At 39.3% G+C, this 72,089-nt stretch overlaps 1 protein-coding gene and 1 long non-coding RNA gene across 3 annotated transcripts; both read left to right on the top strand.

Moving 5' to 3' along the window:
• The first annotated feature begins 5,751 nt into the window (after nucleotides 1–5,751).
• On the top strand, nucleotides 5,752–6,327 carry LOC114234163 (uncharacterized). Its single transcript, XR_003620368.2, has 2 exons — nucleotides 5,752–5,815; nucleotides 5,929–6,327. It is a non-coding gene; the product is annotated as an uncharacterized LOC114234163 (long non-coding RNA).
• A 6,912-nt stretch (nucleotides 6,328–13,239) lies between these two features.
• On the top strand, nucleotides 13,240–66,451 carry NUP107 (nucleoporin 107). Of its 2 annotated transcripts, XM_054718878.1 has the most exons (28): nucleotides 13,240–13,355; nucleotides 15,038–15,129; nucleotides 15,619–15,705; nucleotides 16,574–16,689; nucleotides 20,093–20,237; nucleotides 23,007–23,110; nucleotides 26,378–26,505; nucleotides 28,011–28,059; nucleotides 35,680–35,751; nucleotides 36,155–36,243; nucleotides 38,205–38,280; nucleotides 40,021–40,134; nucleotides 49,593–49,683; nucleotides 49,833–49,909; nucleotides 51,827–51,886; nucleotides 52,494–52,639; nucleotides 52,759–52,807; nucleotides 57,566–57,635; nucleotides 57,947–58,065; nucleotides 58,755–58,793; nucleotides 59,075–59,225; nucleotides 59,535–59,647; nucleotides 60,243–60,345; nucleotides 61,366–61,526; nucleotides 62,492–62,617; nucleotides 63,903–64,016; nucleotides 65,601–65,768; nucleotides 66,106–66,451. In XM_054718878.1, exons 1-28 carry the CDS (start codon nucleotides 13,348–13,350, stop codon nucleotides 66,211–66,213), a joined length of 2,775 nt encoding a protein of 924 aa, XP_054574853.1. In that variant the 5' UTR covers nucleotides 13,240–13,347; the 3' UTR covers nucleotides 66,214–66,451. The 2 variants fall into 2 exon arrangements, with proteins under 2 accessions (XP_054574853.1, XP_054574854.1); XM_054718879.1 differs by lacking the exons at nucleotides 13,240–13,355; nucleotides 15,038–15,129 and having other exon boundaries at nucleotides 15,634–15,706; nucleotides 16,547–16,689.
• The last annotated feature ends 5,638 nt before the right edge of the window (nucleotides 66,452–72,089 follow it).

Below are 72,089 nucleotides of genomic sequence, written 5' to 3'. Positions count from 1 at the left end.
GCCTGCAGGAGGCAGCCAATCAATGATTCTCTGTCATCATTGATGTTTCTCCCTCTCCCTTCCTCTCTGAAATCAATAATGTTTTAAAAAAAAAAAAAGGGGGTAAATGCTAAACCCCAGTCCCTGCAAGATGCTTAATGCATCAATGGTGGGTAAGACAACTCAAAAAGTTTCAAATAAGCAAAAATCTAGTAACATATCTAATAATAGATCATATTCTGTTATCCATACTATACAAGTGACATAAAAGTAAAAATTGCTTTCAAATGTGTAATTATTAGTTTTACTCAAGTCAATGTTAGATTCTCTGAGCAAATCAACCATTGGTGGAGAACTGCATGGCTGGCAGAAAAAAAATGAGTATCTTTACATACTGGAAATGGAGTGCAATCAAATTGGTGTGGCATAGTGAGTAGTTACCAGGGAGTCACTCCACTGTTCTAAGTGAGTACTACGACTAAGTAACATTTTGACAGCTGTGTGAAAGATAGCCAGAGAGGAGTAATGGTAAAGCTGGAGTTAACCCAGCCAGCTTGTAGGCTGCTTGGGTCTGGAAGGATGAAGTATATAGGGTTGGAGCTCTGATGAGAAAGGGAGCCCAAGAAATTTTTTAAAGGAATAACTGGAAAATTGGTTAATGGCTTAGATGCAGGGGATGAAGGAAAGTAAAATATCTGATTATATTAGCAGGACCAGAGTGAGTACCAATGAAGATAAATTGAAGAAGCCAGCAAGGAATTGGTTTTTAGTGTATGAGCAAAAGAATTTTTTGTTAAGACAAAGTTTAAGTTAAGCGAAATATTGTCATGAGTATCTTCTAAGGAGAGGCGAATTTTAACAGTTGGACCTTGAAGTCACTGACATACAGGAGGCAACTGAAACCATGAATGTGAATGAAACTATTTTCATAAGGATTAAGCATGAGAAAGAAAAATAGGACATCCTGACCTAAGTGGGCTGGGGATGGAGAGGGGAGAGTTGGAGTACAAAGGGCTGCTCTTACAGATCAGATAGCCTTCCATGGCCTGAACATACAGAGGCTGATGGCAAGGAGCAAGATCATGTTGCCCCTACTATGCTATAAGCCAGCAGTAATTCCATCCTCTGGACACATCATAATTTGTATCTGTCTCTATATATACTTCTTAGGGGGAGAAGTGACTACTAATCTAAGGAGATGATAGGATAGTTTTGGAAATATCGTCCTCTAAATTAGTACCAGGTCTGTGGATGTGGGTGCAATGATTAAAAAGTCTGTTTCAGAGCCAGTGTTGATAAACTTCAAATTGAGCAGCACCAAGGCCACAAGGCATCTTTCAAATACATGTCACTGAAATATTTCTCCATATACCTTTCCAATAATACAAACATTTTTGTTCCTCTCATTTTTCTTAAATGGCACTTTGGTGTTTTACCCACAAAAATGTGTTAGGGGATTCTTACTAATTCTTATTAACTAGGGTCTCATGTTGATCTATTATTTTCTAAAAAGATGAATGTCCTAGTTAAACAGTATGTATTAGTTCCTAGGGCTACTATAACAAATTACCACAAATCTGGTGGCTTAAAACAAACTTGCTCACAGTTCTGGAGGCCAAAGGTCCAAAATCAGTGTCAGCAGGCCTTGCTCCCTCTAGCGGCTCCAGAAGAGAATCCATTCCTTGCTACTGGTGTTCCTTGTCATTAGGCCACAACCCAAACTATGCCTCCATCTTCATATCTCTGTGTGTTTTATCTCTCACTTCTAAGGACATTTGTGATGGCATTTAGGGCCCCTCAGCACAATCCAGGATATTCTCAAGAGCCTTAACCACATCTGCAAAGACATTTGTATATATACATATTTTTAAATTACAGTTGACATATTAGTTTCAGGTATACACCTCAGTAATTAGACATTATAAAACTTCCTAAGTGATCATCCCCAAAAAACACCTTTTTAAAATAAAAGCAACATGCTTAAGTTTGGGCATTTGGAAGCAGACATATCTTTGGGAGACATCAGCCCACCACAGTGTTTTACTAGTTTTGCAATAACAGAGACTAGCATGGGTCTACTCTAGAATTTCCCAAAATATGCTGAATTAAATCAGACCTAGGAAAGCTCCAGAATTAAGCTACTCTGCAGCGATTCTTCTGAAGGAAGCTAGAATCAGACAAAATTTGCAGGAGTCAGTGAGAGGTCTAGTCTGGGCTAGTTTCGCAATTCAAGAATCAATATAGTGTCTATGGAATGCTGTGTAAAGCATTTTCCCACTGAATTACCTTCTCCTGGTGTTAGCATACATCTTGTGTACTACAGATATTTTATATTTTCAGTAATGACAGAAATTTCCCCCTTCCACTGAGTGAGGTAAATAGCAAACTTGATTTTCTTTATCATTTTCAGCCACAAGAAAGCTTTTCCTCCACCTCACCCCCCACCTTTAATCAGACATACATGATTCGTATTAGAGGACAATGAGTGCTGCTGAAACCAGTGTCATGATTTAGAAGATTGTACTCAATTTCTGCCCTGAATTTAATGTTTTGTTTATGTGTTGTTTTTGTTTTTTGGAAATGGGAGGAGTGTGCAGGCACAAGAATTAAATGATAAAAATCATATGGTTAGATGAAGTACATTGAACATTCAAACAAATTAGGGATTAATTCAACGCAATGTGTTTGGGTTTTTAAAAAATATTTGTTAGTACACACCATGCATAGGGGTGAGGTTTCTGTCACTGGACCTTCTCCAAATAGGCCTTATTTATTAATTATTTGGAGCAACGATGTAAGGAGATGGTCATTATCTGTGTGGTTTACATATCTAAAACACATGTTCCCAGAAGTTGATCCAGTCATCCTTCCCTAGAACTATTCTGGAAATAGTTTTCATCACTTCACTCATTCTTTCCTTTGAGTTTTCTGAATTCAATAAAATAAGGATTTTAACTGAAGAGTTATAGAGTCTATTTTATTAGACTGAAAGACAATACCTGAACTACATCTTGGGCTCCTTGTAGAAACTGCACCAGCTGGTAGTTATTATTTAGCAAATACCTGACTTGATTTTTCAGCCAGCTCCTAATTTTTCAGAATCAGCCACCACCGTGACCCTTACTGATTCCACCAATGCTGTCATGGAGGATGTCCCTAAGGAAGAAAGGGGCGCCCACTATCTCTCCCCTTATCCTCCCACTCTAAACGAGTACAGGATATTCCTGTTATCAGGGCACTCTCCCCTTAGCAGGATGTGGCTAATGCCGGATACAGAATTAATGGTTTTGTTGCCCTAGGCCCTCTGCCAAGGGTCTTCTTGTTTAGTGACAGTAAAGAGAACAGGTCTCAGAATGTCATCCAAACGAAATAAATGTAACTTGTCAGCCCTGGAAAGTGAAGACAGTTTACAGTGTTACCTCCCCCACTGTCTGTCAGCTGCATCTCCCCAAGAGTTCAACTACCCAAGGCTATTACATCATAAGGAAGGAATTTTTAAATCAGTTATTGGTAAAACTTACTGAGAGGAGCAATAGAATTTATCACAATTGGCTCAACTGCTTTATCACTTTGAAGAAGAAAAGTAACAAATTCTAGGGAGCAAAAAATTTTAACAGGTCTTGACCTGCACAAATGAACCGTAAAACACCTTTTGAGTTAAACCAAAATATATTCAATATCTAGCCTTAATCTTAATTAGACTATAACTTTTCTTTCCCAAAGGAAAATAATCTGAGGTTGTTACATTGATAACAATTTGCAGTACCATTTCCATACATGGACTGTTTCTCTGCTCTTCTTTCCGGCTAACCTATTTTGAGAGAATCACAAAAGGAGAATAGTGAAAGAATAAGAAAAAACAGCAAATGACAGCTAAATTCTTGGTTCTTCAGCATGATGTTTCTATGAACAACTCACAAGCTCTGATAGTTAAGAAGTAATCATATTAGTTATTTCTTGAACCTCCTACTATGTGCCTCCCACTATTCTAAGGACTTTATGTGTTTGTCTTAGCCCACAAAACAATGCCATGAAATAGGGGCTATTATAGTGCTAATGGTGCATCAAATCAATAGAATGAAATATTCATTATAAACACTGGAAAATGAAGTTATTTTTGCTGATCTAAATGAATACTTCAAAAGCTCAAAAAATCTAAGAATTACTCAGGAAGTTGAAATGTGGCTGGATACAAGCTAAATATGCCAAAAACAAATAGGTTTTTTTTTTCTATAGTCACAATAAGCACTTAGAAGTTGATACAGGAGGAAATATTTATGACAGATAAAAACTATAAATGTCTAAAGGAATAAAGCTAACAAGAAAGAGCTATTATAAATTTTTATTAAATGACATAAATCAAGATCTGAATAAATATTTTTGAATGCAATGACAATGTCATAAAATACCAATTCCCCCAAGTTAACATTTAATGTAATATGATTCTAATTTGAATTTCAACTGGGTAAGATTTTTAAATTGAAATTGAACTAAATGATCTTAAAGTTCAAGGGAAAGAGGAAATAGCATTAACCAGTAGATTAGATTTGAGTCCAGAAGCAGATTCCAGTACATAACAAAAGTTAACATATAACAAAAACATTTCAATAAGAAAGAATATTATTTTATAAATGATGCTGGCACAACTAGTTTGAAGTAAATATTCAAGCTAGAAAATATTTATTAAGAAAATAAAAGTTTGACCCCTATATCACACCAAAAGCACATTGCAGATATATTGAAAAATTTCAAGCTATAAGTAAAAAAAAAAAATTTAGAAGAAAATCTAAGAGACTGCAAGTGTAGTCTAGAGATAGGGGAGACCTTAGCCCAATTCAAGAAACTTGGAAGCTATTTTAAAATTAAAATAGTTTACATAAATTAAATTGCTATAGGAGGGTATGGTGAGCAAGTTAAGGAGATCTCAGGAGGTGAGAGAAGAAAAGCAAAAATACAGTGATGGGGAAAAAACAGGAGGACAAAGGTATAGAGAATCTTCATTGTCAGTAGCAACTAAATAAGTTTCCAGAATATAAATATTAAAAACTATATGAATGTTATTATAAGTAAAATACGAATGTAAGCATGTGAGGAGGATAATGTATAATTATAAAAATTATTGTGTTAGCAGTAGTAATATGGATGACTTTTGAATTACTTTGCCCTAACATGGTTTTGCTACCTTTACGTAAAAATAAATTTTAAAAATTTTGTCATTAAGTCATCATCACAACTTCATACTTAAATTGGGGGTGTGGGGGGGTGGGAATCATCATTCAAAAAGTCAAAGGAGTTTAGCTTCCTTTTATTACCTGAAATTCAACCTTGTTGTGCAGCTAAAAAAGTCCCGTTGATCTTGTGAAGGACAAAGAAGCAGAAGGGCTCCCCTAGGATGGCAAGCAGTTTCCTAAAGATTAAACTCAATCATTTAAAAATTGCAAAAAGGAAGCCAGGGTGGATTTTGAAGCACAGATTTACCTAATGCCCTTTGGCAGCACAGACTCAAGTTTCAAGGGCAATGTTCAAGACAAGGCACAGCTTTTTCTTGGCGTTATATTGCACTGCCAATATTTACATTCTACCATTTTATGCTTTTCAATGCACTTCTATTAATAGAACCTGCCTAGTTTGCTCTTATATGTCAATATGTTTATAGCTCAAAATATACTCAAAGTATTTTAAAAGTCAGTTCCTGGTCTTGATTTGTGGAATAAATATACTACACTTTTAATCATTAAAATAACACCTTGAAAATTTTGTTGTTAAAGAATAGATTCATAGGATCATGCATGCTGTGAGATCTTTACTTAAAGACAAAGAAAGCTGTACATATATGGTAATTACCTATTCAAAATGTTAATTATTTGTTACATTATTTCTCAAAAGGTTATCATTAGTCAGATGATGATGTTTGTTTTCCCCCTCCCTGCCCTCTTCCAACTATCTCAGTATGCAATCAACACGTGCCTCCCACTGGAGCCAAACACTGAGGTCTGGACATGACCCCCACTAGATGAAGTGGACTGAAGTCTAAATGTCTTCATCTGTGTTCTTAGCACCACAAAAGCCATCCTCCGGATTCTTATGCAAACCTCAGAAGAGGAGAAAACCCCCATGCTAGATGAGGTTGAATTTCCTGCCTTCAACCCATCAAACCATGCAGGATGAGGAGGGCTCAGTCAGAACTAAGACCACATATTAAAATTTTAACGTGATTTTCTGACCCAGTCAAATTTATGAGGTAAGGTTCATACTAGCTACCTTCTTTTCATAATAAAGTCTGAACAATATAAATCGTACTACTTAGAGAAGACAGAGATGTAATAGGTCATTCTTCAGAAACGCAAATGTGTGTTTGATTTACATGATTTCTATGCCAAACAGAGAAGTATGTGAAAACAGCAAGGTAAAATGTGCAAGCTGCAATAAAAGTTTTGTGGTTTAGCTGGAGAATGCCATATCAACAGGGAATCATGATTTTAGTTTTTCAATTGCCCCCAAGGTCATTTTCACTATTGATGAGGCCTAAGATGTCTGTAAAGAGGAGTCATTGCAGTTAATGTATTTGTCTGGCAAACTTTTTGTCAGCAAATTCCCCACTACCTTGAAAATGTCACTAATTACTCTTTGCTTAAGACACTAGAAAAGTGGTTCCCAACGTGGGGCACACACCCCACAGGGGGGCAATTTGGTTTTTAAGGGGGGCAATTCGAGAATGAGTTACTAACAATGAATTTTTTTGCATTTCTTATGGTTCTAGGAGCTTCATATACAGTATATAAATACATATTGTGACAAATTTATGCATTTCAGTTATCTATTATACTAGAGGCCCGGTGCACGAAATTCGTGCACGGAGGGGGGTTGTCCCTCAGCCCAACCTGTACCCTCTCCAATATGGGACCCCTTATTTGCTTTGTGGGATCGGGCCTAAACGGGCAGTCGGACATCCCTCTCACAATCCAGGACTGCTAGCTCCCAACTGCTTGCTTGCCTGCCTGCCTTCCTGATTGCCCCTAACCACTTCTGCCTGCCAGCCTGATCACCCCCTAACCACTCTGCTGCCAGCCTGTTTGCCCCCAACTTCCCTCCTCTGCCAACCTGGTCACCCCTAACTGCCCTCTCCTGCAGGGTTGATCACCTCCAACTGCCCTCCCTTGCAGGCTTAGTCCCTCTCAACTGCCCTCCCTTGCAGGCCGGGTGCCTCCCAACTGCCCTCTCCTGCTGATCATCTTGTGGTGGCCATCTTGTGTCCACATGGGGGCAGGATCTTTGACCACATGGGGGCAGCTATATTGTGTGTTGCAGTGATGATCAATCAGCATAGTACTCTTTTATTAGATAGGATAGAGGCCTGGTACAGGGGTGGGGGCCAGCTGGTTTGCCCTGAAGGGCGTCCTGGATCAGGTGGGGGTTCCCTTGGGGCGTAGGGGCGGCCTGAGCTAGGGGCCTGTAGTGGTTTGCAGGCCGGCCATGCCCCCTGGCAACCCAAGCAAGGCCCTGGTATCTGGGATTTATTTTCCTTCTACAATTGAAACTTTGTAGCCTAGAGCGGAGCCAAGCCTGGGGCTCCCTCGAGGCAGGCAGCCATTTGTGTTGGGGTTATAATTGAAACTTTGTTGCCTTAAGTGGGTGGGCACGGCCAGGGTGTGCGGAAAGCTTTGCTTCCCCTGTTGCCGGCGGCAACCCTGGCCTGCTCTCTCAAGCTCCATTCTGCCGCCATTTGTTTGAATTTGTTTACCTTCTATAATTGAAACTTTGTAGCTTGAGTGGAGGCTTAGGCCTGGCAAGGGCAGGCGGAAAGCTTGGCTTCCTCTGTTACCTAGGAAACCTTGCTCTCTGTGGCTGTAGCCATCTTGGTTTGGGTTAATTTGCATGCTCACACTGATTGGATGGTGGGCATGGCTTGTGGGTGTATCGGAGGTATGGTCAATTTGCATATTTGTCTATTATTAGATAGGATGTTTTGAAACTTTATTTGCTATTTTTTCATATCACTTCATGTTGTTATTTTTTTAATAATTTCTTCCTCAGTACTTTAACTGTTCTTTTATTTTTCTCTTTCATGGATGCCATGTTCTTTGAAGTTAATGGCCTTTTTTTTTATTGATTTTTTACAGAGAGGAAGAGAGAGGGATAGAGAGTTAGAAACATCGATGAGAGAGAATCATCGATCAGCTGCCTCTTGCACACCCCCTACTAGGGATATGCCCGCAACCAAGGTACATGCCCTTGACCGGAATCGAACCTGGGACCCTTGAGTCCGCAGGCCGACACTCTATCCACTGAGCCAAACCGGTTTCGGCTGAAGTTAATGGCCTTTTAGGCTTCCTCCACATGAATAGGAGTTCACTTTTTGAATAATAAGAATTATATCTCACGGGGGTCGGAGGAACATCAGGATTTTAGAGATGCTTAGGTGGGGCTTGGCCAAAAAAAGGTTGTTAACTTCTGCACTAGAAGCACAAGCCACAATGAAACCTATATTAGGCTAACCCTTACTGTTAGAATTCTATGAAGCAATAATATATTTATGATTTCATGTTTAAAAATCTTCCAGACATCAGTGTTTAAATCACAATCCAGCAATAAAAGAGTAACTTGAAATTACAAAGTTTTACATTTCGCCATTCTATTTTCCTCTTCAAATTGAACACAATTTGAAAGAATGAACAGGGGGCGTGTCCCCTCAGCCCAGCATGCACCCTCTCCAATCCAGGACCTCTTGGGGGATGTCCAACTGCCGATTTAGGCCCAATCCTGGACCTAAACCGGCAGTTGGACATCCCTCTCATAATCCGGAACCACTGGCTCCTAACTGCTCACCTGCCTGCTTGCCTGATCGCCCCTAACTACCCCCCCTGCTGGCCTGGTCACCCCCAACTGCCCCGCCCCTGCTGGCCTGGTTGCCAATAACTGCCCTGCCTGCCGGCTTGGTCGCCCCCAATAGCCCCCCCCCCCCACCCCACCAGCCTGGTTGCCCCTAACTGCCCCCCACCAGCCTAGTCGCCCCTTACTGCCACCTCTGCCAGCCTGGTCACCCCTAACTTCTCCGCCCCCCCCCCCCCGCTAGTCTGGTCACCCCTTACTGCCCCCCATGCCGGCCTGGTCGCCCCATGCAGCCTGCTGCTCGTCCATTCGGTTGCGATGGTCACTTAGGCTTTTATATATATAGATAATAGCATGTTTGCAATGTTTTTTTAAAGTATATTTTTATTAATTTCAGAGAGAAAGGGAGAGGGAGAGAGAGATAGAAACAATGATGAGAGAGAATCACTGATCGGCTGCCTCCTGCCCCCCACTAGGGATCGAGCCTGCAACCTGTTGCATATGCCCTTGACCGGAATCGAACCCAGGACCCTTGAGTCCACAGGGCAATGCTCCATCCACTGAGCCAAACCAGCTAGGGCATGTTTGCAATGTTTTGAGCTCAAAGAAGAAAACTGCTCCCCAAATATTTTTTAAAATCTAAAATCTGAACAGGCTGTTAAAATCTAAGTACTTCCTTTTGTTTTATATAATCTGCAGTGTACCCTAAATTATATTCAATATTCTTCTAACTTTTGGACATGGCAATAAATATTTAAGCATCTACTATAACTTACTTAATTCACTAGGTCACATCTGACTCATTGGAATACTTAATGAATTTATCAAAATATTGTTTTCATTTCAATTGGACCATACTATGAAAATAAATTGCCTTAAATAAAACAAGGCACAGTGAACTAGACAATAACAACAAAATCACCCAGTCTCAGCAAAGACAACCACTATCAAAATTTGGTATGATCTTTGTTCAGATTTTTTTTAAGACTCAATTTTCTTTTAGAGGCCTTTTAGATTCACAGCAAAATTGAGAGGAAGGAACAGAGATGTCCCATATGCTCCCCTCCCCCCAAATTTGCACAGCATCCCCTATAGAATGTTTGTGGAATTGTACTTGAATGTAGCTAGAACATAGAATTTGAGGTAGAGATAATGGCAAGATGATGCCAGTGTCAGACAGGCAAATCGGATCCTGAAGACTGAGTGTTTTACAATGCAACCAAAGCAAGTCTGGCTGAGAAGGGAAGGACAGGGAAAAGAAAATAGCCAGAAAGGAGTGCCAGGTGAAAGGATGCTTCCTTTTGAGGGAAAAGAGAGGTCAGGCAGATTTTTGAACTGAGACAAACTGACCTCATGTACCATCTTATGTGAATAAGTAAGAAATACTCAACAATACCTATGAGGTATCCCTGCACTCTGTCCCTCCAAATAGTTTTTTAAAATGAGAGTATATTCCAAATTGAGGAATATTCTGCAAAAATTGGTCTGAACTCTTAGATATACTAATAATTTTTTTAATGTCTGGGGACTATTCTAAACCAAAGTAGAACAAAAAGACATGACAACTAAATGCATAATCCTCTATTGGATCCTGTCTTGGAGGAGGGCTGTTAAAAAGGGCATTATTGAGACAACTGCGGAAACTTGAATATATATTCTGTCAATGTCAAATGTTCTGTTTATTTTATTGTATTAGGTAGAAGAATGTTTTGTCCCTGATTTAGAATATACATTCTGAAGTACTTAGGGGTGAAGTGTCAAGATGTGTACAGCTAACTTCCAAATGGTTCAGGCAAAAACAAACAAAAAGGAGAGAGCAGTTGTGCAGAAATGTTAGCAATTAATGAAAGGTATATTGAAGCCACCTTGCCCAGTTAACTCAGTTGGTTGGAGTGTCATCCCGACATGCCAAGGTCGCAGGTTTGATCTCTGGACAAGGCACATACAAGAAGCAAATAATGAATGCATAAATAAGTGGAACAATAAATGGATCTCTCTCTCTCTCTTCCTCTTCCTTTCTCCCTTACTCTCTCTCTAAAATCAATCAATAAATAAAATTGCTTTAAAAGAGTGTATCTAATGAAAAAAATGAATTGACTAACAAAATAAGACTGGAGGCATGGAACAGACTGACATACCTCTATGTGGGGGTCGGGGACGAGGAGAGATAAACCAAAGAACTTATATACTTACTAGAGGCCTGATACATGAAATTAGTGCAAGAGTAGGCCTTCCGCCCTAACCGGTTTGGCTCAGTGGATGGAGCATCGGCCTGCAGACTGAAGGATCCCAGGTTCGATTCTGGTCAAGGGCATGTACCTTGGTTGCACACACTTCCCCAGGGGGAGCGTGCAGGAGGCAGCCCATCAATGATTCTCTCTCATGATGTTTCTCTCTCATCGATGTTTCTAACTCTCTATCCCTCTCCCTTCCTGGCTCTAAAAAATCAATAAAATATATTTAAAAAAAAAAAAAAAGAGTAGGCCTTCCTTACCCCGGCTGCCAGCACTGGCTTCCCTCTGGCACCCAGGATGCGGGCTTCCCTCACAGCACCGGCTTTGTCCAGAAGGTCGTCCAGAAGGACGTCTGGTCTAATTAGCATATTACGCTTTTATTATTATAGATATGCATAGCCCATGGACATAGACAATAGGGTGGTGAAGATCTGGGGGGTGGGGGGGGGGGAGGCAGGGGCTGGGTGGAGGGAGGTAAAGGAGACATCTGTAAAACTGTCAACAATAAAATAAAGAAGAGTATATTGATGCCTATTGTACTATTTTACAGCTTTTCTGTAGTTCAGAAATTTTTCAAAATAAAAACTCGGTGGGGTGGGGGGCAATGATGTTTGTTCTTCTCAGCTGTTGGGGGTGAGGGAGAGGAAATGGTGCTCCCTATCGGGCAGTTCAGGTTTGAGTGTTTTGAGGATGGCTGCTTACTTACTGGACCTGAGTTCCTGAGCAGCTGTTCTTTCCCAAGCCTTTTCTCCAGCTTCTCCACGATTCTGTGAGTTCCTGATGGGCTCCTAGTAAAATCCCCTTCTCCACGATTCTGTGAGTTCCTGATGGGCTCCTAGTAAAATCCCCTTTTCTTAGGTTGGCTGCAGTGAATTTTGGTTTCTGTCACTGAAACCAAAAACCCTCAAAATAAAACTAGTGTATACAATACGCACCACACAAGGATTTATTTCAAGTAGTTTTAAAGAAATCAAATGAACATATTTTGAAGTATGTTCGGATAGTATGGTGCTTATATCTACTAAATGTATCAAAAAATGAACCCCAGGGCACTTTTCAACAAGTGTCCTCTCTTTGCATATGAACTGAACACTGGGCTAATCCTTTGCCCCAAACTGCTCTTCCTTTTTCACTGTGTGCCTTATGGCCAATCACTTCCAGTACATTATACGAATAAAACACACCGGAATTGCATGCCAGGAAAACCATGGCAAGAACCTGAACCCCTGGCTCACACTTTGAGTAAACTTGCCATGACACTGACAAAAATCGTGAGGGTCACAATTCACTTGGCAAAAGAGAAGAAGTGCACTTTTTGTACAGGAAAAGGAGGAGCTGGGAAGGAGGGCGGAGAAGAAAAGTACCATTTCGATGACGACTACCCGTGTGCAGTGTACATTTGACATCTCGTTTTTAGTCCTCAGAAGACCTCTAACGTGAAGGCCTTATCTCCATTCCACGGGTGAGAATGGGCGGCTGCAGGGGGCCGAGCCGGCGTTTTTTTCAGCACGCTCAGGGGTCTCAGCGGGCGCAGGTCCGAGGAGGCCTCTCCGGGACCGGCCTTACCAGGGTGAGAGCGGAATGTCAATACCTGCTACCCTTCCACTGCTTCCCTCCGGGGGGCCAGGACACACCACGTTTGCCTACGTTGCTCTTTGAAGTACTTTTATGCTTTTTAAGGCAGGTAAGCCTTTTCTCCTTCATAGGGAGACCTACCAAGTAAAGAACAAGCAGCCATTATGAAAAACAATTTCAAACACTGTAGGGGTTTACACTACAGTTCAAACAAAGTGAGTACAGGGAGAGAGAGACAGAGACCCCCGAGGTGGAGGGCAGAGCCTGCACGTCTGTATTCCAACTCCAGGCTCTCTCGCGCAGGAAATACCAGGAAATGACTTCACGTTTTTTCTAAGCTATCCGTGTAAGTCAAATTTCCCAGTAGGATAACCAGGCGCCTCCATCACGCCCACAAACGCCAGTCAGGCCAAGCGGCCGCCCCGCAGCGCGCTCAACCCTGCCCCAGGCCCCGCCCCTGCGTGACTAGCCCCGCCCCCGTCCGGATAGTCCCGCCCCCCACGGACACACCTTCGCGCCTGCGCAGATCGGGCCTGAGCCTGTAGGCGGAAGTTGCCTCCGAGCTCGCAGGCGTTTCTGCCCCGCCCCCCGCCCCCTCTCTTCTCCAAGGCGACGTAGCCAGAACATTCTTCCGGGTCGAAGGGTTTGCTTCCGGAGAGCGGGAAGGCTGAAACGCGGTAGCTGAGCTGAAATACAATTAACAAGGTTCTGGCTGGAGAAGGCTGTATCCATGGACAGGTCAGTTCTGGTGGTGACTGCTTGAGCTCAGAGGCAACTTCCGCCTACAAGCAGAGACTCGTCCCTCCTGCTTGTTGGCAGAACGAAACCAAGCAGGGCCCGGGCTGACCCTAGGACTCTTTCCCGGACTGGGGGACTGCAGCTGATGGAGGAAGGCCCGCTTGGGTGGGAGAGGGATGCGGAGAAAGCTAATCGCGCGGCGGCTCTGCCGTCTGTGCTGCGCCTTTGCCGAGCACTTTTCGGCTCCTGGGCGGGGGGCGGGGTAGAAGGTGGCCCTGCGTGCGAGATGCCCAATGACCGGCCCGAGATCGCAAAGCCAGTCAATAACCGAACTAGGAATCTCATCGCAGACTTTCAGAGTACAAGTTCCAGCATCAGAGAGTGATTGACTTGAGTTTTCCTCTGGCCCTGACACTAAGCTAGCCGCCTTGACAAAGGTGTTGTTGGAGGTTTTGGCCTTCGGGGAATTAGGTCTGTAGTGGAGGAGACAACCAAGCAGTACAAGCAGTTTCGTACTGCTCTGTGGGAAAAGAAATGCCGCAGTTACGTCTCCCTGTCACGGGCGGTATCGTGAAGACCTCTCAATGGAGGTAACCTTCTAGTGGGTCTCTGAATAATAATAGTAGCCCAAGGTTGAGTGCCTTAAACACTTCAAATATGTTATTAGCTAATGTAATTTTCATAACAGCCCTGTGAGGAGAGATGCTATGATCCTCTTCTCATAGATAACACTGGACTAAAAGAGGTTAAGGAACGTGGTCAAAGTTAGGAAGCTATTAATAGAAGAACCAAGTTGCCACTTGGATGTGGGAGTCTCCAGACTCCTGGAGGCTCTTTGGTGAGTAAGTGTGCACCAGGTAGACCATGGGGGCCACCTCTGTAAAAGAAGCATGTACAAAGGTGTGTGGATATGAAAGTGCATGCTTTCTGTAGCTAAATGGTCACATGTTTATGTTTGTATGGGGGTGATGTTTGTGGCCGAATATAAGGTTGAGATTGGTCAGCTGGGGTCAGATTGTAAAAACCATGGGAGGAAGTTTGGACTTGATTCTGTAAGCCAGCAGTAGTTATCTGAAGGTTTTAAGTGAAGGAAAAGCTCATTCCAAGTGTTGAAATAATTGCAAAGGAGAAAATGTACTGCGTGCTAGAAAGCCAAGAAGTCTGTGCAGGTAACATTTAAGCAGGACTTTGAGGGATGAGCAGGATTTAGAACTGGAAGGGCATTGTCAACAAAAAGAGCAAAGATGAGCCCTGGCCAAGATTGCTGAGCGGTTAGAGCGTTGGCCTGTGCTCCGAAGGGGTCAATTCCCCTTGGTTGCAGGTTCAGTCCTTGTGCACCGGAGGGTTATGGGTTCAGTTCCAGTCAAGGGCACCTACCTCGGTTGCAGGTTCAATCCCTGGCCCCGGTTGGGGCATGTGTGGGAGGCAACCAATCAATGTCTTTCACACATCAGTGTTTCTCTCTTCCCGCTCCCTTCCTCCCTTCCACTCTCTAAAAATCAGTGGGGGAAAAATATATCCTCAGGTGAGAATTAACAACAACAAAAAGCAAAGACGTAGCTACTGCGATGATTTGTATACCTTGACTGACTCAGGATCCTTGGCTCCAATCGTGATGATAAAGTTCTGTGCAAATGCTACATTCTCATTTCATTCACATGAGCTTGATTATGCTGTTTTAGGAGTGGCTTTGGAGAGATGCCATCCCCTGTGATCCGGGAGGCAGAGGTGACGCGGACTGCACGGAAACAGAGTGCTCAAAAAAGAGTTTTAAGTATCCTTTGCATTTTAATTATCATTATAAAAATTGCAGCATGTTTGGGATCAGGATTATAGAATTTTCTTATCATGAGAGGTATTAAACACTAGCTGTAATAATAAAATGCTGCAGAAATTAGTTTTTTGACTCCTCAGGTAAATATGCTGAAATTCAGTGATATTAAGATTTATGTCTCCGTGAAAATAAGGATATTTCATTTTACTGCTGTCATATTGTGGTTTGCTTCTGCTGAGATTAGATATCTTTTTTTAAAATTTGAAATGTGACTAAGAACTCTTAGTTCAGTGTGCAGTAATCTAAGACTGATATCTGAGAACTTAAATGGTAGAGAGAATTATTTACTCTTTGCATAGAAAACATGATAGACATAAATCCCTTGTCCTTGAAAAATGTATTCATGTATTTTGTATAGTGTAAACATGGTTCATTCTAACTTTAATGGTGTATTTTGTACATGGAAATTTTTTTCTTAACTTCCTATAGTTCGGGCATCCCAAGATGAAAATTTTGCCAATACCACTCCAAGAAACCAGGTTACCCCTCGAACTCCCAGCTCATTTCGACCGCCTTGTAAGATTTTCTGCTTATAAAGTATTTAAGTAGTGGTAGTAGTAGTAGCTAACACTTATGATACACATAAATTATATTTGGTTGAAATATCAATAATTAAGAACAAATAATGATTGCAGTTGCTATTTATAACTCTGTTTTACATAAATACACAATAACTATGATGTAGGTATTATTTCTATTTTGCCACAACTGAAAGTGAGACTTGGAGAAGTTAATTAATGCTGATAACATAGCCAAGTAAGTATGTAAATAATAGAACCAAAATTCAAATAATGATCTGCTTACTCCAAAGGTCATGCCCTCTACAATGTACTTCCTCTTCAGTGTGCTATTTTATAAAATTAGAATATGAAGAATCCATTGACTCATTAGTGTTCTTTTTTACTGCTCAGTTATGCTATAATGAAAGCATCTCTGTTTGCAGTAAAATTTTTCTTTTTCTTTTTTAAAATATATTTTATTGATTGATTTTAGAGAGGAAGGGAGAGGGAGAGAGAGATATAAGCATCAATGATGAGAGAGAATCATTGATTGGCTGCCTCCTGCACGCCCCCCTACTGGGGATCGAGCCCGCAACCCGGGCATGTGCCCTTGGCCGGAATCGAACCTGGGACCCCTCAGTCCACAGGCTGACGCTCTATCCATTGAGCCAAACCAGCTAGGGCGTAAAATTTTTCTTGATGGGCTCAATATTACCAAAATAAGTTAAATTCTTCATATGGAAATGAATATGTAAAGTATTTGGTTATAATTGAAGTAATTGAAAACTGAATATTATTTGTTCTTTATTGTTTGTTTGCTTGTTCTGTTTTCATGATCAATGCTTATGCACTCTGGATTCTTTTTACTAACTTGTTGTTTGTAGTTACTCCACCAAACCGAAGCTTTCTCAGGCAGCCAGATGTTTCCTGCATTCTTGGAACGGGCGGGAGGTCTCCCCGGTTTACACAGTCTTCGGGGTTATTGGGAAATCTATCTATGGTATGTTGAAAAATAAGACTGAAATTTTCTCTCTTTCATAAAAATATGATATGATGCTCTTTAGGAATCACTATGGTACAGTATTTAAAATAGCAGAAGAAATGTCATATAAACTGTGATACGGAATGACTTGACCTAGTTTAAAATACTACAGAAAAAGAAAGAATTGTATCTCACTAGGAAGAAAGATAAAAACAGAAGAGTTTTGTTGGGAGAGTAGAGGACTTAGTAGGCACATTTAATTCCAAAAACGAGATAAAAACAATTCTTCTGTATTTGGCTCTGTGCTTATTAAAAAGGCACAAATTTTACCCACACTTGAAATTGTCTAAATTTGGTGCTTTCTGAAGAGCGGTTTTGCTTGTTAAACCTGTCTTTGACTTAGAAGGTTAACTTGATCTTTAAAATGTTTATTATAGTCTTGTGGATTTATAGAGTGTAACAATGATCTGGTCTCTGAACAGTTTACTCTGCTTATGAAACTGGTTTATTTTGGCAAGATTTAGCTTGTTGTACTTAAAAACATGAGTGACCCAGATGGAGTGTCTCAGTTGGTTGAGCATCGTCTTGTGCACCAAAAGGTTGCTGGTTGATTCACAGTGAGGGCACATACCCTGGTTGTGTGTTGGATCCCCAATTGGGGCACATTCAGGGGTTGGGGGGCAGCCAGTAGATGTTTTTCTCTCATGTCGATGTTTCCCTGCCTGCCCCCCTTCCTCTCTCTAAGCATTTCCTCAGGTGAGGATTTAAAAAAAAAACATGAGGGAATTGATTGCCTCTGTATTTAAGCAAAAGATGACTTTTATTATTTACTGGCTTCAGAGCTGCAATATTAATAGTAAAATTGTTACTCTCTTAAAGGCAAGGGTAGAATAAGGTGTGTATTGATTATTATAAAATGTTTAGGAATTATTGTGCAGTCAAACGTATTTTCTTGATTTGTTTTGCCAGTTGTAATATTGGCTATAAGAGGTGGCCTTGTGTATGTAGGTTGCCTGAAGGAAGTAAAATTTCTACATTAATTTTACCATATATCTGCTTACCAAGATTTGATTGCGGAGCAAAGTATTTTTCTGAATGCAAAATGTCATTGCTGTGTAAGATTTCACTTGATCTTTACACTAATGATGATAAATACCCAGAAGGGAGTGAACTATTAATCAGTCTCTAATAGCTAAAACTGAGTTCTCCTCAGCCCATAGTTACTATCTCATGAATATATAGGGTTTCACCACCCATCTTTAGCATTTTCCTTGGGAGACTGATTTAAAGGTATAGTTTCATTGTTGCTTATGCCTGGATTTTAAATAAAGGTGAATTTTTAAAAACTTTTTTTATGGACCTGGCCAGTGTGACTCAGTTGGTAGGAGCATCATCCTGTACACTGAAAGGTCTTGGGTTCAATCTCAGTCCCGGTCCAGGTGAGTGCAGGAGGCAATCAGTAGATGTTTCTCTCTCACATTGGTGTTTCTCTCTCTCTAAAAATCATGGAAATGTCCTGAGGCGAGGATTAAAAAAAAACTTTATTATGGATCTTTTAAAATATATCCACAAATAGAATCCTCCTATCTAATAAAGAGGGAATATGCAAATTGATCGTCACACCATAACAAGATGGTTGCACCCACAGCCGAGGCAGGGATCCTATAACACAAGATGGCTGCGCCCATAGCAGAGGCCAAGTTCCTTTAATGAGCCTTAATGAGCAATCAGCAGGGACCTGAGGTTGCCTGGCACTGGGCCGGGACAGGGGACCTGAGGCTGCGCCCCCCACCTGGCAGGGCTTGATGGGGGTGGGGCCGGCCGGGTCTGGATCTAGCCCAATGGGGGTGGGGCCAGCTGGGTCTGGGTCTCATGCAATTTTGAGGTGCATGTGGGTGGGCGGGGACTTGACTCTGGGTCCCGGGGTGTGCCCTAGACTGACAGGAGGAAGATTTTCATATACATTTTACTAATTTTCTTTCATCTCTGACACTTCTATTATAGAGAAAGGGCAAATAGCAATATTAAAATATTTCCTCTAATTAATTCCTTTATAATATGCACACATTTCGTGCACCGGGTCACTAGTAGTAGCATAAGCCCCCATGTGCTCATTCCTCAGTTTCAACAGTTAACAATATATGGCTGATCTTGTTTCATCTATACCCATGACATTTCCCCTATATTACTTTACAACTCTCAAATTTCATAACCATTGTCCTGTGCACTGAAAGGGTGTTGTGACCTGACTGGGAATTTCATTCATAAATACTTCAGTACATACCTTTGAGACAGAGGGACACTTTCTGTAACATAAACACAGTACATACAGGTCATACATCATTGTATTGTGCTTCACAGATACTGCATTTTTTTATAAATTGAAGGCAAGACCCTCCACCAGCAAAACATTATGACTCACTGAAAGCACAGATGATGATTAGCATTTTTTAGCAATAAAGTATGTTTTGTTAAGGTATGTGCATTATTTTTTAGACATACTGCTATTGAACACTTAATAGACTATGGTATAGTGTAAACATGATTTATATATACTGAGAAACCCCAAAATTTATGTGACTCACTGTATTGTAGTAGTCTGGAACTAAACCTACAGTATCTCTAATATTTAAACCTCCCCCAAACATATAGAGACTAATTCCTTTATCATTTCACATATCTACTTTATATTTTTATTATATATTCATTAAGTGTTCACATTTACTCAGTTGTGTCAATTTTTTTTTAAGTTGGTTGGTTCAAATTAGGAACCAAACAAGTTCACCATATTGCATTTGCTTGATATGTCTTTTAAATCTCTTAAGTTTCTCCCTCATTTTTTTCTTTTCTTTTGTTTCAGAGAGGAAGGGACAGGGAGAAAGAGATAGAAACATCAATGATGAGAGAGAATCATTGATCGGCTGCCTCCTGCACACCCCACACTGGGGACTGAGCCAGCAACCCAGGCATGTGCTGACTGGGAATTGAACCTTGACCTCCTGATTCATAGGTCGACGCTCAACCACTGAGCCATGCTGGCTGGGCATCTCGCTCATCTTTTTTTAAAATTACCATTTATTTGTTGAAGAAGCTGGGTCATTTGTCCAGTACAATTTCCCCAAAGTGAAAAATTAATGTGAACTTAGAGCGGTAGGAATTCCTTACTTACTTACCTATATTAGCTTAAATATTACAAGATGTAGTCTCTATTGGCTTTTTTTTTTTTTTTTTTAAAGCCGGAGTAGTACAAAGAAGAAAGCAATTTTAAAAAGCCACACTTTCCTTAACAAAATAGCCCCCACGGCTATCTTTTGAAAATGGAAAATATACATAATGTTTTAAAAAACGTAACAGTATTAATGTCTTTATTCACTCAATGGCAATAACTCCATTCCTTTTTTTTATCTTCCTTTTTTATAAGGTAACTAATCTGGATGACAGTAATTGGACCGCTGCATTCTCAGCACAGCGTTCAGGGCTCTTCACAAACATAGAGCCCCATGGTGTAACAGAGGACGTAACTCTCAGTGCTGTGATGTTACGTGAGGATGATCCTGGAGAAGCTGGTAAATGGCTTTGAGCTTTGTTTGTAACAGTGGGTAGCTTGTCACTTTACTAAGGTCAAGGAAGCTATTCCCTCCTGTTCCTGAATGTCATCATTAAATACTTTTTTTGTTGAGCTAATTGGCTCTGATAATGGCCAAGCCAATTGATGTAGTAGCTCTAGAAGTTTGAGGACTTCACCTTAGTTCTCAGTTGGAGCAGCATCTTGCCATTTCATCCTTCAGCGTAAAGAGCAGCCTGTTAGCCTATTAGTAGACAGTTTTCTGATATTTTTATTCTTTTCTTATTTGTACTGTTGAAAGAGCTTCTCTTTTTCTTTAGGTTTAGTTTTATCTAACACTGCTGACATGTCTTGCTTTTACCTGGATATTGATGTTGTTTTTTCAAACAGTATTGAGACCTTTCTAGTTTTGTGTTTTGTTTTGTTTTTAATATATATTATTGATTTTTTACAGAGAGGAAGGGAGAAGGATAGAGAGTTAGAAACATTGATGAGAGAGAAACACCAATCAGCTCCCTCCTGCACACTCCCTACTGGGGATGTGCCCACAACCAAGGTACATGCCCTTGACCTGGAATTGAACCTGGGACCTTTCAGTCCGCAGGCCAATGCTCTATCCACTGAGCCAAACCAGTTAGGGCGAGACCTTTCTAGTTTTAGGTTAGTTATTACCATTCCCTTTTGGGGAAAATTTTTGCTTTTTCTGTATCTACACATTATCCTATAAGTTCTTTGCAATTTTATCATCATAAGCCAGCATGCAAATGCTATATATTTTTGGAGATTAACTCCTTATTAGGTATATGGTTCATAAATATTTTATCCCACTCCATAGGTTGCCTTTTTATTTTATTAACTAGAGGCCCAGTGCATGAAATTCGTGTACGGGGGCGGGGGAGCAGTCCCTCAGCCCAGCCTGCACCCTCTCCAATCCAAGTCCCCTTGGGGGATGCCCGACTGCCAGTTTAGGCCCGATCCCCAGGACATCGGCCATCCCTCTCACAATATTGGACCACTGGCTCCTAATCACTCACCTGCCTGCCTGCCTGCCTGGTCGCCCCTAAGTGTCTCTGCGTGCCAGCCTGATCGCCCCTAACTGTCCCCCGCTGATGGCCAGGTCACCCTCAACAGCCCCCTCCTTGCCCCCCCGCCGACATGGTCACCCCTTACTGCGCCCCCTGCCGGCCTGCTTGCTCCCAACTGCCCCCGTCTGCCGGCCTGGTCGCCCCTAACTGCCCCCCCTGCCGGCCTGGTTGCCTCTTACTGCCCACCGTTCTGGTCTGGTTGCCCTTCACGGTCCTCCTGCCAGCCTGGTCGCCCCACGCAGCCTGCTGTTCAGTTGTTTGGTCATTCCTCACTAACCCCCCTGCCGGCCTGGTCGCCCCACGCAGCCTGCTTGTCCAGTTGTTTGGTTGTCCCTCACTAACTCCCACTGCAGACTGGTCATAGGCAGCCATCTTGTAAGGGCGTGAGGGTTAATTTGCATATTACCTCTTTGTTATATAGGATTGTTTCTTCTGTTGTGCAGAACTTTTTTTTTTTTAATATATTTTATTGATTTTTTACAGAGAGGAAGAGAGAGGGATAGAGAGTTAGAAACATTGATGAGAGAGAAACATCGATCAGCTGCCTCTTGCACACCCCCTACTGGGGATGTGCCCGCAACCAAGGTACATGCCCTTGACCGGAGTCGAACCTGGGACCCTTCAGTCCGCAGGCCGACGCTCTATCCACTGAGCCAAACCGGTCTCGGCTGTGCAAAACTTTTTCTTTCTTTCTTTTTTTTTTTTTTTTAATATATTTTATTGATATTTTGCAGAGAGGAAGGGAGAGGGAGAGAGAGTTAGAAACAGAGATGAGAGAGAAACATCAATCAGCTGCCTCCTGCATACCCCCTACAGGGGATGTGCCTGCAACCAAGGTACATGCCCTTGTCCGGAATCGAACCTGGGACCCTTCAGTCCGCAGGCCGACGCTCTATCCACTGAGCCAAACCGGTCTCGGCTGTGCAAAACTTTTTAGTTTGATATAGTCTCACTTGATTTTTGCTTTTGTTGCTTGTGCTTTTGGTGTCATATCCAAAAAATTACTTCCAAGACTAATGACAAGAAGCTTTTTCTCTATATTTTTTTCCAGAAGTTGTATGTTTTCAGGTCTTATGTTTAAGTCTTTAATTTATTTTTAATCATTTGTATGAGTGGTGTAGAATAGGGGTCCAATATTATTTTTCTGCATGTGGATATCCAGTTTTTCCAATACCATTTATTGAAAAGACTGTCCATTTCCCATTGAGTATTCTTGGCTCCTTTGTCAAATATTAGTTGATTATATATGTGGGAGTTTATTTCTGGAGTCTCTATTCTGTTCCATTGGTCTGTGTGTCTGTTTTTATGCCAGTACCATACTGTTTTGATTACTCTAGCCTTGTAGAATAGTTTGAAATCAGGAAGTGTGATGCCTCCAGCTTTGTTCTTCTTTGTTAGGGTTGTTTTGACTATTCTGAGTTTTTTAGTTTTACAAGATGAAAAGAGTTCTGTGAATGGATGGTGATGATGGTAACACATCAGTGTGAATGAACTTAGTGCCACTGAACTATACACTTAAAAATGGTTATGATGGTAAATTTTATGTGTATTTTACCACAATTATAATTTTTTAAAACATATTGCAATAAAAAAAGACTCATAGCTATGTTCTTAAGTTTTCAAACAATTACCTAGAAGTATGTCATTTAATGTTTTTTATTCCTTTTCTTTTTAATGTGTTCTAGCATCCATGAGTATGTTTTCTGATTTCCTTCAGTCTTTTTTGAAGCACTCTTCAACTACAGTTTTTGACCTTGTAGAAGAATATGAAAACATTTGTAGTGTTCAGGTATGTTAATTCACTCCATTGTTGGTCAAACTTCAGTATGCTAGTTTTTGTTTTGTATTTTTGTTTTTTGAACAGCATCAACTTGTGTATTTCTATATGGTATTTAAAGGAGATGTCTTGGGTATAATGGCAGGGATGGCATAGTTTGCACATCAGCCCAAGTAGCTCTGCTTTTTACATACTGAGGGTCCATATACAATTTATTTTGGAGACAAAAGGATTCTGTTGCTTTAAGAAAGGAAAATCTAAAAAAAGAAAGAACTCTTAGCTCTAGCTAGTTTGGCTCAGTGGACAGAGCAATCAGCGAAGGGACATAGGTTCGATTCTGGTCAAAGGCACGTACCTTAGTTGCAGGCTCGATCCCTGGCAACCAGTCAATGTGTTTTTCTCACATTGATGTTTCTCTCTGTGTGTGTCTCCCTCTCCCTTCCACTCTCTCTGAATATCAATGGAAAAAATATCCTCAGGTGATGATTAACAAAAAGAAAATAATAAAATAAAATATATAAAGAACTCTTAAAATGCAATAATAAGAAAATGAGCAATCCAATTAAAAAATAGACAAAACATGTTAATAGATACCTCACCAGAGAACATATACAGGTGGCAAATAGCATATCAAAAGATATTCACCATTAGATGTCACTAGGAAATTGCAAATTAAAACAATTAGATGGCACAGTACTATTGGTATGGCAAGAATCCAAAACGCTAACAACTACCAGATGATGGCAAGGATGTGAAGCAGCAGGAACTCTCATTCATTGATAGTGGGAATGCAAAACGGTACAGCCACTTTAGAAGACAGTTTCTTACAAATCTAAGCATACTGTTAGCATATGATCCAACGTTCATACTCTGGTATTTACTCAAATAAGTTACAAATTTATATTTACACAAAAACCTGCATATAGATGTTTGTAGCAGCTTTATTCATAAGTAGAGGCCCGGTGCACGACATTCGTGCACTTGCGGGGGCATCGCCTGAGCCTGGCCTGAGCCCTCTCGCAGATTGGGACCCCTCTTGCAGATTGAGGGGTCCTTAGCGCTACCATGGAGGCGGGAGAGGCTCCCGCCACCGCCACTGTGCTTGCCAGCTGTGAGCCCAGCTTCTGGCTGAGCGGCGCTCCCCCTGCGGGAGCGTACTGACCACTAGGGGGCAGCTCCTGTGTTGAGCATCTGCCCCCTGGTGGTCAGTGCTCGTCATAGTGACTGGTCGTTCCGCTGTTGGGTCCATTTGCATTTTAGGGTTTTATTATATAGGATTGGCTTAATTTGGAATCAACCAAGATGCCATTCAGTATGTTAGGGATAGGGAACCTTTTTTCTGCCAAGGGCTAATTGGATATTTATAACATCATTCACTTAATATAAATTCACTTAATATAAATTTATGCTGCTATGAAAACTCCTAGATTTATTGAATTTTGATTCCCACCTGCAGTCGCCTTGGTAAGGCCAGACCAAATACTTTCACGGGCCTTCTATGGTCCATAGCAGGCTGGACATTCCCCACCCCTGCAGTAGGTGAATGGATAAATCAACTGTGGTACATCCAGACAATAGAGTAGTATTCAGTGTTAAAAGCCTATCATGCCATAAAGAGACAAGAGCGTTGGGGGGATTGAGAAAAAGAAAACTCAGGGACACTGACAGACAACAGTGGTGCTTGCTGAGGGTAGGGTTTGGGGGGAGGTGGAAGATGGTATCCTATATAATAAAAGGCTAATATGCAAATGGACTGAATGGTGGAACGACTGGTTGCTATGACACGCACTGACCACCAGAGGGCAGATGCTCAACGCAGGAGCTGCCCCCTGGTGGTCAGTGCACTCCCACAGGGGGAGTGCCGTTCAGCCAGAAGCTGGGCTCATGGCTGGCGAGTGCAGCGGCAGTGGCAGGAGCCTCTCCTGCCTCTGCGGCAGCACTAAGGATGTCCAACTGACATCCGTGGGGAGCGGGCCTAAGCTGTCAGTCAGACATCCCCTAAGGGCTCCCGGACTGTGAGAGTGTGCAGGCTGGCCTGAGGGGACCGCCCCCCTCAAGTGTACGAATTTCGTGTACCGGGCCTCTAGTAGAGGAAATAAATGGTAATGGAAGGAGACTTGCTGGTGAACACACAATATAGTGAACAGATGATATGTTGTGGAATTGTGCACCTGAAACCTGTATAATTTTGTTAACCAGTGTCACCCCAATAAATTCAATGAAAAGGAAAAAAAGAATTTATTGAATGAGAGTATAGATAACACTTTTATTAATAACTGGCCTTAAGACAGAAGTAACATTACTTTGTGAATACTTTTCAAAGGGAGGGAAACCTGTTGTGGTGGTGGGTCTTCAAGTTTTGAATGAGAATAATCATGTTTCTTTATTCCCTTTGATAAGATAAGGGGGTACTCTTATTGTGCCAGCTCATCAATACCTTTGAGAAAGGTTTCCTTTACCCAGAGTACTTAAACCTCCTGATAAACATATTTTGTGTGTGTTTCTGGAGAGAACATGCATACCTTTCATTAGTTTTTCACACATGCCTCAGTCCCTAAAAGGTTAAGAACTGTTTAGAACAGTGATGGCGAACCTATGACACGCATGTCAGCACTGACACGCGTAGCTATTTCTGATGACACGCGGCCGCTGAGGCAGCCACATGCCAAGGATGAAACATTTGCGAAATAATGTTTTTTCCTCAAAGTGACACACTACCCGAGTTATGCTCAGTTTTTTGGCGAAGTTTGACACACCAAGGTCAAAAGGTTGCCCATCACTGGTTTAGAACAAAGAGGGACTTACTTTGAAGTTTTGGCTAGAAAAGGCATTGTTTTGGTGCCAATCTTAAGAAAACATTTTTCTTGATTTGTTATATGGTATAAATTTATCAGACATAATTTGAAGATACCTTATTTTTAATTTTTATTGCTACTCAATTGGTTCATGTTATGATTTTGTCGGGTGTAGGTTAGATTTAGTTTATCTTCTGGGTAGTGTACAAAGAGAAAAAAATGTACCCAAATTGTTGAGTCTAGGTTATGTTAAGCTTTTACATATATACTCACATAAACACACCTTACTTTAAGGCCATTTCTAGTGGAAATGTTATATTACATTCAGTTAAAAAAAGACCATAGATAGGCAGGACATATGTATAATATAGTTATGTACATACATACTAGTTATGTAATTAGTTTTAGCCCAATGTACTTGAAGAATACAAAGTTGTTACTCAGGATTATAGAAAACTTCCTTATGTCTGTGCTTATAATCCAGGTGAATATACTGAGTAAAATAGTGAACCGAGCAACACCTGGTCTTCAAAAATTTTCAAAAACAGCCAGTATGCTCTGGCTTCTTCAACAGGAGATGGTCACGTGGAGGCTGCTGGCTTCTTTGTACAGGTAAAGTAGTGTACAAGTCATGAATAAAATAAACACAAACCAACAGGGATATTAATTTAAAAGTTAGAGTAGGATGTGTTTGGAAATAGGTTCTGCTATTCTTTATGCTTATCATTTCTGATGCCTTAGTTATTAGGAGTGAATTAGGGAGGAGGTGAATATCAGGTCATAAAGCTGGTGGCTACTAAAAATTGGATATGTATAAAGATTTAAGGAAAGTGATAAAAATATTGTAATACTTGGGAGAGGATAGATTAAAAGAAAAAACTGAAAGAGGATTTATGTAATGTGGATGTTTGAAAGAAGTAAACCAAATTTTCCTTCCCTCAGATGCTCAGAGGTATCGATTAATTCTGTTACTTTATCATCCTTGTGAGAAAATCTTGAAAGAAAATCATAATTTTATTTTTACCATATGAAAACATAATATTCAAAAGTTAGGTGTATGCATTAGCAGGTAGTTGTTAAAGACTATAGGGTAAGCATGTCAAACTCAAAAGCTGACATGGCCAAATAAACAAGGTTTAAGTTTATGTGGGCCGCAAAAAAATAAAAGGTTCAATTTTCATAGAAACGTAGGTTTATTTCGATAGAGACATGCTGAAGACAAAGGGCTGAAATAAATGAGTAATCGTTAACATAAAATAATAGGACATTTTAATAAAAATTAATATTTTTCTTGAACATTAACTTACCAGATACTGAATAACTACACAAATTAATAAGTGTAACACAAATAAACCTATTCTTCCTGTTCTCCAAAAGTGAAATACTTCCTGTTGCGCACAACAAACAAGTCAGTCCAAGACTAATGATGTGGCAATTGGCTGCTAAAATATTCGCTGCTAGTATTAGTGGAGAGATATGGTGTGCCTGCACGTAAGGTGCATAAGGGAAATGAATGCAACACAATTATAGTAATTAGTCATTAGTGAACATTGTAGTTCATTAAAAATAATTACGTATAAAAGGATATTGTAGCCGAGACCGGTTTGGCTCAGTGGATAGAGCGTCGGTCTGCGGACTGAAAGGTCCCAGGTTCGATTCCGGTCAAGGGCATGTACATTGGTTGCGGGCACATCCCCCGGTGGGGGGTGTGCAGGAGGCAGCTGGTCGATGTTTCTCTCTCATCGATGTTTCTAACTCTCTGTCCCTCTCCTTTCCTCTCTGTAAAAAGTCAATAAAATATATTTTTTAAAAAAAAGGATATTGTAAAAATTAAGTTATGACATTTTTATTAAAACGTTTCTTACAGTTATATTGGCTGGGCTGCAAAAATATTCATTGGGCCGCGAGTTTGATATGCTTGCTGTAGGGTGTATTTTTAAGAAATATCAGTTTTATTCAGGTAAAATTCAGAAGGCATTTACTACTTGCATCTTGTGTTTAAAGCATGATGGCTAAGGTAATTGAAACCCACTTTTTAGATTGTAGGTTTGTGCATGCATATAGCTTAAAAGGTGATTTTATATACTTATGTGAAATTTTGTGTTATTTTTCCCCAGAGACAGGATACAATCTGCCTTAGAAGATGAAAATATGTTTGCAGTTACTGTAAGTTTTATATTAATTTGTTCTTCATATATGCTTAAAATTAAAATGTTTTTAGTAGTAGAATTTGATTTTTGAGTTTCTTCATTTAAAAATTTTTTCAAGTAAATAAAAGATATAGTAAAAGATAAAATAATCAAATGTTTACTTATATTATAGAATAAAAGGTAAAAGTCCACTTTATTTCTCTTACTGTTCAGTCTAAGAGTTTGGTATTATTGTAGTCTACCAGACATTTTTCTATGCATTTTTATACATATACTAGAGGCCCTGTGCATGAAATTTGTGTGCGGGGGCGAGGGATCCTCAGCCCGGCCTGTGCATTCTCACAATCTGGGATCCCTCTGGGATCGGGCCTAAACCGGCAGTCGGACATCCCTCTTGAAATCTGGGACCACTGGCTACTAACCACTCACCTGCCTGATCACCCCTAACCGCTCTGCTTGCCTGCCTGCCTGCACAGTGCGTGTCATAGCCACCAGTCGTTGCACTGTTCAGTTGATTTGCATATTACCCTTTTATTACTTAGGATATATACAATCATAGTTTGCTTTTTTGTTGTGATTGTTTTGGGGTTTTTTAAAAGATAAAGATGAGAGTTTCACTGTGAAATGCTTGGTTAACTCGGAAAGAGCCACTGTGATGCTCTAGAGATCTCTTCCTTCAGACAGGGCCCTCAAAGGTGAAAAGGGGCATATTTCACTGTCTTCTCTATCAAGCATTGAACCTCTAGAAAATTTAAGGGGGGTTGCCCCTCAGGCTGTTCAGCAGAAGCTCAAGGGCTTACTTTTTTATACAATCTTGATAAAGTGTTGCAGGATTGAGTGACTTGGTTCCTAGCAAGGGTATCAAGTTAAATTGTGCCGACTCCTCAGCAGTGCTGGAATGTATTCCTTTCTTGACTCCAAGCAGAAAGAAGATAGAGCCTGAAAGGAATGTATCCCCTGGCTCTGTTTCATTCTATAAATAGTTTCCCCATATTTTTCTTTTCTGCCTCCTAGTAGACTCAGGGGAACTTATAAACTGCTCCTCTTCAAGAGCAAGCACCTTTTTTTTTATTCTACTTTAATCTAGTCTAGCCTTTTCTATTCAAGCATCATAACTTAAACTTGCCAAAAGCCAAGCCCAATTTTGTCTTTTTTTAAAAATATATTTTATTGATTTTTTACAGAGAGGAAGGGAGAGGGATAGAGAGTTAGAAACATCAATGAGAGAAACATTGATCAGCTGCCTCCTGCACACTGCCTACTGGGGATGTGCCAGCAACCAAGGTGCACACCTTTGACCGGAATCGAACCTGGAACCTTTCAGTCCACAGGCTGATGCTCTATCCACTGAGCCAAACTGGTTAGGGCCCAATTTTGTCTTTCACTGGACAGTACCATAGCCAGTTTTCCAAGAAACCTGAATGTTCTCTAAATCAGTACTTCTCAAACTGTTTTGTGCACATGAGTCACCTGGGTATCTTGTTAAAATGTAGATTCTGATTCACTAGTTCTGGTGTGGGGCCTAAGTTCTGCATTTTCTTAAAAAAGATTTCTTAATGGTTGTTTTTTTTTTTAGAGAGTAAGGGAGAGGGAAAGAGAGAAATATGGATCGGTTGCCTCCTGCACAACCCTCTACCAAGGATGGAGCCTGCAACCCCAGGCATGTGCCCTGACTAGTAATTGAACTGGCAACCTTTTGGTGCACAGGACATCCAACCAACTGAGCCACACTGGTCAGGGCATACGTTCTGCATTTTTAAAATATATATATTTTTATTGATTTCAGAGAGGAAGGGAGAGGAAGAGAGAGATAGAAACATTAATGGTAAGAGAGAATCATTGATCAGCTGCCTCCTGCAAGCCCCCTACAGGGGATCAAGCCCACAACCCGGGCATGTGCCCTTGACTGGAATTGAACCCGGGACCCTTCATTCCGCAGGCCGACGCTCTATCCACAGAGCCAAACCGGCTAGAGTAGCTCTGCATTTTTATTTTATTTTTTTATTTTTTTAAATATATTTTATTGATTTTATTACAGAGAGGAAGAGAGAGGGATAGAGAGTTAGAAACATCGATGAGAGAGAAACATTGATCAGCTGCCTCCTGCACACCCCCCACTGGGGATGTGCCCGCAATCAAGGTACATGCCCTGACCGGAATCGAACCCGGGACCCCTCAGTCTGCAGGCCGACGCTCTATCCACTGAGCCAAACCGGTTTCGGCTAGCTCTGCATTTTTAATAAGCTCCCAGGTGATGCTGATGATGTTGCAAGAGTGTAGATCCTGGTCTCTGTCTCCTCTCCAAAATGTGATCCATCATCAAGTCTTGTTGACTCTCTTCTATCTCTTCAGTCCCAACTGTGACCACTCATCTCTGTTTCTGTTGCCACTACTTCAGCCTGAAGCCATCATAATTTTTTTAATTTAATAAGTCTTTATTGTTCAGATTATTACAATTGTTTCTCCTTTTTCTCCCCATAGCTCCCCTCCACCTGGTTCCAACCCCACCCTCTGCCCTTACCTCCCCCCCATCGTTCTCATCCATAGGTGTACAATTTTTGTCCAGTCTCTTCCTGCACCCCCCCATATCCCTTTCCCCCTGAAAATTGTCAGCCCACTCCCTTTCTATGCCCCTGATTCTATTATATTCACCAGTTTATTCTGTTCCTCAGATTTTTAATTCACTTGATGTTTAGGTTCACTTGTTGATAGATATGTATTTGTTGTTCATAATTTTTATCTTTACCTTTTTCTTCTTCCTCTTCTTAAAGAATACCTTTCAGCATTTCATATAATACTGGTTTGGTGGTGATGAACTCCTTTAGCTTTTTCTTATCTGTGAAGCTCTTTATCTGACCTTCCATTCTGCATGATAACTTTGCTGGGTAGAGTAATCTTGGTTGTAGGTTTTTGCTATTCATCACTTTGAATATTTCTTGCCACTCTCGTCTGGCCTGCAAAGTTTCTGTTGAGAAATCAGCTGACAATCGTATGGAGGTAGTTAACTGTTTTTCTCTTGCTGCTTTTAATATTCTCTCTTTGTCTTTTGCTCTTGGCATTTTAATGATATAAATTCTATATTCATATCCTTAGCTTGTTTTCCTAGAAATTCTTTCCTTGTATATATTAAAGATAATCATCTTCTTTCTGTCACTTGTCTTTCAACTTTGTTTAAGGGGTCTTTGTAAAGCTGATATTTCCATATCTAACTGATCACATTTGTCATATTTTCCTCTGTCATTCACTATCTTCTGTCTTGTTAAAGAAGGCCTTTGCTATCTATTTAAAAAAATGTTTTCCAATGTTTTCTTCCAGATCTAAATCTTATTTTCTATATAATAAGCTCTTGGATTCATCTGGAGTAAGTTTGTCTCTGAAAAAGCAAAGGATTGCCGAAACCGGTTTGGCTCAGTGGATAGAGCGTCGGCCTGCGGACTCAAGGGTCCCAGGTTCGATTCCGGTCAAGGGCATGTACCTTGGTTGCGGGCACATCCCCAGTAGGGGGTGTGCAAGAGGCAGCTGATTGATGTTTCTCTCTCATCGATGTTTCTAACTCTCTATCCCTCTCTCTTCCTCTCTGTAAAAAATTAATAAAATGTATTAAAAAAAAAAAAAAGAAAGAAAGAAAAAGCAAAGGATTTAGCCCAGCTGGCATGGCTTAGTGGTTGAGCATTGACCTATGAACCAGGAGGTCCCGGTTCAATTCCCAGTCAGGGCACATGGCCAGGTTGTGGGCTCGATCCTCAGTGGAGACATGCAGGATACAGCCATCAATGATTCTCTCTCCCTCTCCCTTCCTCTCTGAAATCATAAAAATATTTTTTTTTTTAAAAAGTAAGGGATTTAACTTTTTCATATGGAAAGTCATTTATCCCAACGCCATTTATCAAACAAATATATTTATCATATTTATGCATGGATCTTTCCTGTTTTATTGATTGATTCATTTGAAAGGCGATACTACTCACCTGAGTCACTCTAGCTCAGAAATTTTAGTATCTCACATGGTTAGTCTCCTTCTTCATTTTAAAAAACATGTTTGGTTATTTTTGCACACTTTTTTTTCCAGGTGAACATTACAATTTCCTTTTTTTTTTTAAAGTTAATTTGGATATTTATTGCAGTAATATTGAATCTGTAAATTAATTTGAGGAGAAATGACATTTTTATGTTGAGTTTTCCTGTTTATGATCATTGCATGTCTCCCCAGTTATTTAGATCTTATATAGTTTATATAGATTTGTGCTCTTTATGAATGTCTGTGTAAATCCTATTGTAAATGGATTCTCTTTCCTATTACATCTTATAATAAGTTATAACTGTCAAGTAGCTCAATGATTTATGTGTAAAACTTATAATTAGCCATTTTTTGGAGCTTTTATTAGCTCTAGTCAGTTTTTCATTGATTTTATTGGGCTTTCTATATTGGCAGTAATTTATAAATAGTTTTCCTTAATCCTTCCTAATTTCTTACTTATTTTCCTTCTTTATTCCATTGACTAGGAGCGTCCATACAATTATATCAGTTAGTATTCCTGACTTTGTTTTACTACAGATTAAGGAGTTTTTTTCCTAACTAGCTAAGAGTTGGGATAGATGTTGAATGCAGTCAAATGTTTTCTTTAGCTTCTATAATATCTGCTTTAATTTATTAGCTTCTATAGCTAATTTTTAGCTTCTATAGCTATGTTTTAATTTATAATTGTAATAGCTTGCACTAACAGTTTTCCTAATATTGAATTATCCTCAAATAGAATAAACAAGAGTCATGATATAGTCCTTAATATACTACTACATTTTTGTAGTTAATATTTTATTTAGTACTTTCCCAAACATACTGTCTTTATTTTGTGACTTGCCCTCATTCATTTTTGGTATCTAGGATTGTGTTAGCTCTCTATGACAAGTGCATAAATCTTCCATCATTTTTTGTGCTGATTGAGGAATGTAGGAATTACCTGTTCTTTGAAGGCTTGGTAAAAATATGCCTTTAAAACCATAAAGACCAGATGCTCTCTGGGGGTTTAATTAATTATGTTTTATTTTCTGATTACAAAAGCAATTCATGTTTGAAGCAACTATAGTGAAAAAAGGAGAAAATAAGTACACATTTTTATAATAAACTAGAGGCCTGGTACATGAAAATTCATGCATTGGAAGGGAGGGTCCCTCAGCCCGGCCTGCCCCCTCTCACAGTCTGGGAGCCCTCAGGGGCGGGAGGCGACCCAGCAATCAGGGGAAGGTGATACCCCATCACACCTCTGCTGCTGCCACTGCCGACAGCCGGTCCTGGTTACCTGAGCCTCAGGCGGCCCTGGGCAGCTGGGCAGCTGCCATCCAAGGCTTGCCTGCGCCTCGGGCCAGCCCTGGGTGGCTGGGCAGGCGACAGCTGAGGCTTGCCTGTGCCTTGGGCCGGCCCTGGGCAGCTGCGGGGCTCAGGGGACTGGGGGACTCCAGAGGCAGACGCCCTGGCGGGACTGAGGGGACTGGGCGCCGCCATCTTGTGGCTGTGTGTGCCACCATCTTTGAGGGCTTGGCAGTCAAGTAGCATATTCCCTCCTTATTGGCTGTGGGCGTCACCATTTTTGAGGGCATGGCAGTCAATTAGCATATTTCCTCCGTATTGGCTGTGGGCGCCACCATCTTTGCGATGGCGTGAGGGTCAATTAACATATTCCCTCTTTATTAGATAGGATTTTTTCATGCCTATCAATCTGCCTTTTCACCTAAAATATTTTTTACTATCTTTTCACTATTTATTTACTTATTTACTTACTTACTTTTTGGCTTTCAAGCACTTTTTTTTTTTTTGTCTTTAAGGTTTAAAAAAATTTTTTTTAATCTATTTTTATTGATTTCAGAGAGGAAGGGAGAGAGATAGAAACATCAGTGATGAGAGAGAATCATTGATCAGCTGCCTCCTGCACACCCCCTACTAGGGATTGAGCCTTCAACCTGGGCATATGTACTTGACTGGAATCAAACCCGGGACCCTTCATTTTAATTTAACTTTTTAAACTAAAATTATTGGGTGACATTCTTTAATGAGATTCTATAGATTTCAAGTGTTCATTTCTGTGATACATCATCTGATACTGCATTGTGTGCCCACCATCCAAAGTCAAATCATCTTCAGTTACCATATACTTGACCCCCTTTACCTTTTACTATTCCCCACCCCCTTCCCTCTGGTAACCACTATACTGTTGTCTGTTTATGAATTTTTGTTTGTTTATTTTTTTGTTCATTTGTTGCTTTCTCAATCTTTTAATTTATTTTTTTCTGCAGATACTTATTTTATGCCAACCAAGTGGTATACATTTATAGGAAGATTATTTATCTTACTTGTGGCTATTTAATGAACTTATTAGTTTTAGTAGTTCTCCACTGATTGTCTTGGTTTTCTGGTAGGCAATCCTATTAACTAAAAATAGTGACAACTTGGACTCTTCTTCTGTATTTACTACTACTTAGGTTTTTGTGGGTTGTTTTTTTCTGGTTTTAGAGTTAAATGTAAAAATTGCTCTAGGCCAGTGATGGGCAACCTTTTGAGCTTGGTGTGTCAAACTTCGCCAAAAAACTGAGCATAACTCAGGTAGTGTGTCACTTTGAGGAAAAAACTAACTCCAAGACTCTAGTTGCAAATGTTTCATCCTCAGGAGCAGCAAATGTTTCATCAGAAATGGCACGCGTGTCAGTGCTGACACTCGTGTCATAGGTTCGCCCTCACTGCTCTAGGCTTTAGCTAGATAGTAGTCTATCATATTGGAAAATATTCTTCTATTTGTAATTTATGAAGATAATCTTTATCAAATGACATTTTGTCATCCATCCAGATGTTCCTATGGCTTTTCTCCTTGAATCTTTGAATAAGATTGATTATAGGTTCCATCACTACATATTATCCTTTTCTAAAAAATATGCATTTTTTTATTGGTGTTTTAGAGAAAGAGGAAGGGAGAGGGAGGGAGAGATAGAAACATCGATGAGAGAGAAACACATCATCGATCAGCTGCCTCCTGCATGTCCTCTGCTGGGGATTGAGCCCAAAATCCTGGCATGTCCCCTGACTGGGAATCGAACCAGTGACCTCTTGGTGCATGGGTTGATGCTCAATCACTGAGCCACATCAGCTGGACTACTATCCTTTTAATATACTGTTTAATATTACTTACTCATATTTTTGTCAAGTTGTCCTTAAAGTTGGTCTTAAGAGCCTTGGATTGTTAAGTTTTATCACCTGTCAATTTCTGCTGTGTAGAATAATAGATTTGTAAGTTTCTAGATGTTAATTTTCTAACATGTCACATGACTAATCCATCTCTTTATTACGCTTTTTTGTTTGTTTCATTTTGTTCTATATTTTATTTTCCCCTAAAACAATATCTCTGGGAAAAATCGATATTTTAAACTCCAAGTAAAGCTAAAGAACTAAAATATCAAGTAAAAGCAGCCACACATTGATATAGCAGTTTGAAATTTATTTACAAGAACTTTTCTTAGAAAAATATACCAGTTTGCTGTATAGTAAAATGTTTATGGTGGTTGAATATCCTTATTTCAGATAGTTTTTACCTTCCTGTTGAAATAATATTCTTAGATCATCTTTTTCTTTCCTTTAATATTTTTTTAATAGGCTCTTAATGCTAGTGAAAAAGCAGTTGTGGAGGCGTTATTTCAGAGAGATTCACTTGTCCGACAAAGTCAGGTATGACTAGAATTTTTAAATATATTTTATGAAACATAGAAAGAAAAGGTAAATGACAAAATAAATGAAGGTGTTTTAATTTAAAACTTTTTTTTCTTAATTTTTTTCTTTTTGATCTTTTTATTTGTAATTAACGGGAATTAAGAACCTTGTTTTTGGTTTTCAAATAATAACCCTAGTATTTCCAGGAAAGCCTATTAAAAACTGTATTAGTCTGTGAAAAATTTCATTCTTTTGCCATAAATTTATATATCTTTAAAAAGTAAAAATAGCGATTAGAAAAATTGTTACTTGGTATTTTTGTATCAGAAACTTTTTTTTGAAATTAAGGGTAAGAGTACTACAAATAAAATACTAACAGACTTTATAGTTAATACTCTCTCTTTTTTTTAAACTTTCCTAGTTGGTGGTGGATTGGTTAGAGAGCATTGCCAAAGATGAGATTGGAGATTTTTCTGATAATATTGAGTTTTATGCAAAATCAGTATATTGGTAAGTCATTAAAACTTTTATTCCAAAGACTTAAAGTTGGTTTTATTTATTCATCCTTTCAGCAAATACTGAAAGATGAATATTCACTTATTACTTATTTAATCTGTGAGCAAAATAGATAAAAACCCTGCCTTTATGGGATTTGTAATTGTTTAAGAGGAAAAACAGATGCATATCCTGTTAGGTATTAAGAGCTTTGAAAAAAAAAAGAATCAGAGTTGCTGGATAAAGGATGAAAATGGGTACTACTTTAAGTAGAAGAAGTGATCAAGGATGGCCTTTCTGAGGAAGTAACAGGTAGTTAAGAGCAAGGGGCTTTTAAGAAATAAAGGTGGTGAGCCATGCAAAAATATGGGGGACAAGTGTTCTGGTTAAGAACAGAAACTGCCGAGACCCTGGGAAGGTAAAATGTTTGTTCACAAGGAGGCCTGTATGAACATGGCAAAGAAAAGAATAATAAATGAGATAGAAGAGAGCCAGCTCACGTAGGACTTTTACAGGCAGGCAAAGGTAAGCGTTTGGGACTTTTAAATGTGATGGGAAACCTTGAGAATAAAAGAATGTGACATGGTTTGATTCACGTTTTCAAGCAGTCACCTGCTATATTTTTTTTTTAATAATCATAATTTGATCAAGAAGACACTTTGGCCCTAGCTTGTTTTGCTCAGTAGGTAGAGCGTCAGCCTATGGACTGAAGGGTTCCGAGTTCGATTCCCGTCAAGGACACATGCCAGGATTGCAGGCTCGATCCCCAGAAGGGGGCGTGCAGGAGGCAGCCGATCAATGATTCTCTCTCTTGTTTTTATCGCTCCCTCTACCTTCCTCTCTGAAATCAATTTTTAAAGTGTTTTTTTTTTTAAAGACACTTTGTACCATGTTTCTAGCTATGTGTAATTTTTTTAAAAATTTTCTTTCCCCCATATTCTTCAATACTTTTAAGTTATTGTATGCCCTTGAAACCAGAAAGCACCATTAGGTTAAAGGTACAGTTTATTTCAAGATTTAAAGAAAAAGTTCAGATTGCCTTTGAATTCAGTAATATTATATGTACAAAGTCTGCAAGTCAATTATATTTTTCCTCTGGTTAACTAGGAAATTAGTGTTACTGAATGTTTATTTAAAATTAAATCTTCAATATTTGTGATTTTTCTGAGCAAAACTGGAATTTTCATTTTCAGGAAAAAAATTTAGTTAAAATGCCCTTAGTTAAAAAAATTTAGTTAAAAGACCTTAGTTAAGGTCTTTGCAAGTTTTAAATAAATACAGAATAGAGAACCCCAAAATAGACCACACTTATATGGTCATTTTGTTTTCAATAAAGCAGTCAAAGCAGTCAGATAAGGAAAAGACTGTCTGTTCAACAGACTGAGAAAAATTTGGATATCTATGTGAAAAAAAGATTGATATTGACACCTCTCTTGCATCATACTGAACAATTAATTCAAGATGGATCATAGTACTAAATGTAAAAATCAAAACCATAAAGCTTTTAGAAGAAAATATAGGAGGACATCTTTATGACTAGGGGATAGGCAAGTGTTTCTTAGGTCACAGAAAGCAATAATCAGGGGTCAAAAATTGATTTGACTTCATCAACTAAAACTTGTCACTAAAAGACATCATTGAGAAAATGAATTAGTGGTGAGCCACAGACTGGAAGAAATATAGAACCCATAGTTCATAAAGAACTGTAACTTAGTAATAAAAGATAACCCAGTAATAAAAAGAACAAAGATTTGGATGGATACCTCACAAAAGCATATAGATGAATAAGGACATAAAAATGCTCAATATCATTAGTAATCTGTGCTAAAATATAGAATTCCCTTTTATACTTAGCATTTTTGCTTGTTTTTCTGAGTTTATACTCTTTTTAACTTTGACTTGATTTTTTTTTCTTTTTTTAAATAAACCTACTATGAGAATTGCTCCTTAAAAAGAAATTGTTCTTTTTCTCTCAGGGAAAATACTCTGCACACCTTGAAACAGCGGCAGCTGTCTTATATAGGAAGTGTCCGTACTCTTGTCACTGAATTGGTAAGTGTTCTTTGAAATGAGAGTTCTCTTCAAAAAAAGAAAAAGTAAAGAAAAACTGAAGAAAAATAAGGAAAGTTGTCTTCAAAGTTAGGTGATTTTTTTTTTAAGACTTGGAACTTTGTTTTTGTTTCCTGAAGATTTGCACAGACTATTTAACTCTAAAACTACTAAGTTGCTTTTAAATTTGATGACATGTATTTGAACATTTCTGTGATCTATGAATTACAAATTTTAAAAGAAGATATAGAAAGTGTTCCTAATTTTCCAGCATTAAAAATAAATTAATTTTGGTCTGATAGCAAGGTTTGACTCTTGAACTATTTGATGGTGACCTATGAAAGCTCTTTCATATAGAAAACAGGAGGGAAACATAAAGCTTCGTGAATTAGCTTGAGGTTAGAAAGGTCATTCTTGGACATGAATAACAGTGGATTTGAAAAGAACAGGAGTCTATAGAAATAAAGGAATAGAGCTTTGTGACAAGAGGCAGCATGTGATAAATATTTATAGTGAACAGTGGGAGAAATAAGTTAACAGTTGAAAAAATTGATAACATTGTACTTGGTAACAAAAGTGAGGAAGAGGGAGAGGGAGAGGGAGAGATAAAAACATCAATGATGAGAGAGAATCATTCATCAGCTTCCTCCCTCATACCTCCAACTGGGGATCAAGCCTGCAACCCTGACATGTGCCCTGACCAGGAATCGAACCATGACCACTGATTCATAGTCAACGCTCAACCACAGAGCCACACCGATTAGGCACAAAAGTGATTTTTGATGAAAATTGTTTGAAAACTGTTGGAAGAGTTTGGAATAAATTATAGCTAAACTACTTAGTAGCAGGCAACTGAAAGTCATTTCCTCTTATCTGGAAAGTAGTGGTTTCCTTTTTCCAGAAAGAGACCATATTCCAAAATTGAATGATTATATCTGTCTGCAAAATATTTGTGAAAATAGCCAAACCTATTATGCATTCCATTTTCTGAATATTTATATTGCCATAAACAGTAGCATTGGAATAAGAATTAATTCCTTTTTTAAGTCACATTAAAATAGTTTTTCATTTAAAATTCAACACTCAGATCATAGTGCTCTTTGCTTAAAAGTGAGAACATTATATTATCCCAAATGTTAAAAAGTACATTTCTTTCTATCTGTGAAAGGTAGTAGGAAGGAATAACTGATGGGTGTGTTTTTTTCGGGGGGGGTGGTGGTGGTGTATTTATTTATTCAAAATATGTTTGTTTCTTTCAGTGTTGGTGTGTTTTATCTAGCATTAACCCCATAATGGGCTTTCTTCACATAGGTTACCAGAAACTACCAACTAGCCCTTTCTAGTCACAAAATAGATTGAGATTCCTTCAGTTTCTCCTCTGTGCCCATTTTTTAGAATTAACTTGTCCATGTAGTTGCTACTATATCAGGGTAAAGATCAAGTCATCTTGAATTATGAGTATCATCCTAGAGTTACTTGATTGGGCTGGGTTAGGCTAGTGGTATTTCCACTTTTCCTGACCTAGGCATACACTTTTGTGGGCCAAAGTCTATTTGAAATGGGCAGTAAGCATTTGTATGGCTATTTGGAACACTTGTGACACTTTCATTCCTATTGTTAATTAACTAAATCATAAGTGAATTTATTTCAGTAATATATTCAGGAGAGATTTATCATCTCTTGATGTGTTTAAATGTATGTGAGTACAAAGGACTTACAGTTGGTGATTTTTTTTTTTTATAGGACCCTGATGCTCCCATAAGACAGAAAATGCCCCTTGATGATCTGGATAGAGAAGATGAAGTTAGATTACTCAAATATCTTTTCACTCTAATCCGTGCTGGAATGACAGAAGAGGTAAATTGTGTACTCTGTGCTTGTCCAATTGTAAAAAGGCATGGACTCTTCTTAAGTTGAAAGGGATCTTTGTGACCACCTAGTATGCCTTCTCAATGTATCTAGATCTAACTGCTGTTTGAACATTTTCAGTGATAAGAAACACATTGCCTCAGAGGGCACTGCACTCTAGTTTGCACAACTCTTAATAGAAAAAATTTTTTTAAAAGTCAGACTTTGCCTCCCTAGGCATATTTCCAGTTCTGATTTTTCAGAGTTGAGAACAAGTCTGACCCAAATTGCTCTTTCAGGGACACTATGCATTTGAAGACCACCATGGCCCTCAGATTTCCTCCTTTTATTTTTTTTTTTTTTTTTTTTTTTTTTTTAAATATTTTTATTGAGGTATTATATGTGTACATATCTTACTATTACCCCCCCACCCCACACCCACACATGCCCTCCCCCCCCCAGAGTTTTGCGTCCATTGTTTATGCTTATATGCATGCATACAAGTCCTTCGTTTGATTTCATAACTCCCCCACCTTTCCAAACTTTCCCCCTGTACTTTGAAAGTCTGTTTGATGCTTTACTGACTCTGTATCTATCTTTTTGTTCACCACTTTATAATGTTCTTTACTATCCCTAAATGAGTGAGATCATGTGGTATTTTTCTTTCATTGACTGGCTTATTTCGCTTAGCATAATGTTCTCCAGTTCCATCCAGGTTGCTGCAAATGATGAGAATTCCTTCTTTTTTATGGCAGCATAGTATTCCATTGTGTAGATGTACCACAGTTTTCCGATCCAGTCATCTGCTGATGGGCACCTAGGCTGTTTCCAAATCTTAGCTATTGTAAATTGTGCTGCTATGAACATAGTGGTGCATATATCCTTTCTGATTGGTGTTTCTAGTTTCTTCGGATATATTCCCAGGAGTGGGATTACTGGGTCAAATGGGAGTTCCATTTTCAGTTTTTTGAGGAAACTCCATACTGTTCTCCACAGTGGCTGCACCAGTCTGCATTCCCACCAGCAGTGCACGAGGGTTCCTTTTTCTCCGCATCCTCGCCAACACTTGTTGTTTGTTGATTTGTTGATGATAGCCATTCTGACAGGTGTGAGATGGTACCTCATTGTTGTTTTGATTTGCATCTCTCGGATAATAAGTGACTTTGAACATGTTTTCATGTGTCTCTTGGCCTTCCTTCTGTCTTCTTTTGAAAATATTCTGTTTAGGTCTGTTGCCCATTTTTTTATTGGATCATTTATCTTCCTCTTATTAAGTTGCATAAGCTGCCTGTAGATGTTGGAGATTAAACCTTTATCAGTGATAGCATTTGCAAATATGTTTTCCCATGCGGTGGGCTTTCTTGTTGTTTTGTTGATGGTTTCTTTTGCTGTAAAAAAGCTTTTTATTTTGATGTAGTCCCATTTGTTAATTTTCTCTTTAGCTTCCATTGCCCTAGGGGCAGTGTCAGTGAAGAAGTTCTTTTGGCATATGTCTGAGATTTTGTTGCCTGTGGAGTCCTCTAGTATTTTTATGGTTTCCCGTCTTATGTTTAAGTCCTGTATCCATTTTGAGTTTATTTTTGTGTATGGTGTAAGTTGGTGATCTAGTTTCATTTTTTTGCATGTATCTGTCCAGTTTACCCAACACCATTTATTGAAGAGACTGTCTTGACTCCATTGTATGTTCATGCCTCCTTTGTCAAATATTAATTGAGCATAGTGGTTTGGGTCGATATCTGGGCTCTCTATTCTGTTCCATTGATCAATATGTCTGTTCTTGTGCCAGTACCAGGCTGTTTTGAGAACAGTGGCTTTGTAATACAGCTTGAAATCTGGTATTGAGATCCCACCTACTTTATTCTTCTTTCTGAGGATTGCTGAGGCTAGTCGGGGTCTTTTTTTATTCCAGATGAATTTTTGGAGAGTTCTTTCTAGGTCTGTGAAATATGCTGTTGGTATTTTGATGGGGAGTGCATTGAATCTGTAGATTGCTTTGGGTAGTATGGACATTTTAATGATGTTGATTCTACCAATCCAGGAACATGGTATGTTCTTCCATCTGTTTACGTCTTCCTCTATCTCTTTTTTCAGTGTCCTGTAGTTTTCTGCGTATAGGTCTTTTACCTCCTTAGTTAAGTTTATTCCTAGGTATCTTAATTTTTTTGGTGCGATGGTAAATGGGATTGCTTTTTTAGTCTCTCTTTCTGTAAGTTCATTATTGGTGTATAGAAAAGCCATAGATTTCTTGGCGTTAATTTTGTATCCCGCTACATTGCCGAATTCATTTATTAAGTCTATTAGTTTTTTGATGGAATCTTTTGGGTTTTTTATGTACAATATCATGTCATCTGCAAATAAGGACAGCTTCACTTCTTCTTTTCCAATTTGGATGCCTCTTATTTCTTCTTCTTGCCTAATTGCGATAGCTAATACTTCCAGTACTATGTCAAACAGGAGTGGTGAGAGTGGGCATCCCTGTCTTGTTCCTGTTCTTAGGGGAAATGGTTTTAGTTTTTGCCCATTGAGTATGATGTTTGCTGTGGGTTTATCATAAATAGCTTTTATTATGTTGAGGTACGAGCCTTCTATTCCCACCTTGTTGAGAGTTTTTATCAAGAAAGGGTGTTGGATTTTGTCAAATGCTTTTTCTGCATCTATTGATATGACTATGTGATTTTTATCTCTCAATTTGTTTATGTGATGTATCACGTTTATTGATTTGTGGATATTGTACCATCCTTGCATTCCTGGAATAAATCCTACTTGGTCATGGTGTATGATCTTTCTGATGTACTGCTGGAGCCGATTTGCTAGAATTTTGTTGAGGATTTTGGCATCAATGTTCATGAGGGATATTGGCCTGTAATTCTCTTTCATTGAGTTGTCTTTATCTTGTTTTGGTATTAGGGTGATGCTGGCTTCATAGAAGGAGCCTGGAAGTGTTCCTTCCTCTTGAATTTTTTGGAATAGTCTGAGGAGGATAGGTTTTAGTTCTTCCTTGAAAGTTTGATAAAACTCTCCTGTGAAGCCATCTGGCCCCGGGCTTTTGTTTGCCGGAAGCTTTTTGATGACTGCTTCAATTTCTTCCATAGTTACTGGCATGTTGAGCTGTTTAGAATCTTCCTGATTAAGTTTTGGAAGGTTGTATTTTTCTAGGAATATGTCGATTTCCTCTAGGTTGTCCAGTTTGTTGGAATAGAGTTGTTCGTAGTATTTTGTAACAATCCTTTGTATCTCAGCGGGATCTGTTGTTATTTCACCTCTTTCATTTCTGATTTTGTTTATTTGGGTCCTCTCTCTTTGCTTCTTGGTGAGCCTGGCTAGAGGTCCATCAATCTTGTTTATCCTTTCAAAGAACCAGCTCTTGGTTTTGTTGATCTTTTGTATTGTTTCTTTGGTCTCTATGTCGTTTATCTCCGCTCTGATCTTTATTATTTCTTTCCTTCTGCTTACACTGGGCTTATCTTGTTGCTCTCTCTCTAACTCTTTGAGTTGTTGGGTTAGGTAATTTATTACCATTGTTTCTTGTTTTTTGAGGTAGGCTTGTAGAGCTATGAACTTCCCTCTCAGGACTGCTTTCATTGTGTCCCATAGATTTTGGATTGTTGTGTTTTCATTGTCGTTTGTTGCCATGATGTTTTTTATTTCTTCCTTGATGTCTTTGGTAACCCAGTCATGATTTAATAACATGCTGTTTAGTCTCCAAGTATTTGATTTCTTTGGGTTGTTTTTATTGTAGTTGATTTCCAGTTTTATGCCACTGTGATCTGAGAAGATACTTGATATGATTTCTATCTTCTTGAATTTGTAGAGACTTTGCCTATGTCCTAACATATGGTCTATCTTTGAAAATGACCCATGTGCACTTGAGAAGAATGTATATTCTGTGGCTTTGGGGTGAAATGTTCTGAAGATGTCGATTAATTCCATCTGTTCTAGTGAGTCATTTAGGTTTGATGTTTCTTTGCTGATGTTTAGTTTAGAGGATTTGTCCAATGGTGATAGTGGGGTATTGAAGTCTCCTACTATGATTGTATTACTGTCAATCTCTCCTTTGATATCTTCCAGGAGTTTTTTAATGTATCTTGGTGCTCCTGTATTGGGTGCATATATGTTTACCAGAGTTATTTCTTCTTGTTGGATTTCTCCCTTTAGTATTATGAAGTGGCCTTCATTATCTCTTGTTATGTCCTTCACTTTGAGATCTAATTTGTCAGATATAAGTATTGCAACCCCAGCTTTTTTTTCATTTCCATTTGCCTGGAAAACCTTTTTCCATCCCTTTACTCTCAGTCTGTATGCATCCTTTTTTTTGAGGTGGGTTTCCTGTAGACAGCAGATATCTGGGTTTTGTTTTCTTATCCAGTCTGTTACCCTGTGTCTTTTGATTGGGGCATTCAATCCATTTACATTTAAAGTTATTATTGATAGGTACTTATTTGACGCCATTTTTATTCTATACCCCTGTGTACCTTCTTTGCTTCCTATTTCTTTCTTTTTTTTTTTTTTTTTTTACAGCAGACCCTTTAGCATTTCTTTCATTGCTGGTTTGGTGGTGATAAACTCCCTTAGTCCTTTTTTGTCTGTGAAGCTCCTGATTTCACCTTCAATTTTGATTGATAGCCTTGCTGGGTACAGTATTCTTGGATTTAGACCCTTCCTTTGCATGACTTGGTATATTTCATTCCATTCCCTTCTGGCCTGATGAGTTTCTGTTGAGAAATCAGTTGCTAGTCTGATGGGGGTTCCTTTGTATGTAACTGTCTGTCTCTCTCTGGCCGCTTGTAAGATTCTTACTTTGTCGTTGGTGTTTGCCAACTTAACTATAATGTGCCTTGGCGTCGGTCTTTTGGGGTTCATTTTGCTTGGAACTCTGTGAGCTTCTTGGATTTGTGTGGGTTTTTTCTTCCCTATATCAGGGAAGTTTTCTGTTATTATTTCTTCAAACAGGTTTTCTATTCCTTGCTCAGTTTCCTTTCCTTCTGGCACCCCTATTATCCTGATGTTGTTTTGTTTTGTATTGTCCCGAAGTTCCCTTACGCTCTCCTCAATCTTTCTAATTTTTGTTTCTAGAAGCTGTTGTAATTGGGTATTTTTTTCCATCTTGTCTTCTAGCTCACTTATGCGGTCCTCTGCTTCATCTAGTCTACTCTTGATGCTTTCTATTGAGTTCTTTACAGCAGCGATGTCATTTTTCATTTCTTCTTGGTTCTTCTTCATTTCTTCTTGGTTCTTACTCATATTGTCGAATTTGTCTTCCATCCTTTTCAGCCACCCTATGATCATTTCTCTGAATTCTTTCTCTGATAGGTTGTTTGCCTCTAAATCGTTTACTTCCTTTTCTGGTGATGCCTGTTTCTCTTTCCTGTGGGGGCTGTTTCTTTGTCTCCCCATGGTCTCTCTTCTCCGGATGTCTGGTTATATAGATTTCTCTCTCTGGCGTTGATTTAAAGGTATAAAATACAACACAACCAGGCACAACAGACAAGGCACTGAACAGAATTGTATTCACGATATTAATAACCTCCAATAAAGGTAACCACCAGAGAAAGACAAATTAGGGAATAGGAGTGGAAGAGGGAGAGTAAAAAGAAAGAACAACAACAACAAAAAAAAACAAAACAAAACAAAAAAAACAACGAGTGTGAATCTGAACTTGGGAAAAGAGCAGAAAGAAAGAAAAGAAAAAGAAATAACAGAAAAGAAAAAAAAAGAAAAAAAAAAAGTAAGAGAGACAAGAATGATACTAAGAGAGAAAAGGGGAACAAACTATATATATGGGGAGTAAACTCCACTAGAACAACCACTATTCCCAGCAAATTCCAGCAACACGAGCCTGGAGATTAATACAAACTGCAACAGCAGCTAATATCAAGTGAGGCAAGGGAAAACAAAAGTAAAAAACAAACAAAAACAAAGCAAACAAAAGAACCAACCAAACCAACAAAAAGAATAATCAAAACAATCTCATAAAAAAGCATAAAAATTCAATCTAATCAACATTCAAGCAAACAACAACAAAAGGCCCGAGAGAAAAATAATTTTTTTAAGGTAGCGTAGAGAGAGGTTTGTATGGATTTGGAGCAGGGGGTTGGGAATTAGATAATATAAGTAGGGTGAAGTTTTAGCAGGGAGTAAACTGAAAAAGTAGGGAAAATCTAAAGCCAGAAAGGGTTAAGATAAACTGGGGACCAAAATGGGAAAGGTTGGGAGGAGAGTGATGGCATAATGTTAGCTTTGAGATAGGGTAAAACGATTGTAAGGGAAAGATGCAAATCGAATGTAGGACACTAATCCAAAAAAAAAAGAAAGAGAAAATCAAATGACATTAAAAAAAAAAAAGTAAAATAATAGTAATAATAGTGTTGATTGAAAATAAAAATGTAATAATTAAAAAGGTGAAAATCGAGTGAGGAAAAAGAAAAAAAATTAGTTTCTTAAGTAAAAGATGCAAAAAATGAAAATAAAAAAATATGAGAATAAAAAATTTTAAAAATTGAAAAAAGAATTGAAAATTAAAAAATAGGAAGACTAAAATGTGCAGTAGCGGCTGTCATTCACTTCCTCTATTATTCTGTTTGGTACGCCTTTTTCCCAGTCTGGGCGGTATTTCAGTTCAGCTTCATTCCAGGGCTCCTCAGTGTTGGAAGCCAGTCCTGCTTTTTAAGCCAGCCGTGTCTTAATTTCTCGTATTTATTTTTAATTACACCAGAGACAATTAGCGTTTCAGCCCCTGGGTGGCAGTGTTTCTGAATTGACTTCCGGGCCTCTCTAGCTCTTTTTTCTTTTCTTTTTTTTTTTTTTTTCCCCTCTATGGCACTCACTACTGGTTTGTGGAGGTATGCGCCTCAGAGCTGCCTCTCTGATGGTCACACGCAGCTCTGGTCCCCAGGTTCTGACAAAAACACCTTCCCCCTGCAGTCTTTCAGGGTTTCCGCCTGGGTTTACCTCTGTATTGGGCTTAGCAATCAGAGTCGGAAAGAGCCCAGGTGTGCGGACCGTGGGTCTGTGCCCCAGACTAAGGAGCCTGCACTCCTTTGAAAATTCTTAGTCTGACCCTCCTCGTCAGATTAAAATAAGTTGCTTTCAAGAGGTCACTTCTGTTAGCAGCTCAGAAGACCCCCCTCCTCATTCACGGATCAGGGCAGTTCCAACTGCCTCCGATTTTTCTAGGCACAGACCTCCCGGCTCCTGCCGGTCCTGCGGTCCTGCGGCTGCCGCGCTTCCCTCACCCAGCGCTTCCCTCACCCACCGCGGGGATTAGAAACCGCCCCTCATTTCAGGCGAAATCTGACCTTTCCGTGGTGCAGTGAAGAGTTTCTTTGAATCCGAGTGTTTGCGCTGATAGGGGACCAGTGGTCTGGTGCTCCCAGCAGCTCAGTGTTTGCAGTTGTCCAGATTTCCTCCTTTTAATCTCACCTCCTTAAAATCAATCTCCTTTGTGATTTTTAAGATCTTGTATGTATAGGCATACCTTTGAGAGATTGCAGGTTCCATTCCAGAACACTACAATAAATCGAGTGGTAATCTTATTGCTGTTAGAGGGTCTTGCCTTCAATTTTTAAAAAATGCAATATCTATGAAGTGCAGTAAAGTGAAGCACAATAAAATGAGGTATGCCTGTAGAATGTTAAGTATCTAATTAGCTTACTAGATGAGGCAGTCTGATGCATGGGAGCTTCAAGCTTTAGATATTATGTTGTACATCTTTTGCAGTACTCTTGGTGATGTCCTTTTTGAATTAATTCAAATTGTTATTTGTTCTGGGTTATAAACCATTAGCATATATTAAGTAACTTCTTATATTAGTAGTCTTGGGTTATTAAGCATCATTTTTTAATTAATAAAAGAAGGTGATATCATACATTCATTTACTCAGAAAATATTTAAGTCCTGAGATATAATTCACCCATTTAAGGTACACACTTGAATGATTTTAGTATAATATTTTTTTCTTATTGAGGCAAGATATATATAAAAAACAAAAATCTGTCCTTATAACTATTTTTAAGTGTGCATTTCAGTGGCATTAATTACATTCACAACATTGTGAAACCATTGCGTCTATATCCAAAAGTTTTCATCACCCCAAACAGAAACTCTATTAACTATTATGCAATAACTCCCCATTTTCCTCTTCCCCCAGCGCCTGGTAATCTCTAACCCACTTTCTGTCTCTATGAATTTGCCTCATCTAGATATCTATAATAATAAAAGCGTAATATGCTAATTAGATTGGACATTCTTCCGGACGAAGCCGGGGCTTCGAGGGAAGCCCGGGTCCCAGGTGCCTGCTGGTGGCCCGAGGGAAGCCCGGATCCCGGTGCCAGAGGGAAGCCAGTGCCAGCAGCTGGGGGAAGGAAGGCCTACTCTTGCACTAATTTCGTGCATCGGGCCTCTAGTTACATATAAGTGGAATCATGTAATATTTGCCCTTTTATGTTTGGCCTATTTCATTTAGAATGTTTTCAAGGTTTTAGATTCAGTTTTTAATCTTATTTTTATATAGCATTTTTCTATGTTTCTACATAGCTTTTATAATTTACTAGTATTTATTTCATAATTTTTTAAAGTCACCATTCCAGAGTAGTGTTTGAGATTTTCTTTAATGGGTTGTATTCATTAGGTTTTTTAGGTTCAAGAAACCCAACTCAAATTACTTACAAGAGGGAAATTAATTGGCTCACAGGACAGGGAGGTACAGAGGGTTAAGTCTGGCTTAAGCAGGATTCAGGGACTCAGAAGATGTCATTAGGCTACTGTCTCTTGGCTCCGCCTTCTTCTCTGACTTCATTCTCAAGAAGTCACTCCTTGCATCTCTGATGGCCACCAGCAGTTTACATCTTCCTGCCAGCTAGCAGTCTTAGCAGGAGTGTATCTTTTTCTCAATATCTTAAGCAAGAGCCCTGGGGTGATTCTTGTTAGATCACATGCCTAACCCTAGAGTTCAGACATGGGATTAGGCCTACTCAAACCACATAAGCTAAGTTAGAATGGGGAAGAGAAAGTTCCTGAAGAGATCATGGAACAACAAAAACCTATCTATCTTCCTGTCATTGTAAGCTCATTTGATTGGCCACATTTCTTTATCGACAATAAAGAAATATTGTCGATAGGGTGAATGAACAATAGCACCCTGTCATTCTGGAAACTAACAATGTTATTGTAATACTTTTACATAAACCAGGGGTAATCAACCTCTTTAGCCCCTGTGGGCTCCATGGAAACCTGTTGATAAGTCCAAAATCAGAGCAAAGGGACTATTAGGAAAAGAAAGGCAGAGAAAATAGTAAGACATGCATATGGTGATAAAGTGAAATGCCATTTCTAGTTGTCCACATTATCCTTTGTAACATGTCATAAGTTACTTAAACTTGTCATACATCGCTTACACTTTTCTATAAAGCATTAGGACTTTCCCAGCACTGCACTGGTTATATGACTAACTGCTCTTCTTGTTTCTGAAGGCACAGCGGCTCTGTAAACGTTGTGGTCAGGCATGGAGAGCTGCAACGCTTGAAGGCTGGAAGCTCTATCATGACCCTAATGTTAATGGAGGTATTTTAGTAGATTTTATTCTGAGAGGTGGGAACATAAAGTTTCTTAGCTCTAACTGCCATTCTTTGTGAAATATAGCTTTTGTTTTTAGAAATCACAGAAAGATCTCATTTTAAACTATATATTTTATTTCTTTAACTGTTTTACAGGAACAGAATTAGAGCCTGTTGAAGGGAATCCATATAGATGCATTTGGAAAATAAGCTGTTGGAGAATGGCAGAAGATGTAAGATATAATAAAATATTTACTGTTACTGCTTTTTACTCTAATCAATTGAAGGCCTACCGAAGGTGCTGTGATATGCTCAGAATAGTGTAAGGTTCTTGCTTTCAAGAACTCCTAGTCATATTGAGGAATTGGCAGAATTAAGTACTAATCAGAATTATTCAGACACTAAGTTATAAGGATTAAAAATAGATATAATTTATCTATTTTTAGGCCAGGGATTGGGCCTAAACCGGCAGTTGGACATCCCTCTCACAATCTGGGACTGCTGGCTCCTAACTGCTCACCTGCCTGCCAGCCTGATCGCCCCCAACTGCCCCCCTGCCAGCCTGGTCGCCCCCAACTGCCCGCACCCTGCCGGCCTGGTCGCCCCCAACTGCCCCCCCTGCTGACCTGGTCGCCCCTCACTGCCCGCCTCTTTGCCCCCTGGTCACCCCTCACTGCCCCCCCTGCAGGCCTGGTTGCCCCGCGCAACCTGCTATTCAGTCGTTTGGTCGACCCTCACTAACCCCCCTGCCAGCCTGGTTGCCCCATGCAGCCTGCTGTTCAGTTAGTTGTTTGGTCGTCCCTCACTAATGCCCCTGCCGGCCTGGTCACCCCACGCAGCCTGCTTGTTAAGTCGTTTGGTCATCCCTCACTAACCTCCCTGCCATCCTTGTTGCCCCACACAGCCTGCTGTTCAGTCATTACTGTGAGGGAGTCCTGACAAATTTGCATATTACCCTTTTATTAGTATAGATAGTAGTGAACCATTGAAACCTCGAGGGCAAATGACAGCAGTTTTAAGATTAGCTTGGCAGTGGAAAATAGGTTTATAATTGATTGGACTAAAGGCCAAGAAACTAGTTAGGAGCCTGTCAGAATTATTCAGGTACTAAGTAATAAGGACCTGTCCTAGAATAATATTGACAGTGGAAAGGGAGGGAGCAAAAATGGTCAGGACAAGTAATTGGAGACAGAAGGCAGAGGAGGACTCAGATAGTGAGAGTCTCTAAAGCAGGGGTCCTCAAACTTTTTAAACGGGGCCAGTTCACTGTCCCTCAGACAGTTGGAGGGCCGGACTGTAGTTTAAAAAAAACTATGAACAAATTCCTATGCACACTGCACATACCTTATTTTGAAGTAAAAAAACAAAACGGCAAAAACACCCGCATGTGGCCTGCGGGCCGTAGTTTGAGGACGCCTGCTCTAAAGTCTCTTGTGTGGATGATAAGAAAACTGGAAATGCCATTAATAGATTCTGGAAGTAAAATGGAATCATTTGATGAATATAATGAATTCTGTTTAGGAATTTGATACAAACTGATGTGGTTCCAAGTGCTTTGTTTTTATGTTTTTAGGTCAGTATCAGATAGTATTAGATATTTAGAAACTTTCTAGCTGACAACACTCATACACATTCTATTTGGACTAAAATTGGACTGCTATAAATAAAGAATCCATTAGACTTGGATCTGCTTTTACCCTGTATTTGAAAGTTAGATGTTTGTCTTTTCTTGAAGATTTCAGCATTGACTATATCATCAGGCTAAAGGATCCTCTCTCTCTCTCCTTTTTTTAATATATATTTTTATTGATTTCAGAGAGGAAAGGGGAGGGAGAGAGATAGAAACATCAATGATGAGACAGAATCATTAATTGGCTGCTTCTTGCAGGTCCCCAAGCATTGAGCTTACACCCAGGCATGTGCCCTGTCTGGGAATCGAACTGTGACCTCCTGGTTCATGTCGATGCTCAACCACTGAGCCACACCTGGGCGGGATTCTTTCTCTTATTACCCCATCAGATCTTTCACTAAAGTTTAGAAACTATCAAATAAATAAGTTCAGTTTAGAAGACATTGCCAAACTCGATTATGAAAGAAACTGACATGTTAAGAAAAATAAGTTTTCCAAATTTATTTCTATTGTATTTCAGGAGCTTTTTAATAGATATGAGAGAGCAATTTATGCTGCTTTAAGTGGGAATCTCAAACAGGTATGCAATCTATTTTAATCTTTTTTTCCTGTGTAATGAAATCAGATATATGAAATATTCTACTAATTATATTAATAAATTAAAAACTTAGGCTACTTTTTTAAGAGTAGCAATGATAAAAGTAATCATGCAATAGATTGACTCAAGCTGCTTGATATGATGTATCCCATACTCTAAATAATGCTTTAATACATGAAATCAGACTTCAGTTTCTAAGAATTATAAGTTTAATTACAATATACATTTACTGATGACTTATAGTATGCATAGCTTTATGCAGAATGTACCGCTGAGGCACAGTGACTGGATTGTCTAACAATCCTGTGTGTAACCCCATTACCCCATGCATTTTACAGCCATTTTGAGATATGCTATATTAGTGGAAATTCTATCATATAGCAGTGTGGAAAATTGTGAACTCCGTATGGAAAAATCTTAATAGTTCAAACTTAGAAGAGGTGGGTTGTTTGTTATGCTATTTTATATTACAATCCACAATATTTTGTGACTGTAGTGACCTGATAGTCCGTATCAGTGGATGTAACTGCTTTCCTTGCTTTTTTTGTTGACTGTGTCTACATGTTTTTGTTTTGGATTGGGGGAAAAGCTTCTTCCCGTCTGTGACACCTGGGAAGATACAGTGTGGGCCTACTTTCGAGTGATGGTGGACAGTCTGGTGGAACAGGAGATCCGGACATCAGTAATAACTCTGGATGAAACGGAAGAACTCCCTAGAGAATATTTGGAAGCAAAGTGAGTTTGTTCGTTTGTTGTAGTCATGGTGATTTTTAGTATACTCTGAAGTTTTATTTTGTATTCCTTGTTCATATTATTAATATTATTTTATCCCTTTCCTGTTCTTTCTCTTGAAGTTGGACCTTAGAAAAGGTTTTCGAAGAACTTCAGGCTACTGATAAAAAGGTAAATATTAATATGAATATTTTACATTAACTGAAATAGGAAACAATAACTGTTCTGCTATTGTGCACTGTAGCTGGGAGGCAAAAAAATATGTGAAGCCTTGTTATCTTCTCCCTTCTTCTCCTCGCCTATTATCCAAATGAGGGACATTCTTTAAAAGGGGAAAGGCGTAATTGCATATTTAAGTAATACATCATTTCTGTTTACTTTGGTTTAGGATTGGTCTCACCTAAATATACAGTATACATGTAAGCTAATTTATCCCTTTACTTTTGAAAAATAAAGACACATGATGGAAAATAATAAAACTTTTCCTAGATCTGAAAATAATATAATATTTAAAGTAATATTCTTAAAAAAATTTTTTTACGACCAAAGTAATAGCATATGTCCTTGGAACAAAGTAATCTACACTAATAAAAGAGAAACATGCAAATTGACCATACCTTTGCTACACCCACCAGCCAATCAGGCGTGAGTATGCAAATTAACCCAACAAATATGGCGGCGGCCACAGAGCTGGAGTGAGCAGGAGGCTTGGGTTGCCCCCGGCAATGGAGGAAGCCAAGCTTCCCCCCCGCCCTGGCCGGCCCTGGCCTCCACTCAAGGCTACAAAGTTTCAATTATAGAAGATAAATAAATCCCAGATACCTGCTTTCAGTCAGCCCTGGCCTCTGCTCAAGGAGGTGCTGAAAAAGAAAAAAAAGAAAAACAGGAGGGGCTGGGAGCTTGGGTTGTGGGGGGGGCATGGCCAGCCTGCAAACAGCCATCAGTCCCTCACCTAGGCTGGCCACATCCCCATGGCATGAGGGTTCCCGCTGGGGGGCTTGGCCAGCCTGCAGACAGCCATCAGCCCCTCACCCAGGCTGGCCAGGCACCCCAGCGGGGAACCCTACCCTGAAGGGGGTATGGCCAGCTTGCAAACAGCCCTCAGCCCCTCACCCAGGCTGGCCATGCCCCCCCAGGGGGGACCCTAACCCCATGGGGGCATGGCTGGCCTGCAAACCACCACAGGCTCCTTGCCTAGGCCTCCCCAAGCCCCAAGGGAACCCCCACCCTGATCCAGGACACCCTTCAGGGCAAACCAGCCGGCCCCCACCAGGCCTCTATCTATACCAGTGATGAGCAACCTTTTGAGCTTGGTGTGTCAAACTTCGCCAAAAAACTGAGCATAACTCGGGTAGTGTGTCACTTTGAGGAAAAAACATTATGTCACAAATGTTTCATCCTCAGAAGCAGTAAATGTTTCATCCTCAGCATGTGGCCGCCTCAGCGGCCGCGTGTCATCAGAAATGGCTACGGGTGTCAGTGCTGACACGCGTGTCATAGGTTCGCCATCACTGATCTATACTAATAAAAGGGTAATATGCTATTAGACTGGGAGACCTTCCAGGAGACCTTCCGGATGTTCTTCTGGACAAAGCCATGGTGGCAGGGCCGAGGTAGAGGCGGTTAGAGGCCAAGAGGAGAGGGCAGTTGTGGGTGATCAGGCCAGGATGGGATGGCAATTGTGAGTAATCAGGCTGGTGGGAGGCGGGGTCGTTGGGGGTAAGCAGACGAGCAGGGGGGTCATTGGAGGTGATCAGGACAGCGGGGGGGCACAGTTGGGAATGAGCAGGCCAGTAGGGGGGCATTTAGGGGCGAGCAGGCCAGTGGAGAGGGAAGGTGGGGCGAACAGGCCAGCAGGGGGGGCAGTTGGGGTTGAGCAGGCCGGCAGGGGGGGGCAGTTGGGGGCGAGCACACTGGCACGGGGGGCAGTTGGGGCGAGCTGGCCGGCTGTGAGGGGCATTTGGGGGCGAGCAGGCCGGCGGCGAGGGGCAGTTGGGGGTGAACAGGTCGGCAGGTAGAGTGGTTAGGGGCAATCAGGCAGGCAGGCAGGTGAGCGGTTGGGAGCCAGCAGTCCCAGATTGCGAGAGGGATGTCTGACTACCGGTTTAGGCCCGATCCCTGTAAACCAGCAGTAGGACATCCTTCGAGGGGTCCCAGATTGGAGAGGGTGCATGCCAGGCTGAGGGACACCCCCCCCCCCCCCCCCCGGGGGGCACTAATTTTGTGCATCGGGCCACTAGTCTAATAATAAAACTTTCATAATTTCCTCTTAACACCTTTGTGGTTATTCTCATTCCCCTGTGATGGTAAAGCAAATTGATATGTATTCTCCCTTATGTTTCTCCATATTCTTATACGTATGTAAAAATAATGTAGATATTCTGCTGTACAATTTGGGGTTTTGTTATGGCTTTTCTTATACTACTTATACATTACTCTACAACTTCTATTGTGTATGTTTTTTCATTTAATGATACTCCAAGTTAGTAGATACAGATTTAACAACCCAACTTATTCTTTTTAATAGATACATAATGTTCTGTATAATGATGTATAATTTTTAAATCATCCCACTTTTGGGGATATTTAAGTTATTTTTAGCACTGTAATGAACATTCATATGTAAATATGTATGTGCTTATCTACTGGCCCTGTTTCTCTAGGATAGGTTTCCTGAAAGCAGGGTTGCTGGTTAAAAGGTGTATGTATATTGAATTTGCTAACTGGTTGTAGCAATTAATTCATACCCCCACAAGTAATTTACTAGTGTGTCCATTTCCCTGCTTTCTCACTGGTCCCAGATATCACCCTTTTTATTTTTTGCCCATCCATCACATTAGGTAGAAAATAGGAATGTACCACCTTAGCTGGTTTGGCTCAGTGGCTAGAGCATCAGCCTGCGAACTGAAGGGTCCCAGGTTTGATTCTGGTCAAAGGCACATGCCAAGGTTGTGGGCTTGATCCCCAGTAGGGGCCATGCAGGAGGCAGCTGATCAGTGATTCTCTCTCATCATTGATGTTTCTATCTCTCTCTCCCTCTCTCTTCCTCTCTGAAATCAATAAAAATATATTTAAAAAGGAAATAGGAGTGTACTGTTCTGCTCTCATTTTTCTGTGCATTCAGAAGGCTGAGCAAGTTTTCCTATGTTTATTGACCATCTGTGAATTTTCTGTTCAGATGTTTTACCTATTTTTCTATTGTGTTTTGTCTTTTCCTTATTGTATAATGAGTTCTTTGTATAGTTAGTAAGAAAATTAATGCTTTTTCCGTCAAAGGGTTATTGCCAGTTTATTATTTTGGAGATACCAGATAAATGAAAATAAAACAAAGTCAAGAAATAGATTTAAATATTGGAAAGGAGGGAAAATTTTCATGTGATAAAAGGGTAAATCTAGAAACTCAAAACTCCATAGAATTAAGATAAGAATTTGTTCATCTAAAATTCGAGAAAAAGTTACAGAAAAATCATAGCCTTTCTATACTTGTTACAACTAGTTAGAAAAGAATATAGCCTTCCTTCCCAATAGTACCATTTAAATTATTGACTAAAACTATAAGATACCTAGAAATAAAAATTAACCAAAGGTTTGAGAACCTTCCTAAAGACAACTATAGAATCTTATTGGAAAACATGATGGCCCTGGCCAGATAGTTGATTAGAGCGTCATCCCAATATGCCAAGGTTGCAGGTTCAATCCCCAGTAAGGGCACATACACGAAGCAACCAATGAAATCATAAATAAAGTGGAACAACAGATCAGTGTTGCGCTCTCTCTCTCTCTCTCCCCCTTCCTCTCTATAAAATAAGTAAATAGAAATTAAAAAGAAAAACACAGGTAAATAGATATACCACATTCCTAGACGAGAAGACTTAATCATTAGTAAATGTCATTCATTCCAAAATTAACATAGAAAGTTAGTGCTTTAGGGGATTATTTCTAGACAGAAATTTTCCAAATAGAAGAATAAGAAAAATTAGAAAAGAACAATAGTTATGGGATAGTTTTCTTCATAATAAAACTTAATATAGAGATACAGCAAAACAGACAATAGTGGGGTGGGGTGCAGGGACAGGCTGGAGGGGGTCAATGAGGAAAGAAAGGGGGACATATGTAATACTTTCAACAATAAAGATTTTTTTAAAAAGGAAAACCATATGGCATTAACACAGGAACACAAAAGTTCATATGAGATCCAAGTATAGATGAGAACTTAAATGATATTGGTGACCTTTCATATTACAGAAAAAGGGATGGTTTATTTAAATTCACAGTATGGGCATAATTGACTTTCCATCCAGACAGAAAACAAAGCAAGATCCCTACCTAATGCCATGTATTAAAATAAATTCCAGATGAAGCAATGGTTCAAATGTAAAAAGAATAAATACTGAAAGAAAATGTGGACAACTAAATAAAAATTTTAGATATTTGACAAAAAAATAAACTATTGACCTGTAAATGTTTTTTTCTCCTCTGTGTCTAATCACTATTTTGATGGTTTTTTTTAATTACTCTTAGTGCCATGTGCTGAAAAGACTACCAAAGAATGCTGTTCATGTTGATAGAAATGTTTATAATTTATTTCACTAAGGCCCTTCCTTTCTGGTCCAGCATGGAGTGCCAATGAAAATAGTAGCAAAATATAAAAATAAAAGTTTAATAATAGCATTCACAGAGATTAAGTTGTTTTATCGTAGCTGTCTGCTTTAAAAAATACTGTTCAGTCCTAGATTTGTAAGTCTTAAGTATATTCAAAGGCAGAATTCATCCCATATTTTATTTTGTTTTAATTTCCTAAAATCTTTCATTTCCAACTTTTTCTTTATATATCTATCTTCAGAAGTTTGACATTTTTAGTTTAACATTGCGTACATACTACAGAATGACCACTAGAAGATTTATGGAAAATGTAAAAATATTTTTCAGAGAGTTCTGGAAGAGAATCAAGAGCATTATCATATAGTTCAAAAATTCCTTATCCTGGGAGACATTGATGGTAAGATATTATAATTATTTTACTTTGTATGAATTCCTTGTTTTCTTACAGTAATGTTGTAAAAGTTGTCAAAGCAATGCATATGACTTACCTCATCTTTTAATCTGTATAAATGTCAGCCTATTTAAATGCAACTATCTACTTAATTGTTATAAGATCAAGTTTGGATTTCATACAGAGACAGTGTTATGTGATGGTTATTAACAATGAGATATAGTGACTTCATAGTACTAGAGGGAGTAATGTTTATTTCGCTTTTTTTTGTTTTGTTTTTATCCCTATTGTTGAATCTTTGCTTTGATGGCTTGTAGGTTTGATGGATGAGTTTAGCAAATGGCTTGCCAAAAGCAGAAATAATCTACCTGGACACCTCCTCCGCTTCATGACTCATCTCATTTTGTTTTTTCGCTCGCTGGGACTACAGACAAAAGTAAGTAAAAGTGAACCATTTACCCTTCTCTGGAAGGCTGATGCTTTACACCTGTCATCAGGAAAACACTGCTTTTTGTTGTGGTTTTCTAAAATTGGTGATGGGGGTGCCCAAGTCTTCTGTACAGTCTCCCTGTGGGTGACCCCTTAGGGTTCTAATCTGCAGCTGCAGAATGCTGATGTTCATCTGGTTTCTGGTAAATTCGGAACTTTAATCCTCAGTAATACCCAACTCTGAATCAACCAGCTAAGCTAACTGAACCAGACTAAATTCTATATGAGATTATAAACCTTTGTTTTCTTTTTCTCGTTTCCTAAATGATTAATAACATTTTGGTTAGAGTACATGTAGAAGGCAGAATGATACAGTAGTTAAAAGCTTGGGTTTTAGAGTAAGAACCCTAGGTTTACAGCCTTACCCAGCAGCTTACAGTTTTGTAATTCTGAATTAATAAAACCTCCATAGGTCTTAGTTTCTTCTTCTGTAAAATGTGAATAATAATAACTACTCACAAAGAATACAGTATGGTTAAGTCAGGCAATGCATGAACTTTGCTAAGCACTAGTTATTGCTCAGTGCTAAATATTGAATCATTAAATCATTTAATAGCAGAATTTTTATTAGATATATTGCTGATATACATAGGCAGTTGTGTTTATAATTGAATTATATCTTTTTTTCCTATGAAGGAAGAAGTTTCCATTGAGGTCTTAAAGACATACATACAGGTAAACTTTAAGAATCCACAATATGGTTCTTTTTTTATTTTTATTTTTTACTATTTTAATGAAAAAGAATGATAATATTTTAATACCCAGTCGCAGGAAATTCATCAGAATCCATAAGAGATTAGAGTTCGAATTATTATGTTTAGCAGCACAAATCTATGTTTGTATGAATTTCTCCTAAATATGTTTAAAATTTTGAAATGAACTTTTAAAAAAAGTACCACTGATCCTAAAACTTTTGTTTAACTGGTTACATACTTTGATCTTTTTCTGTTTTTTAGCTTTTAATAAATGAGAAACGTACAAATCTTGTAGCATTTTATACCTGTCATTTGCCTCAAGACCTCGCTGTTGCCCAGTATGCATTATTTTTGGAAGGTGTTACAGAATTTGAACAGCGCCACCATTGCCTGGAGCTGGCTAAAGAAGCAGGTAAGAATGATTGAGAAGTTCATGCATTGGGCTTTGTAGGCAAATTATCATTTTGATTTTAGTAACATTTATCCTACTTTTAAATTTTATTTCTCTTGAGAGAATTTCAATGAAATTCTGTTTTAGAAATAAGATACACTGTAACTCATGTATAAAATAACTTTTAATTTTGGCATTTTAAAAATAATGTGTTTCATTTTATGTTTTTTAAAAATTGTTATCCCAAATTTACCAAATTATTGTATCTGTTTAGAGAATGTTAGTGTGAATAATTAATTCTTGCTTTCGTTTCTTCAAAAAATTCTTTAGATCTGGATATTGCTACTATAACAAAAACTGTAGTTGAGAATATTCGAAAGAAAGATAATGGTGAATTCAGTCATCATGACCTGGCCCCAGCCCTGGATACTGGCACTACTGAGGTAATATGAGGTGGAAGGGAAGTGCTGTGCTTTGGTGAACTGCTACCTTAAAATACTCTGGCTTCTTTTTTTTTTTTAAAGAATTTTGTTTTGTCAGCCAAGCCTTTTAAATTATAAAAATTGGGAGCAAGCTTAAGGTCTTATGTAAGGGCTTACTTGTATTAGTAGTATATTATGGGAAGCTTCTTTAATAGAAAAAAACCTGAGCATTGGATTTTTGCTCATCAGATTATTCTAGATACTAACCCTTATGTAGCTTTCTTATTACTGTTTTCAGAAAGGAATGAAAGTTTTGTCTAGGAAAGAAAATAAATTTAGAGTAGTATTTAAAGGAATCACGGTTAAATTGGTGGGTTATAGAATATATAATTCCAGATTCAGAGTCCAGTAAGTTTTTCTGTAATTTAATAGAAAGCTATTAAATGTGAAAATATACTAAAGAAAGCTAGAGTCTTCCACAATTTTGTATAACAGGAGGGAAAATGATGTTCACTAAAGTGCAGGTATAAGTTAATTTTACTAATTTGCAGAATATCTTAGAAAATAATAAAGTTGATGTTTTGTTGTTTGTTTTCTTTTTCAATTAAATGAATAGGAGGACCGTTTAAAAATTGATGTAATTGACTGGTTGGTATTTGACCCAGCACAGAGGGCAGAGGCATTAAAACAAGGCAATGCAATAATGAGAAAATTCTTGGGTATGCTATATTTTTTATATTCTTTTTTTATTTTTAAAGTATTTGTTCAAATCCATATATTCTTTTTTTTTAAAATTTTTTTATTTTTTTTTAAATTTCTTTATTGATTAAAGTATCACATATTTGTCCTCGTCCCCCCTTTCCCATCCCACACCCCTCCCCACACATGCCCCCACCCCCCTGTTGTCCTTAACCGCCGGTTAGGCTCATATGCTTGCACACAAGTCCTTTGGTTGATCTCCCCCTTTACCCCCACCCTTCCCTACCCTCCCCCCGAGGCCCGACAGTCTGACCCATGCCTCCTTGTTTCTGGGTCTGTTCTTGTTTATCAGTCTATGTTGTTCATTATTTCCCCTAGGTGAGTGAGATCATGTGCTATTAGAAATACACTTATAAGAACCGAAAATGAGACAAGCAATAATGGTTATGGTGACAGGCAAATGAATCAGTGTGTAGTGAGTTTCTTTCTGGGCCAACAGTTCTTTTGAGACCCAATTTCAATGTCCAACAGTTCCTTATGTGTACATGTCAGCACTGACATTTCAGTTCTGGATGGTGGACAAATGGTGGTAATGCAGGTCCGACTCTGTCTGGTTTGGTCCAAATCCATATATTCTTGAACTTTGTTTGGTTTTTTTGTTTTTCTAACCCTTCCAATAAGGGAGGGTACAAAACAGCCTCTCCTGTACCTGATGTTATGAAACAAAATGTTTACTATGAATTTTCACATCCTACTCAATTCTGCATATAATCTCAAGGCTTTGAAAAATGTAATCCTTTTTTTAAGACACAGAAGTATGTAAAAATAACTGTATTTAATAAATTCTTTTGTGATTATGTCATTGAAGTAAGGAAAAACTCCAGCCATTAGGCAGAAAGATCACCCAGACCTTTAAGTATGTTGGGACCTGAAATGGTTACAGCTCACTGTAAAAGCTGAAAACTAATTATTAGACTCCCTTTTATAAACCATTATACAGAAATCTACATATATTGAAAATTTTTGTATCTTTTTCACAGCATCAAAAAAGCATGAAGCTGCAAAAGAAGTATTTGTGAAAATTCCTCAGGATTCTATAGCAGAAATCTATAATCAGTGGGAAGAACTAGGAATGGAAAGTCCACTTCCCCCTGAAGATGATAATGCCATCAGAGAATATTTGTGCATTAGAGCTTATTTGGTGAGTTTGTAAAGAAAACAAATGTGTCTATCTTCATGATGATTTTTCTCATTCACTCTCAGACTTTGAACTGTTTCCAGAAATGGTGATTGGCTCATTATCATCTCTCTTGTGACTGAGGTACTGACTGATCCACATGGGCATTGAAGTCATGACTTTGTTTTCATTAGCATAAGCTGCTAATTAAGAACATCTCACATGGCACATAGTGAATGTGATATCTGTAACTTACGTTTTCTTAAGATTCTTTGAATGCTTTGTCTTGACTTTAATATTTCTGTTTTGGGCAATAACTGAGAAAAGCAATATATTCTCTATTTGTTATGACTAAAATAATAACAAGCTCATTCAAAATCCATTCAACAAATAATTAACTGATCTGTGGATGGCTTTCTGTCCTTGTCTTCTAGAAACTAATAGACCAATAAAAAAGACAGTAAACATATCCATCACAGAGTGATAACATTATAGAGTGACAAATGTAAGATATATACGTGATCAGGATGCTAAGATAGGAATAAGTGCCAGAAAACACATATCTCTCTCTATATATAAAAGCATAAGCGACTGTTATGACCGGATGACCGGCCAGTAGCTATGACGCACAGTGACCAACAGGGGGTAGACGCTCAACGCAGGAGCTGCCCCCTGGTGGTCAGTGCGCTCCCACAGCCAACCTCCCGCGGTCCCAATCGGCCCTGATGGGCCCCGATCACCAGCCAGGCCGAGGGACCCCATCAGTGTATGAATTCGTGCACCAGGCCTCTACTATATAATATAAACTTTACTGGTGTTTGTCACTCAACAAAACATTTATTCCAATGATTATTTTGCATAAAAACAAAATATTAAAGTTTTATTTCTTGATGCTGCAAAATTATTTCTAAGAACCAAATTTGAAAAACTGTTGAACATATGTGAAAACTTTTCTTTTTTTGTATTTTTCTATTTTATTTCATTTTTAGGAAGCCCATGAAACCTTTAATGAGTGGTTCAAACATATGAATTCAGCTCCTCAAAAACCTAGTTTGATACCTCAACCAAAATTCACTGAGAAAGTGGCTCATGAACACAAAGAAAAGAAATATGAAGTAAGTTGAATATAGCTAAAACCTATGTATTGCACCTTAACATACATGCCGTATACTGTAAGAGATCATTTTTCAGCAACTATATTCCTATTATAACAGGTGATCTTGCTGTTTGTGTTCTACTTTGAAAAAAACAACAACTTTCTGTTCATCAGTTATTTTTCTGTAGAGAATTAATTAGACCTGAAACCTACCTTCAGGTGATAGTAATGTTCATATACAAAGCTAGTATTTTAGTGTTTATTGTAGTTAACTGCAATCTGTTGATGTTTATTTTTATATTTGGCTAACTGAATGTCAACACTTTAAAACAGTGATTTTCAACTGGTGTGCCACAAGAATTTTTAAAACCTGTAATACCTGACTATTTAGTCAGGGACACTGACCTCTTTTTCCTTAAATTGTCAAATAAAAAAATGACAACAGCCAACACAACAATGGCCATGTGGTGTGAATGACCTGTCTCAAATCATAAATATATAGATCATATAATAGAATTGTAGCTTATTGATCACGTTGCATAATAAGGTTGCATTTGATTGGTTAATTTTTTTTTTTAATCCCAACCTGAGGATATGTTTATTAATTTGAGAGAGAGAGAGAAACATCGATTGGTTGTCTCTTGTACGTGCCCCAACCAGGGACAGAATCCACAACCTAGGTATGTGCCTTGACCAGGAATCAAACCTGAAGCCTTTTTTGGTGTACAGGATGATGCTTCAACCAACTGGGCCACACCAGCTCGGACTGATTGGTTAATACTTGGTATCAGAAATCCTTATATACAAGTATAGGCATCTGACTTTTTTTTAATATATTTTTAGAGAGGAAGAGAGAGAGAGAGAAATATCAATGATGAGAGAGAATCATTGATTGGCTGCCTCCTGCACACCCTACACTGGGAATCAAGCCTGCAACCCGGGCATGTGCCCTGACCGGGACTAGAGTGGTGACCTCCTGGTTCCTAGGTCGACACTCAACCACTGAGCACGCTGGCCAGGCTAGGCACCTGATTTTTTAAAAAGTCACTTTGGAGCAAAAATAGTAATAACTTTTTTTTTGGTAAATCAATAAAAGTTATACTCTTTTTTTTTGTTTTGTTATACTCTATAGTTTTGGTGTGCTGCAGAATTTTAGTAATTGGTTTATGTGTGCCATGAGATGAAAAGGTTGAAAACCGCTGCTTAAAAATGATGTTTCACATATATGTTCCTGTCTGTACTTTACAAATACATTATTTAGCGGTTTTCGTCCATGATATATCTGCCTTATGTTTGGTTTGCAGATGGATTATGGTATTTGGAAAGGGCATTTGGATGCCCTAACTGCTGACGTGAAGGAGAAAATGTATAATGTCCTGTTATTTGTTGATGGAGGCTGGATGGTAGATGTTAGAGAGGTAAGCTGTATGTATTGTTTGTAGCTAAAAGCAAAAAACAAGTTTGTTTTTTAAAATATATTTTTATTGATTTCAGAGAGGGAGAGAGAGATAGAAACATGAGTGATAGAGAGAATCCTTGATTGGCTACCTCCTGGATTGAGCCTGCAACCCAGGCATGTGCCCTGACTGGGAATGTAATCATGATCTCCTCGTTCATAGGTTAACGTTCAACCACTGAGCCATGCTGGTTGGGCAAAATGAATAGGAGCATCTATACTTCTGATACAACCTTTATTCTTATAACTGAACATCCCATAATTTAAACCTAAATTAAAAATACTAGCTAGAGAATGGAAATATTTGACTCGGGTAAACTACACTGAGTGGCCAGATTATGATCTCTGAACGCATAATCATCTGGCCACTCAGTGTGTGTGTGTGTGTGTGTGTGTGTGTGTGTGTGTGTAAATTAGAGGCCCAGTGCATGAATTCGTGCATGGGTGGGGTCTGGCCAGCCTGGCCAGGGTAGGGGACATGGGTGGTTGGCCGGCCTGCCTGCTGATTGAACTCCTGGAGGGGACAATTTGCATATTAGCCTTTTATTATATAGGATATACACTGAGTGGCCAGATTATTATGCGTTCAGAGATCATAATAATCTGGCCACTCAGTGTATTTCTTCAGATTTAATATGTTCACTCGGGATACTAAAATCTAATTTTTTAAAATTCTAGATCTAATTTTTTTTTTTAATTTACTGGTTTTTGAGAGAGAGAGGAAGGGGCAGGAAAGAGAGAAACTTTGATTTGTTGTTCCAGTTATTTATGCATTCATTGGTTGATTCTTGTATATGTCCTGACTGGGGATTGAACCCAAAACTTGGCATATCAGGGCAACACTCTAACCAACTGAGCCACCTGGCCAGGGCCTGGACCTAAATGTTTAATTATACATGTGTTCAACTCAGTTTAGGGATACGAAGATAAGTCTTAGTAGTATGAGTAACCCTATATGATAAAAGGCTAATATGCAAATCAACCAAACAGTGGAACGACCAGTTGCTATGATGCACACTGACCACCAGGGAGCAGATGCTCAACGCAGGAGCTGCCCCCTGGTGGTCAGTGAGCTCCCACAGGAGGAGTGCTGCTCAGCCAGAAGCCGGGCTCACAGACTGCTAGAGGGTGCAGGCCTGGCTGAGGGGACCACACTCCACCCCGCGTCCCCCCTCGCGCCCCCCCCCCCCCCCCCCAGTGCACTAATTTCGTGCATTGGCCCTCTAATATAAAGCAGTGGCTCTCACCTCTGAGCTGACCTGGGAAGCTTTTAAAAAATACTCAGTTCAACACCCAGAGTTTCTAGTTTAATTAGTCTAAGGTAGGGCTGGGTTTTTTGTTTTTTTAACTGCCTAGAGAGCTCTAATGTGTAGGCTGGGTTGAGAATCAGTTACAAAAGTACTAAATGCCATGAGAAACACACATACTGAGTATTCTGTAAATTCCAGAAATAAAAAGGTTACTTCTACCTGGAAGATATCTGGACAGGATGCTTGAAAGGTAGTCATTTTTAACAACTTTAGGACTATTTAATGTCTGTCTGTAGGATGCTGAAGAAGACCATGAAAGAACACATCAGATGGTTCTACTGAGAAAGCTTTGTCTGCCAATGTTGTGTTTTCTGCTTCACACCATATTGCATAATACGGGTCAATATCAGGAATGCCTGCAGTTAGCCGATATGGTATCCTCTGAGCGCCACAAACTGTATCTGGTAAGTTCTAGAGCATTTGCACTTTTAAATTTTAGTGATTTGGTGATTTCAGCTATACTTAGATTTTCTTAAATAGTCTCATTTTAATGATTGTGCCTGTTTGTTTTGTTTTGTTTTTCAAAATATGTATACATTCCTAAGCAGGTAGAAGTATATAGACTGGCTCAGAGAAATAGCTTTGAAAATTCCTAACCATGCTAACATATTGGCCTCTGGCTGCATAAATATTAAAAAATAATTTCTTCTTGTATTAAGCTAATCAGGTTGATTAGTTGACTATAAGTTCCTACTCTTCTTTGTTCTCATTCTTAACATTTTTCTCTTTTTTAAAAATCAGGTATTTTCTAAGGAAGAACTAAGGAAATTGCTACAGAAGTTAAGAGAATCCTCTTTGATGCTTCTAGACCAGGGACTTGATCCATTAGGATATGAAATTCAGTCATAATTAATCTACTCTGTGTAATCTTACTAATTTCCATGATAAATGGAGTTTTTTGTAAAATATACATATTTGTAATTACTGGGGGTTTTCTTTTGCATTATCATGAGGAGAAATGTTTTTAAAATGTACACATTTGAATTTTGTACTTTTCAGAATATTATGGTGACACTGAATTTTAGTGTATTATATCAGTATTTCCCTGTGTTTATTAATAAAATTATATAAAAATTAAAATTTTCTTTTCTTACAAATTCCAAGATTGTTTCTGTTATGTAATAAGTAATTAAAATTCCTATTATCCCACTTTTTTCCTATGATCATAAGTACTCTGGTACCTTAAAATTATGAAGAGAATGAAAAGTAGATTTAAGCCAGGTATGTAATTTCTCATCATAAAATTTAGTATTTTAAAAAATATTACAGCTAAGAAGATGAATATAGGAAGAATGTTTTCTAAAATAATATTAAGCTATTATTTTCTTTATTTTGAAGACATTTCTAGTTTATTAACTCTCAGCAAACCTGCCACTGAAATGGCACATGTACAGACTTGGTGTGGGACCTGACACACAGTAAACTGAGTAACTTGAGGAATGCAAAATGAGTAAAATTAATCCAGCCTTTTAGGAAGGGAAATACTATCTTACCTAATAATAGACCAACATGTTAATTGACCATACCTCTGCTATGCCCACAGCCAATCAGGAGTGATAGGCAAATTAACCCAACAAAGATGGCAGTTAATTTGAATACACAGGCGCCGAGTGCTGGGGGTGGGCGGGCGTTCTGCCCCACCCCTGGTCTCTCAGGGCCTCTGGGCAGCGTGGGAAGGCGGGACCGGAGAGGAGAGAGGTGGCTCCTGGAGCGGAAAGAGGAAGCTCCAGCCTGGAGCAGAAAGGGGCTGGGCCGGAGTGGAAAGGCAGTGCTGGCAGCCAGGGAAAGGAAAGCCCATTCTAGCACGAATCTTCATGCATCGGGCTTTAGTCAATATATATTGTAAATGCCATCAATCTGAGCAGGAAGAAACTATTTCCAGCTAAAAGGTCTCTGAGGAAGTAGCATTTGGGCTGGGATTTGAGTAATGCACTCAATTTGCAAAAGCAAAGATAAAGCACAAGAGGGATGAGGCACTATAGAGTAGGAAAGCAGTATGAGCAAGGCCGAGAAATAGTACTGTATGCTTATGAATCAGCAAATATGCCACATGGACTACAGTGTAGGATTTATAAATGGGAAGAATCGAAGAGACAATGTGAGTCCAATAGGAAACATGGTCCAGGTTAATAACTCCCCAAACTGGCTAATCGTCTAAATCTCCTAAGGCAGTGGTTCTCAACCTTTCTAATGCCGAGACCCTTTAATACAGTTCCTCATGTTGTGGTGACCCCCAACCATAAAATTATTTTCGTTGCTACTTCATAACTAATTTTGCTACTGTTAGGAATCATAATGTAAATATCTGTGTTTTCCGATGGTCTTAGGCAACCCTGTAGAGCCCAAGACCACCGGAAAACACAGATATTTATATTACGATTCATTAACGGTAGCAAAATTACAGTTAAGAAGTAGCAACAAAAATAATTTTATGGTTGGTGGTCACCACAACATGAGGAACTGTATTAAAGGGTCGCGGCATTAGAAAGGTTGAGAACCACTGTCCAAAGGAATTGTTAAATATGTATTTATTGATGCCACCTCTAGAGATATCTGCTCGGGAGGCCTGGAATGGGGTCATAGAATTTGTATTTTGTAATAAGCTATGGGTGATTTCTAAATAGTTAAGTTTGGCCGAAACCGGTTTGGCTCAGTGGATGGACCGTCGGCCTGCGGACTCACGGGTCCCAGGTTCGATTCCGGTAAAGGGCATGTACCTTGGTTGCGGGTGCATCCCCAGTAGGGGGTGTGCAAGAGGCAGCTGATCGATGTTTCTCTCTCATCAATGTTTCTAACTCTCTATCCCTCTCTCTTCCTCTCTGAAAAAAAATCAATAAAATATATATTTTTTTAAATAAAAAATAAATAGTTAAGTTTGAGTCATTCTGGCTTACATCAGAAATGGATATTGGTCCTCCTGAACCTAAAGCAGACAGCAGTATACTGTTGATCATAATAGAGACAGGGACTCTGCCTCGTTTTCTAGATAAAGTGATCCAAATCAAAAATGAAATATTTACTTATCAAAACCCCTTTAATTTTTATATCTTACTATGTATCCATTCTAAAATGAGGTAGAGCCATATGAACTGATAATCAAGAGTAAATCTAACAAAACATGTATAGGATTTGTATGTTGAAAACTACAAAATACTGATGAACGAAACCAAAGAAGAGTAAAATAAATGAAGAGACACGCCATGTTCATTAGAAGATTCAACATGGTAAAGATATCCCTTGTCAAATTGATATTCAGATTTAACATAATTCCTATCAATATTCCAGCAAGAAAATAGATTGTATATTAGTTGGGATGATTCAATTAATACTAATTTTCTTAGGTATGATAATGGTATTGTGGCTAGGTAGGAGAGAGACATGCTGAAATATTTATAAATGAAAGGTCATGAAGTCTGCACTTTAATTTTAAATGGTTTAGGCTTTAAAATATAAGTTTACAAAGATAAAACAAAGGGCACAAGAATGTTTATTACACTAGTCTTAGCTTTTCTATGAGTTCATAGTTTAACTATTATCACAATCCTACCTTATAATAGAGAAACATGCAAATTGACCGCACCTCCGCTATGCCCATGATTGGGCCTGCGAGAGGCTGGGGGCGGGACACCGGGTGGCCTATCCGGCCGTTGAGAAGACCAAGATGGCGGCGCCCAATCCTCTTAGTTCCGGGGTCCCGGGCGGCGATCGCCACCCGGGGGGGCATGTCCGGGCCGAGCCCGGCGCTCCCGGGGGTCCCGGGCGGCGATCGCCACCCGGGGTGGCATGTCCGGGCCGAGCCAGGCGCTCCCGGGGGTCCCGGGCGGCGATCGCCACCCGGGGGGGCATGTCCGGGCCGAGCCCGGCGCTCCCGGGGGTCCCGGGCAGCGATGGCCACCCTGGGGGGGGGCGTGGCAGGACTCGCCCAGCCCCTCCCAGGGTCCCTGGGAACATTGCAGGTATGTGGTTGCTGAGACCCAGACCAAGCCTCTGGCCACAGATTCATAGCTTTGCCGAGACCTAGGGCAGGGATCTTCCTTATCTGCAGAGAGACAGAGGTTCTGCAGTGCCCCCAAGATGTGGGTGGGCCCAGCCAGGGATCAAGGGGCATGGAAGGACTCCTGGCAGAGGGGCAAGGACCCTCACCCCTGAGGCGGGGGTTGAGGGGTGGAGCCACCTCAGTGAAGGGGTGCTGCACTGCAGGGTACTGGACTGACTGAGGTGATTCAGAGAAGCTCCCAGTGCTAACCGGCCACACTCAGGTGGCCTTCACACTTCAGAGGCAGTGACTACTGCTCCTGCCTTCACCCAAAAGCAAGCTCGCTACACCCTGCCCCATAGCAGAGCATGCCTAGGCAGTGAGTGGGAAGCCTTCCACCTGCTTCGGAGAAGGGGAGGCAGTAAAGAATGGGGGGAGAGGAAAGAATGTGGAGCATCCGCAATGAAGAGGTGCTTGAGAAAGAGGCTCGGAAGCCTGACTGGAAGGTTTGTTCTGTTTGCTGGGCCGCTGCCCCTTAGGAAGCGCAAAGAGCATGGCTCTGAGGGCTTCCTGTGTGCTCTGAGGGCTTCCTGAGTCAAGTTCCACAGCCAACTGGAATTGGCCTCAGTTTCCTGGTCTGTAAAATGGATGAAGCGTGTCCCAGTGCCTTCACTGAGCTTTGATGGCCAATTGATATACTATATAAAGAAAATGAGGGAAGAAGTGAGAAAGAAAAGGAAGGATAAAAAACACAAAAGAAAGATTGAAAGGAACCTGTAAACCCATTGTCACTTAAATAGGGAATATAGTCAGTAGTGTTGTAATGATGGTATGATGCCAGGTGCGTACTAGAAATATCGGGGAACACTTTGTAAAGTATATGATTGTCTAACCACTATTCTGTAACTAATATAAAACCTGAAACCAATACAAAATAATGTTGAATGTAAAGAAATGAAAATTGGAGTGAAATTTTTATAAATTTCAAAGTTTAAATAAAAGCTGTAAAGGAAGGAAGGGGAGAATAAAAAGTGTTTTTCATTTTGCCACTTCATTAAAAAGACAGTTGTCTTTATGTGGTGCTTTTATACTTTTCTAAGTCATTATCTCATTTTAATTTCCGGGCAACTTAAAGACAAGATAAGTATTCCCTCCACTATTCAAAGAAAGGAAATCTTGGTGTCTGGTCCTAATGATTCAATCGTCAAGCCCTTATTGTACAGCAGGGTTAGTAAAATTTTCTGTGCAGGGTCATATCTATACTAATAAAAGCCTTGGGGGTGATCAGGCCAGCAGGGGAGGGTATTTGGGGGCAATCAGGCCCGCAGAGGAGCAGTTAGGGGTCAATCAGGCCAGCAAGGAAGCAGTTAGGGGGCAATCAGGCAGGTAGGTGAGCGGTTAGGAGCCAGCAGTCCCGGATTGTGAGAAGGATGTCCAACTGCAGGATTAGGCCCGATTCCACAGGAATCGGGCCTAATCCTGCAGTTGGACATCCCCCGAGGGGTCCCATATTAGAGAGGGTGCAAGCTGGGCTGAGGGACACCCTCCCCAGTGCACGAATTTCGTGCACCGGGCCTCTAGTACAGTATAAGAGAAATAGAAGAATGATAAAAATATAACTTATCATCCATGCTAAGATTATCAGTCCAAATCTATAATCACAAGGGGACAACGAAGATAGGCTAATTAAAGCCTAGGCTTTTAATTGGAAAGGAGGTGAGGGTAAACATGATAAATCCTTGATCAGGTAGGGGTCTGTAGGTCCAAACTGGAAGGGAGGATGGCAATATAAATATACAATGGAAAGTCACATAGCACAGTATGATGACAGAGTTGGTGGCTTGATAGGAAAAAAAGCATATCAGAAAGACCATGTTAATAAAACTAGACTTTAGACTTTGCCTAATTAACTACACTCATTCTCAAATGTTAGTTTGAGTCATTTCTTGGGGAAGCCTTTGTCTCCCCAAGTTTAGATCAAATTCCCTTATACATTCGTAGGACCATATTTTGTTCACAACATTCATTTATTATGGTTTATAATTGCTGAGTACCAGGTTCTCTCCCTAAAATCTATAAGAAAGGGTCTGGATTGGTTTTACTCTCCATTATCTCCAAGTGCCAACTACAGTGCTTGGCACAAAGCAGGTGCTCAATATCGGAATAATGCTTAAATTAAAATTCAGGCTTAGGAATTAATGAGAATATTACATTGTCCGGAGGACTGTGGGCAAAGCTATTCTTAGGGGGAAACTCACAGCTTTAAATCCTTTAAACAAACTGAACATTCTATTCAAGAGATTTGGGGGGCGGCGGGGGGAGTTGGAATGAAAAAAGTAATGACTTGAAACAAAATCAGTAGAAGTAATCTTTGAAAAGACCCATAAAATAGACAGATCACTGACAAGGCTAATCAAGGGACAGAGAAACCCCAAATGCATAATGTTTAGAATAAGTAAAGTGATATAACAACAGATTAAATAAATTTAAAAGATGATAGAATATCATCTACAACTTTAACCAAGTATATTAAAACACTTAAGTAAAATGGCCACTTTTCTAGAATAATAAAAGGACAAACAAAAAGAAAATCTGCATTGTTTACGAACCATGATGAATATATGAGGTTTCACCATAACTGACTACTCTTCCGTATATTTGGAGGACTGAAATTGCTCAGCTCCTGTCTCATACAGAAAGCTGACCAACCGTGTGCACAGCCCATTCCCTCAGCTTGAGAGCAGCAGTC

The sequence above is a fragment of the Eptesicus fuscus genome, chromosome 7 (assembly GCF_027574615.1).
Source record: "Eptesicus fuscus isolate TK198812 chromosome 7, DD_ASM_mEF_20220401, whole genome shotgun sequence".
Taxonomy (NCBI): Eukaryota; Metazoa; Chordata; class Mammalia; order Chiroptera; family Vespertilionidae; genus Eptesicus; species Eptesicus fuscus.
This window is presented reverse-complemented; position numbering and strand designations above follow the sequence as displayed.

Coding starts and splice junctions, on each gene's coding strand:
- NUP107 (XM_054718878.1), top strand. Junction 59,648..60,242: donor TGGATACTGGCACTACTGAG/GTAATATGAGGT, acceptor TTAAATGAATAG/GAGGACCGTTTAAAAATTGA. Junction 60,346..61,365: donor AATAATGAGAAAATTCTTGG/GTATGCTATATT, acceptor TCTTTTTCACAG/CATCAAAAAAGCATGAAGCT.